General features: G+C 37.0%; 2 long non-coding RNA genes across 2 annotated transcripts; both read left to right on the top strand.

Moving 5' to 3' along the window:
- Positions 1–34,999: 34,999 nt before the first annotated feature.
- Positions 35,000–42,992, top strand: LOC115418582 (uncharacterized). The gene is made up of 3 exons (XR_003935332.1): positions 35,000–35,098; positions 35,609–35,699; positions 42,469–42,992. It is a non-coding gene; the product is annotated as an uncharacterized LOC115418582 (long non-coding RNA).
- A 1,263-nt stretch (positions 42,993–44,255) lies between these two features.
- On the top strand, positions 44,256–48,973 carry LOC115418583 (uncharacterized). The gene is made up of 3 exons (XR_003935333.1): positions 44,256–44,843; positions 44,947–45,003; positions 48,370–48,973. It is a non-coding gene; the product is annotated as an uncharacterized LOC115418583 (long non-coding RNA).
- The last annotated feature ends 23,116 nt before the right edge of the window (positions 48,974–72,089 follow it).

A 72,089-nucleotide genomic window follows, 5' to 3' on the forward strand; every position in this document is an offset into this window, starting at 1 on the left:
AATATACTCTGTCTATTTCATGACAATAATACTCATATAAAAAAATAAAAAAAAATTTAAAGTAAACTCGGTCCCTTTCATCAGATTTATTCAACATGTTTGATTTAATTGTTTTCAATTCACCCCTTTTGTTCAAGGATTACCAGTTTAATATATATTTTTTTAAAATTTACTTTCTTTTCTATTATTTTCTTGAGATGACAATTAATGAATTAATCATCTACATCTGTTTTCTAATCGATGAGTCTGGACGTCAGCACTAAACTGAAACAGATGCATGTTTATCCTACGGCTGTAATACCACTGATGGCCACCAGGTGGATTTCATGATCTTGTATTCAATTTGTCAAGTAAATTTCTTTCTCAGGATTCATTCGTTTGTCATTTATTTTTTTCAGACCCTCTAGTGATCTGGTCCATCTTCACATTTTTTGTCTTTTAATGAAATCTCATCTTGAATAGAAGGTTTTAATGTTAGATTAGCCCCACCCCCTTTGTCCAAATAAGGTCTCTTCCAGCTCCAAGTAAACTAGCGTTTAGCATTAGCTCACCTCTAACCCCTCGGGCTCCCATAGCCCCACCCCTTTTGGTCCAAATAGGGTCACTTCCAGCGCCAGTAAGCTAGCATTTAGCATTAAGCTCAACTGTAACCCCTCAGGCTCCTATAGCTCCATCCCTTTTGTCCAAATAAGGTCACTTCCAGCTCCATAAGCTAGCATTCAGCATTAGCTCAACTCGGACCCCTCGGGTTCCCATAGCTCCCACCTCTTTTGTCAAATAGGGTCACTTCCAGCTCCAGTAAAATAGTATTTAGCATTAGCTCACCTCTAACCCCTCGGGCTCCCATAGCCCCACCCCTTTTGTCTAAATAAGGTCACTTCCAGCTCCAGTAAACTAGCGTTTAGCATTAGCTCACCTCTAACCCCTCGGGCTCCATAGCCCCCACCCCTTTAGGGCAAATAGGGTCACTTCCAGCTCCAGTAAGCTAGTGTTCAACATTAGCTCAACTCTGACCCCTCACACTCCCATAGCTCCACCCCTTTTGTCCAAATAGGGTCACTTCCAGCTCCAGTAAGCTAGCATTTAGCATTAGCTCACCTCTAACCCCTCAGGCTTCTGTAGCTCCACCCTTTTGTCTAAATATGGACACTTCCAGCTCCAAAAATCCAATGTAAATAAAAGGAAAAACCCCATATTACTGACACGGTTCTGCTGTTCACTGTTCCCTCCGCCAGGAGGTGTTGTCATCACTTAGCTTTGTGTGTTTGTGTGTCTGTTAGCAAGATACTCAAAAGTTATGGACAGATTTTCATGAAATTTTCAGGAAATGTTGATACTGGCACAAGGAAGAAATGGTTAAATTTTGGTGGTGATCGGGGGGGCAGATCTGTCTTGGCGGAGGTCTGCGCTCTCTGAGTGCTTTTCTTGTTAACGTAAAGACTTGTTTCTCATGCATTGATTCAACATTGTTCTAATGGAGAAAATGAGGTCAAAATGAACATGAAAAGTACTTTGTGTGTTTACGTCAGGAGGAAACTCCAGGTTTCTTGTTTGGGTTTCTGCAGTTCTTCATATATGGGGTTTTTTCTATTTTATATGTAGTTTCTGTTTCTGTCCACTATTAATTCAGTTAACACACTCTTTTTTCTAGCATCAAATTGCAGTATTTCAGGTATTTTCCAGATTTCAGAGGTTCCACTCAGGTTCTTTCACATATGATGTGATGTGGACACACCTTCAGACTAAAACAGTCAGTCCAGTGTTCGCTGGACATTTCAAAGTTCATCGTTTCTCCTCATCATCACATACTCTGCAGGTTTTTACTTGTTGCTGATGTGAGAATTGTCAGACATCGTCACCACACCCCTCACGCCAAAAACAAGCCGCCTTTTTAAACTGAGCTGGATGGTATTTCCTCCAGGAAACGCTCTGAATCCCCACCGTTTCCTGTGGGACCTGAAGGCAGCGGGCCGCCATCGCTCAGACTTTCCTGACCGATGACGTCGACTCGTTGGCCTCAGCGATGAACTGAGGGAGGACTGTAGGTCACAGAGACGCAACAAGTGACCCCACCCCCATCCCACCACCACATGACCCTGGTTAACGGGAACGCTGACTCCGCCCCCTTTGTTTTCCCTCTGTTTTTTATTCCAGGCCGTTTTCTGACTCACTGCTGACATTATTAGTTGGCTTAAACGCACTCCAACAGCAGGCAAAAGATGCTATTGTTTTCCAGGGAATCCCCCCCACCTCCTCCACTGCACACCACACACACACACACACACACACACACACACCACACACACACACACACCTGCACACACACACACACACACACACACACACACACACTGACACACTGACACACACCCTTTAGTGTCGTGACTGCTGCCTTTGTTTCCACTTGACTTTGTCCATATAAGGAAACTGAGCTGTGGATGAGAGTCAGCGCCTCAGTTTGTGCTGATTACACACACAAACACACACACAAACACACACAACACACACATAAACACACACACAAACACACACAACACACACACAACACACACACAAACACACACAACACACACACAAACACACACAACAACCATGGCTGCATCTGCTGTAGTGTGAAAGAAATATTCTCACATCAATGTTTTTGTTTTTGCAATTGAACAACAAAAAAAGTTAATTTTATTCAAACTTCAGTGAATCTGCAAAAAAAAAAAAAAAAAGCTGATTTCTGTGCATTTTCTCCCACTCACTGCTGTTCCACATATTAAAGTCTGTAGAGGTCTGGACTAAAGTTGTAAAAATCCAAGTTTGAGATGAGAGAGTCTTTGATCTAACTATGTTTTACTTTAAAACTCATCAGAAGTTTTAATTTTGTTACATCTTTTATAACAACGCTGTAAAATCATGCAGTGTTTGATGACGTTTATAGTGAGCTAGCATTTAGCATTAGCTCCCCTCTGACCTCTGACCCTTGGGCCCCCATAGCTCCACCCCTTTAGGCAAACATGTCAGAGGACGATGTGACACCATGCAAAATAGGACATTTCTTGATAGCTATAAGATATTTAACGTATCATCTGACATTTTATGAAATTTAGATGAGAAAATTATTTATTTTTTATTTTTTATTTATTTTTTGTCTATGAATTATTGAAAATGTATTCTGTGTACATACTGACTTTATGATTGTATTCTATATTTTTGTATCTGTATTCTCATGTATTGTGTGCATTGTGTTATATGTTAGGTGTTTGACAATGTTTGTAAATTGACGTTTAAATAAAGTTAAGAAAAAGAAGCATTTATCTCTGTCGGCCATCTTTTATGTCTTTTACAGCATTTTCATCTTGTTGCATCTTTCAGTTTTGTTTTTTTACACATATTTCGTCTACATTTAAAATCTTTGTATATATTTCTGTTACTGTTGTATCGATCAGTTCATTTTTTATTTTCTTGCATCTTTTACATCATTGATTGTTGCATCAAATTTACACATTTTGTCTCGTTGCATAAATAGTCATATGTTTGTTTTTTAAATCACGTTTTCATCTTGTTAAGTGATTTGTTTTTCGTCTTTACACATTTTACATCTTTTACGTCTTTTACAGCATTTTCATCTTGTTTCATCTTTCAGTTTTTTTTCTTGCATCTTTTACATCCATATTGTTGCATCATATTAATACATTTCATCTCGTTGAATAAAGAATATTGTAGTTTTTTTTTGTTTTTTTAATCACATTTTCATCGTGTTTACTGGTTTGTTTTTCGTCTTTTACACGTCTTACATCTTTTGAGTCTTTTACATCATTTTCATCTTGTTGCATCTTTCTTTTTTCTTGCATCTTTTACATCATTCTTGCTGCATCATATTTACGTATTTTGTAAGGAAAAAATCTGCCCAAATGCATTGAAAATAAAACCTGTTTTATCATATTTTCATCTTGTTATTTATTTATTTAATCTTTTTTTTTATACATATTTTATCTGCATTTACAATTTTCTGTGTAATTTTTTGTTACTGTTGTAACGGTCAGTTCATTTTTATTTTTTTTGCATCTTTTACGTCATTTATTGTTGCATCATATTTACACATTTTGTCTCGTTGCATAAAGAATCTTGTTTTGTTTAGTTTTTTTTTTTTTTTTTATCACATTTTCATCTTAACTGATTTTTTTGTTTTACATCTTTTGTGTCTACAACAGCATTTTCAGCTTATTGCATATTTCTTGTATCTTTTATCATTCTTGCTGCATCATATTAATGCGTTTCATCTCGTTGCATAAAGAATATTGTCCTTTGTTTTGTTTTTTATCACATTTTCATCTTGTTTACTGGTTTGTTTCTCGTCTTTCACACGTTTTACATCTTTTATGTCTTTAACAGCATTTTCATCTTAATGCATTTTTCAGTTCTTTTTTTTTCTTGCATCTTTTACATCATTCTTGCTGCATCATATTTACATATTTTCTAAAGAAAAAAATCTGCCCAAATGCATTAAAACTAAAGTCTGACCTGAAAATATAAAGACTCTAAAGAACAGAGTAAAACCAAAGCCTTATCAGGAGAATAAACTGCAGAAGTGACTGTCCTGTTTCTGAAAACTTCCCATCCTTCAGCTCTTTCATCTAAATCATGTGTTTTCAGCGTTTCTTGTCACTTTTTGGCGGAATGAGCTCATGTTTCTGAAATGTAGTCTGACATCAGCTGAGGGAGACGCTGGCAGCCTCGGTCAGCTGATGTGTTTTCGGGAAAGCGTGTGGATCTGTGGGAAATACAGCCGGAGGAACACACGGAGGTCATGTGACCGGTGACTAAGCAGCTGATGACATCACCGCCCTCCCCTCAGCCGGCCGCGTGATTGGCTGAGTCAAAGAGTGAGCTGGGGCCGCGTCAGCCAATGAGAGGAGGCGTCTGAGGATGGAGCGAGGGGAGGATGAAGTCACTCTGCTGCTGGTATGATGTCACTGTGTGTTCGCCACTGCAGCAGAAAGCCATTAAAAACAGATTAGTCATCTGTGTTTACGCTGTGAGAGCTGACGGCTGCAGGCGGCAAAGTTCAGCCGCCAAAAGTTCACAACAAACGGCAAAAACAAAAGCATAAATGTACACACATGCACAGATTCAGCCCAGTGGAAGAGAGAAAAGACATGAAAAGACACAAAAACACTGAGGATAGCCTTAAATATAAGAAAAGAAACTTACAAAACAAGGAAAAGAAACACATGAAATAAATAAAACATGAAAACAGACAAAAAAAACACAGATGAAATAAGAATGTAAGAAAGAAAAGAATAGAAGAAGTAATATAAGAAAAGAAACTTACAAAACAAGGAAAAGAAACACATGAAATAAATAAAACATGAAAACAGACAAAAAAAACAGGTAAAAAATAAGAAAGAAAAGGATATAGGGAAGTAATATAAGAAAAGAAACTTACAAAACAAGTAAAAGAAACACATGAAATAAATAAAACATGAAAACAGACAAAAAAAACACAGATGAAATAAGAATGTAAGAAAGAAAAGAATAGAAGAAGTAATATAAGAAAAGAAACTTACAAAACAAGGAAAAGAAACACATGAAATAAATAAAACATGAAAACAGACAAAAAAAACAGGTAAAAAATAAGAAAGAAAAGGATATAGGGAAGTAATATAAGAAAAGAAACTTACAAAACAAGGGAAAGAAACACATGAAATAAATAAAACATGAAAACAGACAAAAAAAACAGATAAAAAATAAGAAAGAAAAGAATATAGGGAAGTAATATAAGAAAAGAAACTTACAAAACAAGGGAAAAAACAGGCAAAAAACACAGATGAAGTAAGAATATAAGAAAACAATATAAGAAATATCTTCTTATCTTGTCTAATCTTCTTCTTCATTCTTTCATCTGACAAGTTCTACCATCTGAATCTGAATTCTTGTTGTTTTATCTTAACTTGTCTTACCTTATCTTATCTTACCTTACTTTATCTTATCTTATGTTATCTTACTTTATTTTATCTTATCTTACTTTATCTTATCTTATCTTATCTTATCTTATCTTATCTTATCTTATCTTATCTTATCTTATCTTATCTTATCTTATCTTATGTGTCGTTTGGAGCTCTTTCACACAGTTCATCCCTCTTTCTCTCCTTCTGCAGGTGTTTTGTGTACTCCAGTGTGTGCAGGTGTTAAATGTTCGACACACTGATGGGATGGTGTGGTTCAGTGAAACCAGATTAGAGCTGACATCATCAGATCTGTGGAACACAACTGCACTGCACAACAACTGCACTACACAACAACTGCACTACACAGCAACAACTGCACTACACAACTACTGCACTACACAACAACTGCACTACACAGCAACAACTGCACTACACAACAACAACTGCACTGCACAACAACTGCACTACACAACAACTGCACTGCACAACAACTGCACTGCACAACAACTACTGCACTACACAACTACTGCACTACACAGCAACAACTGCACTACACAACTACTGCACTACACAGCAACAACTGCACTACACAACTACTGCACTACACAACAACTGCACTACACAGCAACAACTGCACTACACAACAACAACTGCACTACACAACAACTGCACTACACAGCAACAACTGCACTACACAACTACTGCACTACACAACAACAACTGCACTACACAACAACTGCACTACACAACAACAACTGCACTACACAACAACAACTGCACTACACAACAACTGCACTATACAACTACTGCACTACACAACAACAACTGCACTACACAACAACAACTGCACTACACAACAACTGCACTACACAACAACAACTGCACTACACAACAACTGCACTACACAACAACAACTGCACTACACAACAACTGCACTACACAACAACAACTGCACTACACAACAACTGCACTACACAACAACAACTGGGACCTTCTCCCTCTGTTTTCCCTGGGACTCACTCATCCTGCACTGGGATGGATACGGCAGTGAAGAAGATGAAGATGAAGATGGGTCGATAACAGCGGTGAACATGATCTTCTCCTGCAGGTGGAGATCAATACGAGGAGAAAAGAGAAAGAGGACACCATGAAGGATTAGAACAACAGATGGACTGAGGAGGAAGAGGAAGAGGAGGAGGAGGAGGAGGAGGAGGAGGAGGAGGAGGAGGAAGAGGAGGAGGAAGAGGAGGAGGAGGAGGAGGAAGAGGAGGAAGAGGAGACTTCTACTTCTTCTTCTTTTCCTTCTTCTTCCTCTTCTTCTTCCTCTTCTTCTTTTTCTTCTCCTTCTTTTTTCTTCTTCTTCCTCTTCTTCTCCTTCTTTTTCTTCTTCTTCTTCTTCTTCTTCTTCTTCTTCTTCTTCTTCTTCTTCTTCTTCTTCTTCTTCTCCTTCTTCTTCATGGGAACGTGCACAGATTTGACTCCAGGGTGACGACAGTGTGGATTTCACCGTTTACTTTACTTTATTTTCCTGTAAACACTCTGCTGTGTTTGTTGTCGCTCTGGGTTTTGCTTCGATCAGGAGCTTTAAACTCCTCAAAACAGTCCAGGTTTTACAAAACAGGGATGGAGATTTCTGAAACATCTTCAAAAACAGCTTTAATTTAATCAACAGATATGTTTTTACTGATTAGCAATGGAACATTTAGTTTTATTTAATATTTACACATTTTTCGGTGCACACCTTCTATACCTCTACGTAACCAGAAACACGTCAACTAAAATCTGAATAAAACCAGTTGTCAGAAAACAGAACACAACTCAAACAACAAACACTTAAATCTGTAAACCAGTCCAACAGTCTGAGACCAATGAGACAAACTCTGCAGCGCTAAGCTAACAGCGCTAAGATAACACGAAACAGATCCAACAGTACAAGGATTATTTCTAATAAAACTCACTGAACAAGACAAAGACAAACAAAAAATATAGGTCACATTATGAAGAGATGGTATGAATTTTGTCTTAACTTTGTTGTTTTCTGTTCATAACTTGGTTTTATTTGAATGAATCGTCTGCTATCGATGCTAATCCATTAGTTTGTGTTACATTGAAATGATTCAGACTAGAAACAAATGGACCAGAGCTTAACAAGTTAACATTTTAGCGCCTTATTGCTACAACAACTAAGAACTATAGTAAATAGAATAGATACCCTTACATAAAATAAAATAAATAAATAAATAAAGCTAAGATGAACTAATTTTATTTTCTGTTATAGGAAACACAGTCTCTGTATTTTACCCATCTAATGGTAATATACTTAACATTAGCATTAGCAATTAGCATTAGCACGTAACACATTGAGAGTAGTGAGCTGGCGTCTTATGAATACCTGTTTTTGTTGGAAGAGAAACAGTAGAAAAAAACCCACAAAGGATGAAAACTATGGAAATGAAGTAAAATAAACTATAATTTTTGGAATTTCTTAGAGTAATAATACAAAATAAATTACAGTGGAACTCACATACGGTCATTATAAGGTCAAAATATAAAAGGTTGATTGGAATATAGTAGAAAAAGTCAAATATATGTTCACTTACACCGTTCCTTCAAACACATAAAACTGATCTGATCTGTTATAAAAACAGAGAATTTAAAAACCTTCTGTTTATTGAACTAAAAACACTAAAATCTGTTCAAATCAAGGCCAAAATATCACAACAGTATAAAATAATCAAATATAGATTCACTTCAAACACATGTTGGATTGAGTCCCTTTTGGAGCCTCAAGTGGACATTAATGGAACTGCACTTGTTTAGTTTAGATTAGCTTAGCATAAACGATATAAACTATTAGTTTGATCAACATGAGTACGTTTTCATATTTAATAGAAAAGTAGATGCAGATTTACCAGATGCCAGTTTATTTACTATTCAACAAATTATGACTCACATAAATATACACGACACTTTTAATTGTCGTGTATATTTATGCGTTATTACCTTTCCACATGTACGTTCACACCGTGTCCAATACCACGCACTGAGGGTTCGGGTTATGTGAACGGGAGATCTTGGCATAAATTGACACACATTCAGATAAATGGGGTTGAATAACACGTGAAAGGACGAGAATGCGTACATATATCACGCTTAGGGATGTAACGATAAACCGCAGTAAAATTGCAGACAGTATTACCATTTCAATTCTAATTATTATGATAACTGTGTTTGATTACCGCACTTTTTAGGGGAAAAAACGCAGATGTAAAGATCTGCTTTTATGTCAAATATTTGAGTATAGTTTTAATTTATTACAATTTTAACTGTATATACCTAATATTTGTAACCAATATTCACTTTTAAAGTCTTTGAAAAGGTTCATTAAGCATCTGTGCATTATTTATGCAATAAATTATATACATTTTTCAAATCAGATTTTATACTTTTTTGTGTTTTTTTTGTCCTTTCGTGTTTTTATAGTAGGTTAAAGTGAAAAAAATAATAGCAGATGATATAAATGAAGTTGTACTGAAAAAACAGATCCCAAACATGGGTATAGTAAACATTTGTTTATATAGTATATAAAGGCCAAATCAAAAGGACTGAAAGACGGACAAAATAGACTCAGACCACTAAGGGTTAATATTTGAATGTTTCTGCAACAGAAGGGACAGTGTGCCAGTTATTTTATTTGTTTTTTTTTTGTTGTTGTTTTTTGTTTTTTTTTCAAAATACAACTTGGTTAAATTATTTCAGTGTATGTATAGGTACTTTCTGAACATTTTGAGCACAATTTCAATAATATCGCGATAATAATGATATCAGTGATAATTTTGTTCACAATAATTGTGATATGATATGAAAGCGGGTTCAGATAATGAATGAATGAATGAATCGTGATATGAAATTTTCATATGGTTCCATCCTTAGGGGCCACATTCAGCCTGATATGATCTAAAGTGGGCCAGACCAGTAAAATAATATAAATAATAAGATAAGAACTTTTGAGGGAAAAAAGTAAAATTCCGTAATGAAAATGTTGACATCTACGAATTGTACTCAAACATAACATGAACAAATACACTACAAACAAAAAGTTAAGGATATCTCTTTTTTGGGGGGGTCTTTTTTTTTTTGGTCATTTTTGCCTTTTTTTTTTTTTTTAAATACAGTTTGGTTAAATTATTTCAGTGTGTGTATTAGTATGTTTTGAACATTTTGAGCACAATTTCAATAATATCACGATAATAATGATAACGATAATAATTTGATAATTTTGGTCAAATAACCATGATGTGAAATTTTCATATCGTTACATCCCTAATCACGCTAAATGCCATCAGAAATGTCATGACATACAACGAGATTTCATGAGATCAGCTTCTTATTATCTTATTAGAGTGGATTTCCAGATGAATGTTTTTGTTGTCTGTGTTTAACGGATTGGTTTCCCATCTCACTCTGTTATTTATGATGAAGGGACGCTCCCCGCTGTCGGTTCCCAGGCCTCCCTCCCTCCCTCCCTCCCTCTCTCTCTCTCTCTCTCCCCAGTCTGTTGAATGCTCTCTCGCCCTCAGTGTCTCTCTCTCTCCTGTGTTTTTCTCACTGTATCTCTGGGTGTCTCTCGCCCTCTCTTCCTTTTTTCTCACAGCTCCTCCTGTCATGTGATACTGGGCACTCTGCCGGCTCCCACACATTCTCCTACAGGCACCAGGGTTTTTTTTTTTTTTTTTTTGGGAAACAGGTCTGAGCCTCTGTTACGTGTTTGTTTTTCTCAGTCGGTGTCGAGTTTCTGCTGTGATCGACGACGGAGCAAAAACCACCGAAAATACACCTCGAGACAAACCCAGTGAGCACCAAAGCATGTTCATGCATCTCATGTTGTATCCAGAGTCAAAACCCAGTTGAATTTACAAGTGTTCAGAGAACGCAAACCTGCGCCAAGCACCCTGAACACTGTGCATGTGTGGATCGACTATTTCTGTTTAAATTCAACAGTTTCCAGGTTGTTCCATACATAGGGATGGGGATCGTTAAGAATTTAATGGTTCCGATTCCTTATCTCTTATTGATTCTCATTGGGTGAGGGAATAAAAGAGTACAAACGGGTGTGTTTGCATTAACTGTCTTTTATATTTCCATCTGCACTGAAAATATAACATATACAGTATGTACTAATAATAAGAACAGATGACCCAGGCTGGTTGGGGGGGGGGGGGGGGGGGGGGCATGCAGTGAAAGTGAAACTAAACACTCTTTACGAATTCCTCTATTGCCGCATTTCTACGACATGAACCGGTTCGACTCGGCTCGGCTTGTCTCCCGTTGTTGTGCACCTCATTTCCTTTCCCCTACCTTCAGAAACTTGTGTTTGGGTACGACATTTGTTGCCCACACCGGAACCAGAACTGGGCCCGGCGTTCACTCTGCCGCTACATTCACATGTGCGGCTAAGTAGAGAATCAAATACGTGACATTCCTGTAGATGATTCACATGCTGTGGACAAATGTACAATTCAGATTTTTTTGGTGAAATTCAAATTGTTTGTGTGCTCATTCGTATTCCACATTAAATGCAACTTCTATCTGTTTTGAGTCTGAACTGAATGTGACCCTGAAGTGACCCACATGCACTAAAGAGGTCCTGAAGTGACCCACATGCACTGAAGAGGTCCTGAAGTGACCCACATGCACTGAAGAGGTCCTGACAGAATACATGACCACGCAGACACACACTGTGTTTATGGAAGTAACACTCCTGGGATGCAGAATTGTCACATTTGTCGCCTTTCAAATGACATAAAGGTCGGATAAATGCGACCTGCCCGTTCAGACTGTAGTAGTATTGAAAAATATCAGATATAGAAGTATTTTCAAAATGTAGCTTGCTTGAACTGTTTTTCCAGGATCTCCTACTCCACCTTTAAATCATCATAGTGAGATTAGATGAGGGTTATTATATCAAAAAACAGAGAAAAGTGAAGAAAAACGGACTTTTTCAGTAAATTATATCATTAATTGAACATAAACCCAGTGTGTCCATTCACTGTCATTGATCCAACTCCATGTTGCAGAAGATGACAGTGTTTCCACAGTAACTACGAAGCCTCTGATCATCCAAATGGGTCATATGTGATGACCATAAAAAGATGAAGAACTGTATTTTACATCAATTATTGACATGGATTGATAGGATTAATTGAACAACAGTAATTAAACAGTTTAGATCAGTAGATGGTTTAGGTTAAAGGTGGACGTCTGGGTCTTTAAGGGTTAAAGGTGGACGTTTGGGTCTTTAAGGGTTAAAGGTGGACATCTGGGTCTTTAAGGGCTAAAGGTGGACGTCTGGGTCTTTAAGGGTTAAAGGTGGACATCTGGGTCTTTAAGGGTTAAAGGTGGACGTCTGGGTCTTTAAGGGTTAAAGGTGGACATCTGGGTCTTTAAGGGTTAAAGGTGGACGTCTGGGTCTTTAAGGGCTAAAGGTGGACATCTGGTCTTTAAGGGCTAAAGGTGGACGTCTGGGTCTTTAAGGGTTAAAGGTGGACGTCTGGGTCTTTAAGGGCTAAAGGTGGACGTCTGGGTCTTTAAGGGTTAAAGGTGGACGTCTGGGTCTTTAAGGGCTAAAGGTGGACGTTCGGGTCTGTAAGTTTGAGTCACAGGTGCATGAAGTCCAGCTCAGACCTGACATTCCTACACACTCACACTGCACAGAACCTGTTTGATCACTTATTTTACACCTGTTTCCTGTGGTGGATCAGGTTTTGGTGGATCAGGTTTTGGTTTGAGGAGCAGAAACCTGCAGGATCAGCTGAGGATCAGGACGGACCTGCACCCAGAGGACGCACGCCAGATGGAAAAACAAAGCGTGAAATCTGTGCAGCGTTGCCCTCAGGCTGCGACTGGAACTGCAGACAATGGAACAGGAAATGAATGTATGGGAGCCCACAGGGGTCAGCGTCAGGACCCAGGAAACTCCCAAATCTGGAGCCGCCTGCAGAGTTTATTCTTGTTCTTTTCCTGCATTTTGGAGATTTACTTTGCACATTATAGTTTATTGTTGCACCTTGTTCTTTTTTTTTTTTTTTTTTTAATTATTATTATTATTATTATTTTTTTTTTTTTTTTTTTTTTTTTACCAGTTTTGTTTTTATACTAATTTATTATGCATGGCAGGGTTCTCAAACTCGTTTTCTTTCAGCCCAATTTGATCTCAAGTGGGCCAGAACAGTAAAATAATAACATAATAAACTATAAATAGTGACAATTTCAAATTTTTGTCTTTGTTTTAGTGCAAAAATCCCCAATTAAATTATGAAAATACTTACTTTAATTACAAAAAAAGATGTGAATAACCTGAAAAAACTGAAATTTCTTAAGAAAAATCAGTGCAGTTTTAACAATATTCGACTTCTCATTTGTCCATGTGCATTCTGGATCAGATCTACAAACACTGAGGAACAGGAAGAAAAGAGTTCAAATTGGGCTGAATTTTCTTTAGACATTCAGGTTGTTCATATTTGTTCAAATTATTCACATTTTATTGTTACCGGATAGTTTGTAAATGTAAATATTTTCATAATTTAATGTTTCTTTTTGCACTAAAACAAAGACAAATATTTGAAGTTGTCATTATTTACTGACATAATGGAATATTTTTTTTCACATCAAATCGAGAAGAAAATCTGCAGTCATTCTTTTTGTCGGGTCTTCTGCTGTTATTATTTGACTGTAGATCAGATTGGTCTGGATGTGGAATCTGAACTAAAATGAGTTCCACAGCCTGGACTGTGGAATTTTTACACTTTGTAAATTCATCCCAGGGGTCGGATTGGAACCTTTGGAGGACGCATTTGGTCCCCGGGCCGCATGTTTGACACCCCTGATGTATGGTGTTTTTGCTCTTGTGTTTGATTTTTATTCTTATATTCTACTTTTTATTTATTATTTATTTCATTTACCTGGATCTTTTATACTTTTATTTTATAGTGTACAGTGTATATAGTGTTTGCTCATATGTTATACTTCTCTTTACTCATGTTTGCTGTGGTTTTATATTGTAATTGAATGTGTGTCATGCTGCTGCTACACTGTAAATTCCTGGTTTACAAAAACAAACACACAAATAGTCAGTGAATGTAGGAGATAATGAACAGGAAGTTAAGGGTAATGTCATATGTCAAAATCTAAAAATAAAATCAAAATAAGGGTATTTTTTAAGTAAATACACTATGTATACAGTGTACTGCAGTAAAGTGTACTATGGAAGTACTCAGTCTGACCGATCTGTCTGACTTTTTTTCATTATTTTGTTCATTTTGTTGCTAAATTATGTTTATTTTTGTTCATTTTGTTGCCTATTTTGTCCAATTTTTTTTTTCATTTTTCATTGATTTTTCCTGCTTTTTTTTGCTGATGCTTATATTTGTCCATTTTGTTTCCTTATTTGTCATTTTTTGTTCTTATCTTTGTACTATTACATTTTTTTAGATCATTTTTTAAATTGACATTTTTTTCCATTATTTTGTCCATTTCTGTTAATTTTGTGTATTATTTTGATCTTTTTGTTAAAGAGTCGTCATCATGTTGACATTCCTCTAACTGGTGAAAACTTGCCCAGTTCATTGGAAACACTTGTTTGCATTTGAAAGGTCAGATGGTTTTGCTTACAGTGTGAGTCACTACGACATTAAAGAGTTTATTTTCTGTTAAACAAACTTTGTTCTGAGTTATCTGACTGTAAATGGCTGCTTTATGCTCTGCAACGTCCTCAAACACAGACCACAAAACTTTTCTTTTCTTTTCTTTTCTTCATATTTTGGGATGATATGCTGGACTCCCCTCTTTCATAAACACACAGAATACCTGCACATACTCAGCCTCTGCAGACAACATGCAAATCTCACCTTTGTGTTTGACGCCTGCAGGGACAGTCTGAACCTGAAAGGGAGTCCGGGGGGGGGGGGGGGGGGGGGGGATTTGCATACAGGTCCAGGAACTGGCCTCCTGCTCATCAGGCCTCAGGTGGATCCAACCGGTCTGCAGAGTTTGCATGTTAAAGGGGAGATTCAAAGACACAAACAGGCTCAAAGTTACACATTCTGATGCTTTTAGTGCAAAAACACAAAGGTCAGTATCACAGCATCCACTACAGCAGGGCTATCAGTCAATTTAGTGTGGGGGGGCTTATTTCAGGAAAATTTTCAGATTCAACTTTAGCCCAGATTTTCTAATGCTCCCGTGTGTTGGGAATACGAAAATGTGAAAAATTTCAAATCAAGCCCAAACCCCCTCCTACCCTGAAAATTACTTTTTCAACCCTGTTTTTGTTTAAAACTGCTATTTACACTGTATAAAGAGTAGTCCCATTTTCACTGATGTCCTTTAAATGTTTGTTTTACTGTAAAGTGACTTAATAGGATGCAGTCTAATTTCTGAGTAGAATCAAATGGTGCAGAATGCAGTGAATGCACGTTTCCACAGGACTGACTGTAATTAATGGGTTAAAAAATAAAAGTTGACACTTGAACTGCTGGAGGACATTCACACTCACTTCCAGCTGATGTTTCCACGGGAAACCAGTTGAGCCATGGTGTCAGTTTACCACAGCCCAGCGCCACCAGCAGCTCCACCTCAGCTCCACCACAGAGGCACTGGGAGCCCCCTGTGCACACCAGTTCCCATCATGCAGTGTGTGTGCAGGCCAGTTCCCATCATGCAGTGTGTGCGTACGGCGTGCAGAGGGCCTGGGAAACGGACACTCCTGCTCCCACAGAAAAACTGCAGCCAGAGTTTCAAGGAAAGGAGGGTCCTGGATTCATGAGAAGAAGCAGAAAAATTCACCTTCAAGTCTCAGTCATTCCACACAAACTATTAGTGTGTGTGTGTGTGTGTGTGTGTGTGTGTTTATGGTAAATACACTCAGACTCTAATCTGAATAAGGAATAAAAAGTCACATATTTGTCTAAATGCAGAGCTCATATAAATATTTTTTATACTAGTTAATCAGTTTATACATAATTAGTCCTTTCACAGCCTTCTAAAATAGCATGTTAGCATGCTAACTTAAACTTTAAGCCCAGTAACTATCCTGTAAACTCTGCTAAAGCTAATTAGCCTGTTAGCTATCAAGCATAACCTTTTACCACAGCCTGTTAGCACTGTTGTAATTTAACCTGTTGCCCTTCTAAATCAGAGTTAGTCTATTAGCAGGGCTGGAATATGTTGTGTCAATTAGCCTATTAGCATTGTAACTTATCCTCTTACCCAGTAAATTTCCCTGTTTACCTGGTCACTAAAGTACTTTCTACTTACTACTACTACTACTACTACTACTACTACTACTAATAATAATAATAATAATAATGTAAAAACCTTTTAGCAGGGCTCCCACATGTTTTGTAAATTAGCCTCGTACCTTAACCCAGTAGTTCTGTAACTTAGCCAGTTAGCTATTCATCTGAACTTTGTAACAGTGTCTCTTCGCTCTACTTAACCTGTTAGCAATTAATTAGCCAGTTAGCCCTGTAATACCCCTGTAATGTACCCTGTTAGCGCCGTATTTTATTTATTTATTTATTTATTTATTTGCATTTTATTGTGAAGGAATAGTTTTGTAAATGTAAATATTTTCACAGTGTAATGTTATGTTTTTCACTTAATTTTTTTCCACATAATTTTTCACAAAGAAAATTTGTCAGAGTCATTATTTCTGGGTTATTGTGTTGTTCTTTTGACTGTAGATCACATTGGTCTGTATGTAGAACCTGAACCAAAGGATTTGGACAACCTGGACTGTTCAGGTTCATTTTTGCACTTTCATCCTGCAGGGCCGGAATGGAACCTTTGACGGGCCAGATTTGGCCCCCAGGATGTACGTTTGACACCTGTGCTTCAGAGAATACCAATAATATATTAATATCCTAAAATTAAGAGTGAAAAAGCAAAAGCAGGATTGTGATTCAGTTGTATTGAAGTGCACATCCTTATTGTGATGAAGGAGCTGGATGGATGAGCTGGTGGGTTTAATGGTTTCTGGACACCAGTGGACTCAGTCTGACACCGATACCAGTTCCAGTCAGTCTGGGTTTGACCAACATGATCATAATGGCTCTGCACAATAACACCCAAAAAAATGATGAAAGTGTGTGAAATGAACAGCAGATAGACTCAGCGCAGAGAGATGAACATGTGAAGTGGAGACGAAAATGTCAAGGAGATGAGTGATGAGGGTGAAGAGCGAGTAGGAGGAAACTCTCACAATACAATGAATGAGGCTCCGAGCGGCAGAAAAACAAAACCCAGAAGCTGCTGGAAGCTTCGGATGAGGCTGATTATTACTCACCTCAACAGAGGAGGAGGAGGAGGAGACAAAGAGGAGGGTGGGGAGGGAGGAGGAGGAGGAGGAGAACGAAGAGGAGGAGGAGGAGGAGGAGGAGGCAGCTCAGGAGTCGTGCTGCATGTTATCTGACCACTGCGATGGCTGCATTAAAGGGATATTTCACTCAAATAGAGTTTCTGTGTAGTTACTTTCATGTATAGTTTTAATGTGCAGCAAAATAGTGGAAACAAGTCTAATGCTGCACTGTAAAAAAATATGTAATTTAACAGAATTTTCACTGTTTATTTCACAGATTTTTCCTGTAATTTTAAGATACAGACTAGCCTTTTACAAAAACTGTGAATATCTGAAATGTCTTAAGAGAAGTATTTGGAATTTTAACAATATTATCCCAATTATTTAATGTTTTGTGTATTTGTAGATCCACTGTGATCTCTAAGTTGTGATTCACATGTAAAAATGAGAAACGGAGGCGTAATATTGTTATTAGGAGGTATTGTGATCACTTTGCTTTGTGTGTTTGTTTGTTTGTTTGTTAGCAACTTCACAGGAAAACTCTTCCACCCATCTTTCCCAAATCTTCCCCACAGATAGGCCTAGGCCCTGGGACCAACCCATTAAAGTTTGGTCCCAGTAGGCCAAAGTTCAAGGTCACAGCAAGGTCACAACATCTTCAATTTTCCTATCTGTCATCATTGAGCAATTTTCCAAAATTCATCAAAAATTCAAAACAAACAAAAAAACAAACACGCAAACAAACACACAAAGCAAAGTGATCACAATACTTCCTGGCAGAGGTGAAAATTGTCAGTTGTCATTATTTATCGGTTCTTCTGTTCTTATTTGACTGGTTCGGTCCACTGCAGATCAAATCAGGCTGAATGTGGAACCTGAAAGAACAGGAGTTTGACACCTCTGCTTTCGTGTGTAAAACCCCAGGATGCTCCTTTAATGCCTGCAGTGTGTGCATGTGCTGCAGTGCATCACCACTGTCATATCCCATGAGCCTTTGCTGCAGCTCCTCTGGCCTTCACAGTGTTCATCCTGTAAATGTTTATCTGTTGGCAGATCTGAGCTTAAACTGGAACACAGCTCTGCAGGGATTTTCTGTGAAACTGAACCCCTCCAGCAGAGTCTGGTCCGGGAAACGCCAACATTCTGCAAACGGAGAAGGAGAGGGAGGAAACCTTCTAGGAACAGAGACAGAGGGGGAACAGAGCCGTTACATAAGCAGCCTGCAGATGTGGAACTCCAACAGTCTCATGACGGACTGAGCGCGCTCATGTGGTTCTTCTGGACCGCAAAGAACGCATCATTCCTGGTATTTGAATGTAACACACAGATGGAGCTGCAGGACAAGGAGGACAGTATTTAAATGACCAACGACAATGAGCATGAGCAGCAAAGGTCACATGAACCCCCCCCCCCCCCCCCCCCCCCCCCCAGGGCATTAGTCAGAAGGTTGAACTGGACAGTAGTGTTTACAGCGTGTGATGATGCAGCGGTAAAAGCACTGATACCACTGTTCTAAAAGTTCTGAGTAAATACCTGCTTCAGACGTTAAATGTGTTTAATCTGACATACTCTATTACCTCCAACAGGAGGTGCTGGGATCGCTTTGCTTTGTGTGTTTGCATGTGTGCGTGTGTGTGTGCATGTTTGTTAGCAAGATAACTCAAAAAGTTACAGACGGATTTTCATGAGATTTTCAGGAAATGTTGACACTGGCGCAAGGAAGAAATGATTAAATTTTGGTGGTGATCGGGGGGGGCATGGGGGCCCACTGATCTGCCTTGGTGGAGGTCTGCGCTCTCTGAGTGCTTTTCTTATTTTATTTACGAGCGGCATTGTAGCCGTGTACGACAGCGCCCTCCCATGGTACAACAGCGGCATTGCACCCGTACGCCCTCCCGTGCTGCAACATCGGGACATTGATCGGACAAACATGCATCGGACTGAGAATGTTCATTATAGTAGGATTTATTTGCACATCATAAAAAAGCAAGAGAAAATTTAAAAAACAACAACATTCAAACAAGTAACATCATTGTGCAGGAAAAGTTAAAAGCCAAAAAAGGCTTATATGAATACCTCCCCAGAAATAAACAATACACAGGAAAATAAAAAGAAAAAATAATTAAAAATATAACATAACTGAATTAATAAACTAAAAACAATAAAATGCAAATCACATTAAAAATTATCAAATACAAATCAAATGATATACAGCCTTACATTTTTTCATGAATTCCAGTCCTTTTCAGATGCTTTTTAAACAACGATAAAGAAGATGTGGACTGAAGTTCAGGTCGTAGATTATTCCACAGATTTGGTCCACCATATTTCAGAGAATACTGAAACAGAAGTTCAGCAGTACGGAAGATCAGATTTGCTTGAATATCTTGTAGGATATTTGTGAATAACAGATTTTAATAAGATGAATCAGAAATCAGAAAATCTTGAATAAACATGCATCAGGTATCAGATATTTGGACTGAAGTGGAAATTTTCTGTTTAGTAACTGGAGCAGGGCAGTGGGAGTTTAAGTATTATTCAAAAACATGTGTAACGTCTTCATTACACAAACACTTTTCTCTAATAACAAACAGGTGTCATGTTAGACTGAGCTCTGCAGCCTATTCAACATGTTTATTCATGCAAACAATGGGTTGTTTTTGCATTTGATATTGTATTATGTAAATTCCAGCTCCTCATATCTGTCGGTTATATAACTGGTCGTTCTCTTGTGTATGACTTTGTTGCCTTCGCTGTAATCGCCTACAGGCTGTGGATGTAAATACAACATCACACACTGGACACTCCTCGAAATAATACAGAAAATACTGTTTTGCATTGACCTTAAATCAGTTTAATGCACCTTTCACTCAGACTGTTGAAGGTCATTGTGTTTTATCTGAAACTAGACTCCTGTGTTCGATGAAGTCATGCTGGTAAATCATTAGAAGAGTCACATGGACAAATAGAAAATACAAATACAATGAACCTGAAACACCAAAACAACACACGGGATAAAGCAAACGCAGCCAAAACACACAGAACATGCATCAGGAAAGTGCACCACTGAGTTTCATCAAATAAATGTAGCTTCTGCTGTTTAAATAATAATACTTTATTATGCACTTTATTCCAAATATTGCACTATTTCCACATGTGCTGCAGTCTGGTTCCATGATGCCCCCCCCATAACTGTATGACATCACTGCTATTACTGTAAATAAACATGTACACTTTACATTCTGTTACAGTTTATTATTCATACCATGTCTGTATTCTTATCCTTTTGCCACCTACCGCACACTCGTTACTTTATTTACTATTATTATTATGATGATTTATGTCAATCAGATGCTTTAACAAATTACCACGTTAAACCATTCATTAAATAACGCCGACATTTTTTTAAATCTCACATTAATGCTGTTTTATTCTAACTCCTATTCTTCTGCTTGTGTGCGTGTAGCGATTAGCTGCAGATAGACAACAGGTTTACCAAGAAAAGCCGGACGCCCAGAATTTCTGTCCAAATCTGTTCCTGTAGACTCACTGTAAAACTGACACATACAAACAAAATATGTCTGAGTTCTGTTCACTGCCTTAGTACAGTTACATGGCATTATAAATAAAATGAATGGGAAAAAGATCGCTAGCTCGATGCTAACTTGAATGGGAAAATCCATAGACACGCTAACAATTAGCATTTACAGATTAATTTAAGATTTACAACGTCTTTTTATCCAGCAACAAAGGTTCACATCAGAGATATTTGATACTATTCATTCTGACAACAACTGAACAGAAAATACACACAGACAAACGTTTTTGGGGCCATACAAACAGAGCGAAAGAAACGTGTCTGTTAGTTCCTTCTTATGTCTGAACTGACTACGGTAACACCACAAGGACAAAACATACGTTAGTGACACTTATTCCCACCACTAGAGGGCCCCCTTTGTTTACTTTGAACAACTGAACATCACATATTATTGGGCTTATTAGTATTAGTACTGATTAGTGGGCTTACTTAATTTTGATTGCTGTCCAGCACTAATATATATATATATATATATATATATATATATATATATATATATATATATATATATATATGATTATATATCTGTCAGATTTTTTTTTTTTTCTATTGTATTTGATGTTTATTGTCTTGTGCTGCTGTACATTTGGATTTACCCCTTGGGGGATCAGTAAAGTATATCTTATCTTATCTTATCTTAAGCCAAAAAAAGGCTTGCATAATTGTTTTTTTTTCTTATTGTTGTTTGTGATGTGCAAAAAAATGAATAAATAAATAAACAAACTGAAACTGCAGAGTTGGTGAACCCTTGAACACATCACAGACTCAGGCCTGGATGTCGTGCGTTCATACTTTTATTCCTGAACGGAGCTAAAAATGCTTCATCATTCGGTTCCAGATTTCAACATTTCGTCTGTTTACTCCAGATCTAAAAAGGTGGTTTCTTCAGTTCCATGTGCACGTTCTGCAGTGTTTGATCCAGTCCCAGAGTCACAGTGAAAAGCCCAGTTTGTACACTTCTGCTAAATGTCATAAACGTCTCATGTGATTTTCAGCTGATTCTGTAAAAGTGTCAAAAACAGGATTAATGCACCGTCATCCTGACTTTATTTCACCACTTTTAGAAATGAAACTTTTTCACATGCTCCTCAAACGGCTGCAGGTTGAACACATTTAGAATTAACAGAAATAATTACACTCAAAGTTCTGGGAAAACAAATGTTACAGATTACCCATGATGCAACACCTGCTCAGTGTCACTTACACACTTTATTTATTACTGTTGTTCCTATTTATGTCCTTTTTCGTCACTTTCATTCTTATCTTATCTTATCTTATCTTATCTATTCTTATCTTATCTTATTTTATCTTATCTTATCTTATCTTATCTTATCTTATCTTATCTTATCTATTCTTATCTTATCTTATCTTATCTTATCTTATCTTATCTTATCTATTCTTATCTTATCTTATCTTGTCTTATCTTATTTTATCTTATCTTATCTTGTCTTATCTTATCTTGTCTTATCTTATTTTATCTTATCTTATCTTGTCTTATCTTGTCTTATCTTATTTTATCTTATCTTATCTTGTCTTATCTTATCTTGTCTTATCTTATTTTATCTTATCTTCCTCTATTTTTACCTCTTTTTTTAATGCGTGCTGTTTAACACGGTGACAGACAAACACCATCTCATGTCTCTGTTTGTGCTCTAGTTCATCTACTGAACTGACAAGAGAACACTTAGAATGTTTTTGAATCTGTAAATGTTTCATAATCAAACATTCATTATTTCAGATACTATAAAAAATTATTAATACATGCTTTCCTGTCCTTTTACTTTGCAGATACTGAAAGAAAACACCTTAAAACCACTTATTGACTTATGATGTGTGTGTGTTTATGTGTATATGTGTGTTTGTGTGTGTGTGTGTTTATGTGTATATGTGTGTTTGTGTGTTTGTGTGTGTGTGTGTGTTTATGTGTATGTGTATATGTGTGTGTGTGTGTTTGTGTGTTTATGTGTATATGTGTGTTTGTGTGTTTGTGTGTGTGTGTGTTTATGTGTATGTGTGTGTGTGTTTGTGTGTTTGTGTGTGTGTGTGTGTTTGTGTGTGTATCTATGTGCATCATCTCACTAACTGGAAGTCACATGACTGCACAGAAATCCCCACTTCCTCCTTCTCTGTCCATATATGGTCACATTTCTGCCTTTAGTGTGAGAATCACCGTCGTCACCCATCATCACTGTAACACCCCCCACCCACCCACCCCCCCGCTGCGGCAGCCTGCACTGATGCATGCTGCAAATCTGCATCTAATACAGACTGTGGGTTTGATTCTGACAGTATCTGTTCACACAGGCATTAAAACAGGATTTATTCAACCTCTGAGATCCAGACCATAATACAACAAGTCTGTCAAATATTTAATGTTTAACATAAGGTAAATTAAAAGAGTCAGAGAAAAGAAGTATTCAGGTAAAAGCCTACGGTGGCCCAGAGGTGCAACAGCCCAAAAAATTATCCACTATAAGAAAAAAAAAGAGAATAGCCCCAAAAAATGATCCACTATTTTTCAAATAACTTTATTTTTAGTGCACCAACCTCCACTTCTGGTGGGTTACTTCATTAGCATTAGCCACATTAACTGAGGGCCTTAAAAATTTTCAGCCTATGCTTTTAGTTTTTCTGGTGGCCTTAATTTTAAAGCAAGAGACCTTTCAGGTAAACAGCGCCCCCTTAGTTTAAAAGGTGGATGATGTTTGTTTTTTTTTTTATTGTGGATAATTTTTGGTGCTGTTCTCTTTTTTTTTTTCTTCTTATCGTGGATAATTTTTTAGGCAGTTCTCTTGTTTTTTTCTCATAGTGGATAATTTTTTTGGCTGTTTGGAAGGTTAAAAGCCGATGAAAACATTTTATTTCTTCGCCTTGGATCGTTTAATTAAAATAAGTGAAGCCAAATTCCAGATTTAAGCAGTTTATTGTCATTATGTGCACACATAACGAAATTTAGATGGGTACTTCTTGGCTAAGAAGGTACCGAAGTGTATTGCATTCACACAAAAAATAAAATTCGGCTCTGTTTTTCCAAATTAACAAGATATTTATCTTGTAATTACGAGAAAAAATAAGTTTTAAAAAATTCAGCTTTGTTTTTCTGAATTAACGAAATACTGTTTTCTGAAAAAGTTTAAATTTGGCTCTGTTTTTCTGAATTAACAAGATAATTATCTCATAAAAACAAAGCCAATTTTTTTTTTTTTTTTTAACTTATTTTTTCTAGCAATTACAAGATAATTATGTCGTTGATTCGGAAAAACAGAGCTGAATTGTATTTTTTGTGTGAATGCAATATGCTTCCGTAAGAGGGTGCAAACTTAAATACTCAAATATAATAAATAAAAACAGTATAAACACAACATAAAAACACACTATAAGAAAATGTACAATATATGTGAGAAAAAAACATGTAAAAACAGTATGTACAGTGGAATGTAATATACAGCACAAACAAAAAGTTAAAGATATATTTTTTTTTTTTGTAAATTTTTTTGGTCATTTTTGCCATTTGTAAATAAAACTGTCTGGTCATTAAAAAAATGTGTTTCAATTCAATTCACACACAAAAAAGTAAAAAGCACTGTGCAAGAATCCCAACTGAAAAAAAAAGCCCAAAAAATTAAAAATATCCTTAACTTTTTGTTTGTAGTGTATGTGCAATATTATGTGCAAATGAACAGTCAGTGAGTCACGGAGGGAAATGAGGGGAAACACCAGCGGTACATGAATAAATACGAGAAAGTCGGACAAATGTCACAGTGATAAACCTCCATGAGATCTGACGAAACCCAGAGAACCCATATACGACACAAATACACACTATAATACACACACATGCCGCACAAAGACTGTCATTAATGAGGAAGGAGACCGAACTGTGATCATTTAGAAAGGGAATTACCAATTTGTTAGACATGTTTGTGTTATATTACATTTTTTGTTTGTTCAAAAAATAACAATATTTGACAACTGAGACCCGATGGATCAAATATGATACAAAACTGAAACTCATACATGGACATTGATATTTGAAAAAAACATTTTTTTGGTTGTTCAGTAGGACCAATAAAGGCTCCAGTTTCAAAGAACTGGAATTTTCTGTCAATGACTTAATGCACAGGTGTCAAACCTGCGGCCCGGGGGCCAAAACTGCCCACCAAAGGGTCTAATCCGGCCCCCGGGATGAATTTGTGAAATGCAAATATTAAAATGACAATATTAACAATCAAGGATGTGAAAATCATTTTAGGTCAATTCTATCTGAAGTGGGTCAGACCAGTGAAATAATATCATAACAAATGAAAAACGCAAATTTTTGTCTGTGTTTTAGTGTAAAAAAAAAAGTAAAACTACACAAACTTTTTTATATTTACAGACTATCCTTTTACAAAAAATGTGAATAACCTGAACAAATATGAACAATGTGAAATGTCTTTGGAGACGTATGCAGAATTGTTTCAATATTCTGCCTGTTACTAAATATTTTGTGTATTTGTAAATCCACTGTGATCTGTAAGTTGATGTTCACATATATAAATGATAAACTGAGGCGTAATATTGTTAAAATACCACTTATTTTTCTTTAGAATTTCCAGGTTCATATTTGTTCATGTTATGTTCAAGTACAGTTCATAGATGTAAACATTTTCTTTACGGAATTTTACTTTTTTCACTCAAAAACATAGAGAAAACTTTGGTGTTGACATTATTTATAAGTTCTTAACCTATTATTTATATTATTTTACTGGTCCGGCCCACTTTAGATCATATTAGGCTGAATGTGGAACTGAACTAAAATGAGTTTGACAGCCCTGGTTTAAGGGTTCAGGCTTTACAGGGTTCAGAAAATACTACATGCACATTAATGGAGTATTAGAAATTAAAAGAACAGAATTTGTAAATAGCATTATTGGAATTATTCTATTTGTAAAAGTGCTCAGTAAAACCTGGAAAGTAAAAATAATGACGATATCAAAAGTACATGATCAACACAATATACATATGGGTTCTTCTCTGAAACTGGTCCTAAAAACAGGACATGGGGCTAAAAATTCAAACCAGATGTAGACGAATGTTCTGAAGCAGGTTTGGAAACACTTTGGGCCTATTTTAAGAGGAAATATTTACTGAGATTAAAGAGAAACTATTTTTAAGATTAAACACATTTTTACATTATTTTACATTATATTTAATACAAAAATCTGCATGTAACATGGTAAAAAGGACACGAAAATTACACACTACTATTTTTTAAACATCTTTTTATTCTCTCACAGGTGCATTTTGGGAATCGTAGTAATTATTCAAGGCAGAGTGTTTGACAAAAAAGATCGTTGATGCAAAATCATTCATTATTTATATGTGTTTAAACATTCAGGTTCTGTATGTAACACCAGTGGACACGATGGGTTCCACACCAAACTTGGAATGAGACTGAGATTGATGAAAAACCCACGTGTGGATTAGAAAAACCACTAGGATCCACACATTGAACACAGTGTCTATTTATATTTAATACAAAAATCTGCATGTAACATGGTGAAAAGGACACGAAAATTACGTGCTACTATTTTTTTTAATATCTCTTTATTCTCTCACAGGTGCATTTTGGGAATCGAAGTAAATACTCAAGGCAGAGTGTTTCACAAAGAAGACCGTTGATGCAAAATCATTCGCTATTTATATGTGTTTAGACATTCAGGTTCTGCATGTAACACCAGTGGACACGATGGGTTCCACACCAAACCTGGAATGAGACTGAGACTGATGCCAAACCCACATGTGGATTAGAAAAACCACTAGGATCCACACAGTGAACACAGTGTCTGTATTTATAGTCTATAGAAGAGCATTTACACACGTTTACACATCTAATGCACTGACACTGGGGACATTTAATGTCCATATTTGGGTCCTTTTTTTGGACCCAATATTAGATTGTAAATTCATTAATTTTGTGATGGATCAGAGCAAGAGGATAATTTTTGTGCATTTCTCTGAGGTCATCATTAGGTCCATCCTGGGGGGAATATGTCTGCATTTACCTTTAATTATTGGGTCTAAAAGAAGGAAAAGTGACAGAAACTAAAATAAACCCAGTGTCAGAGAAGCACACATATATAATATTTTTCTGTATTGTTTATTGTTTATACAGATCCCCATTACCTTCCACCACAGTGGTTGCTACTCATCCTGGGGTCCGTTACATTTTTTTGTATATAACACACAAACATTAAACTACATATGGACACAGTAAACCAAAAATAAAATAAATATAAAACATAATAGGCAGAAAAACCCCTATATAAACTAACTGGACCGTATAATCTCACATTTAGAGTCCTGACCCTGAATGTGTTCTGTGTGAGGTCACAGTGGCCTTGACCTTTGACCTTTGACCTCTGTCCACTGAATTCAGATCAGCTGATGTCGGAGCCAAACGTGACCAAACTTGTGTCAACATGTTCGTGAGATTTCATATTTGAAATGTAGCGTGAACAGAACGACTGACTCATGGATGCGTTGACAAACTGCGAGATTTTCACGTGTGAGATTTCCACTGTCGCTTTTTTTTTCTGTTGATGTCATCGTCAGATCGGATTTTCACAGATCAACCCTGAAAAAAAAAAGAGTCTGTTTAAATGGTTAAAAAAATCTAAAATGCATGATTGTTTGGTCTGTCTGATTAAGGCTGACCTTGATTTACAAAAATAAAATCAAATTAGAGTAGAAAAATAAATCAATATATAATATTTAATAGTTTGATTTATAGGTGTGCATTTTACGCACACTTGGTGACAGATGCTAGTATTTTTGAACATTTGACCTAGTGCCAAAAATAATAATGCAAATTAACCAGTGTTGGGAGTTAATCACTGACATATGCCAGGATGAAAAAATCTAATATGTGATCCACTTTTTATGTAGTATTTTGAAAAAAAATAATTTTTTGGTGTGTTTTTTGCATCCCAAAAAAAAAATGGTTTGTTTACATTACAAACACGGCATTTCAGGGGTTATTAAATGTGACAGTTATTGAGTATTTGGTATTTTTATTTACAGCTCAAGTTGATGAAATAGAAAAAAGTGTAAAAGAATTAAAAACAAACTGTATGAAAAATGTTTTGACATTATTCCACAAGTGTGCTGAAAAGGCCCACTTGGTGCTCAGTAAGGGCCTTGGTGGACAGGATACCGGAGGGTTACTGATGTCATGAGTCAGTAATGGAAGAAACACACAGAATATGATCAGATATGAACCTGTTGAACGGAGCGGTGTCATGTTTATGTGTGAGTGAAGGTGGGCGGAGCCTGTGGTCAGGTAAAGGCGCAGATGACAGCGCCAGGAAAACCCGACCTTTGACCTCCCACGCACTGTAAACCCATACAGTATGTGACCACAGGGAGGTGGGGGCGGGGGCGGGGCCTCCTCTGGCGTCACCGTCCCTCTCTCTCCGCTGTTGGTCGACCTCGCTCGCCCTCAGACCTACCACAACAGACACAGACGCTGAGGCGACCACAGACCGACGGCAAACACTGAACAGGAAGATTTAACGCTCCTCTAACGCCATCATCAGGGAGACTTTGAATAAATAACAGGGATTCCATGCAGTTTTTACTGTAACAAATCACTGAGTTCGTCCTCTGAACCAGGGCTCTCAAACTCCTGTTCTTTCAGGTTCTTCATTCAGCCTGATTTCATCTGCAGTGAGCTGAACCAGTCACATAATCACAGAATAACCTGTAAATTATGACAACTCCATGAAAATACTTACTTTTATAAACTATCCAAAAAAAAGTGAATAACCTGAAAAAAATGAAATTTAAATTAAAAAAAAAAAGAAAATTTAGTGCAAATTAGACAATCTTCTGCCTCCACTTCTCATTAGTCCATGTGCATTCTGGATCAGATCTACAGACACGAAACACTGAGAACAGGAAGAAAAGAGTTCAAACTGGACTGAATTTAATACAGACATTTCAGGTTGTTCGTATTTGTTCAGGTTATTCACATTTTATTGGTACAGGAGAGTTTGTAAATGGAAATATTTTTATATTTACCTCCACCAGGAGGTATTGTGATCACTTTGTGTGTTTGTTTGTTTGTTTGTTTGTTTGTTTGTTCTCAACTTTAGTGTAAAACTCTTCCACCCATCTTTCCCAGATCTTCCCCACAGATAGGTCTAGGCCCTGGGACACACCCAGTCCATTTTGGTCCCAGTAGGCCAAAGTTCAAGGTCACAGCAAGGTCACAACATCTACAGTTTTCCATCTGTCATCACTGAGACATTTTTGAAAATTCAAAAAAAAAAAAAATTCCAAACGACTCTGATTAGCCTTCAGTTGGATCCACCTGTAGCTTCGAACAATCTCTTGTATCTGGAACTAAATTGTCCACATCCACTGTGGAATGTGGACTCTGTGGACATTTACACTGAACATTGAAAATCCCATTTCCCACACATTTAAAACTAGAACTCAACTAATATTGATGTGAATTGAATCTAATTGGACAGACACATGACTGGGACCAAGCTTCAACTTTTTCCTCTGTATGGAACAACCTGGAAACTGTTGAATTTAAACAGAAACAGTCGATCCACACATGCACACCGTTCAGGGTGCTTGGCGGAGGTTTGCGTTCTCTGAACACTTGTTTAATGTTATTTTTTGCACTAAAACAAAGGAAAAAAAATTGAAGTTTGTCTTATTTCTAGGCATAATGTAATATTATTTTTCTCACATCAAAGCAAGAAGAAGTCATTCTTTTTTGTCGGTTCTTCTGCTGTTAGTATTTGACTGTAGATCAGATTGGTCTGTATGTGGAACCTGAACTAACATGAGTTCCACAGCCTGGACTGTGGAATTTTTACACTTTGCAAATTCATCCCACAGGCCGGATTGGAACCTTTGGGACACATTTGGCCCTCGGGACGCATGTTTGACACCCCTGATCCAAACCTAAACTCATTTTATTATTATTATTATTATTATTATTATTATTATTATTATTATTATTATTATTGTACAGCTGTTTTATGTCTTCTTAATCTATTCTTGTATTTAGTCTATCATTTTGCTTTTTTATTCTTCTGTACGACACTGTTTTTAATTGTACAGCTGCTTTATGTCTTTCATCTATTCTTGTATTTTATTCTTTTATTTTGGTTTTCCCCTTGTTCGTTGTTTTGGAAAAAAGCATCTGCCAAATGCATAAATGTAAATGTAATCTCATAAAAGTACCAACCCTGGTCCTGCAGATCTGCTATCCTGCATGTTTTAGATGTTGTCCTCTTCCAACACACCTGACGGTCGTTATCGTTCTTCTGCACAGTTTGTCAGACTCATCATTTGAATCAGGTGTGTTGGAAGAAGGACACATCTGAAACAGAAGGACAGTAGATCTGGAGGACCAGGGTTAGAGACGCCTGGTCGACATGATCTGTGAATTAAATATAGAAAATACAAGATGTTCAAAGGAAAACACACAAAATATAGAGAATAATATTACAATAAATGGTTATTGAAGGTAATTCATTTATCAGACACACTGCAAAAATCTAAATCTGACCAAGTGTATTTGTCTCATTTCTGTTCCAAATATCTGATCCCACTTAAAATCAGACAGAATCACCGACAGAGGAACTTTTCACTGAGATAGAAGAACTTCAAGGCTGGTTTTTGACCCGTAAGTTACGACTTCAAACCACGACTCACGAAGCAAGTCACGCCAAACTGCCTGAGCGCAAGGAATTGTGGGAGTTAGATGTAAACAAACCAGCATGGTGGACCGTATGGAGCTTATGTTCAGGGAAGGAAACAGGATTAAAAACAGCGCATAAGGCAAGAGAAGCTGTTCTACCTTTAATGTGACGTTATTTGTATATTTGAATATGTATTTGGTATTAAATTATTCATGTCCTAACGCTAGAGCAGAACATTTACATAATATAGACTAAGTAATGTCAGAGCGATACCTTGTTTTAATAAACAGTTTGCATAAACACCACATCCATGAGGGGAACACCATTCTTGTTTCATGGGCTACATGACGTCAGAGGTCAGAACTGTGAGAACATGGATCTAGTACAAGTTCACAGGTGGGAAGTCACAGGTTTGACTGACATTCCAGTGCATTTGCACCGGGAGAAGGATGGAAAAACACGAGTTACGGATGGACCTGAACGCAGCACTATTTTTAGACAATAGATCTAGAAAATCTCATTTCAATAAATCTTAAGAAGATAATTTTTTGTTGTTCCATTGGCAGATTTTTTTTTTTTTTTTTGCTTGAATTAAGCAAAAAAAAAATCTTAATTAAGTCAAAAATTCTTGAATTAAGCAAAACAAAAACCCAAACATTTTCAGATAAGCAAAAAAAAATCTTGAATTAAGCCAAAAAAACCCAAAACTAATTAAGCAAAAAAAAAAAAAAAAAAAAAAAATCTTGAATTAAGCAAAACAAAAAAAATCTTGAATTAAGCAAAAAAAAGTTTTGAATTAAGCAAAAAAATCTTGAATCAAGCCAAAAAAAAAACTTGAATTAAGTAAAATAAATCTTAAATTAAGAAACAAAATCTTGAATTAAGCAAAAAAAAATCTTGAATGAAACAAAAAAGTATCTTGAATTAAGAAAAAAAATCTTGAATTAAGCAAAAAAAAATTCTTGAATTAAGCAAAAAAAAAAAAAAAAATCTTGAATTTAGAAAAAAAATCTTGAGTTAAGCAAAAAAAAAAAAAAAAAAAAAAAAAAATCTTAAATTAAGCAGAAAAAAAATCTTGAAATAAGCAAAAAAAAAAAAAAAAAAAAAAATCTTGAGTTAAGCAAAAAAAAAAAAAAAAAAAAAAATCTGTCAATGGAACAAGTGAAAACTATCTTGGTCAGATTTGTTGGAATCAGACTTTCCAGATCTATTGTCTCTAAATCAGTTCTTCTGTCTCACTGAACAGTTCCTCTTTAGGCGATTCTGTCTGATTTTAAGTGTGATCAGATATTTGGAACAGAAATGAGACAAACACACTTGGTCAGAGTTTGTTTTTTGCAGTGTAGCGGTGGTTTGTTTACCTGCTTTACTAGTTCCAGATACTTCCTGTCGCCTTTGTCAGAAGAGTCACATGATGTTGCTGTGATGTGTCTTATTGGCTGCTCAGCCAATAAAACTAATAAAGCAGGTAAACAAACAACCTGATAAATGAATTACCTACAATAATTATATGTGTAAGACAGTATGAACCTTTACCAGTACGAAAAAGGATGAATAATCACGAAACAAAGGTTAAATACAGAGAAAATAATATTTTGGAACTGCCACAAAATTATGGGTTAACAATACGCAGATGACACCCAGTTATTTGTTAGTGTGTTACTCACTTAAATCCACCCAATTAAAGAACTGTGTGTTAATACATTCAAACGTGTTAATTGTGTATTTTACTGTTATGTTTCATGTATTTTCATATGTACATAGAACACAGAGGATGTGAAACCCTGAAGGTGAATGAAATCATGGAGTGGTTGTGGAACTGAACCCAGTCCACTGTGAACACTCACATCTCCAGTTGTGACAGTAGGAAACACAAGTGTTGGGTTTACTTACTCTGTGGTGTTGAAGTTTCATGCTGTTGTTCTTTGTGTGCCGTGGTTCAGTCATTCTGAAACTCTCACCCCCCCGTCCTTCCACTGATCTCCCACCGTCCTCCGTCCTGACGCCGATCACATGACACCAACCGTTTCCCCTCTGTCATGGTTCGTCTCGGTTCGATTCGTCGACCGCAGATGCATGAACTTCCTTCCTTCCGTCGCTCGTTGCGTCATATTTACACACAGACCGACTTTGTTTTCTTCTGCAGACGACTGTGTTCTGTACATCAGAGTTAAAACTAAAACTACAACTAAATGTACAAAATCAGAAATACTCCATTATTTGTTTTAAAAAGCTTTCTTCCTACTCCTTTTGGACCATGCAAAATTCAGGTCTGTATGTGCCTGAAGATAAATTCTGTTCATATAAATGTTATTTTATTTTTGTCTTAATTTGTTTTCTTTTGTTTTCTTTTGTTTCTTTGTATGTTCGAAATAAATAAATAAATAAATAAATAAAAGCTTAACTCCACAATTAACAAAATTCAATCATTATCTTTTATCTGCAGATTTTGTTTGTTTGTCTGTCTGTTAGCAAGATAACTTAAAAAGTTATGGACAGATGTGGATGAAATTTTCAGGAAATGTTGATACTGGCACAAGGAACAAATGACTACATTTTGGTGGTGATGGGGGGGGGGGTCAGCCCTGGCAAAGGTCTGTGCTTTTCAAGTGCTTTTCTAGTTATTATTATTATTATTATTATTATTATTATTATTATTATTATTGTTGTTGTTGTTGTTGTTGTTAATAATAATAATAACAGACAGAATATTGTTAAAATTATGCATACTTCTCTTAAGACATTTCAGGTTGTTCATATTTGTTCAGGTTATTCATATTGTTTGTGAAAGGATAGTTTGTAAATGTAATGATTCTTATGGAATTTTACTTTTTTTTTTTTTTTACACTAAAACAAACACAAACTTGTCTGTCTGTGATGAAATGAAGAATTTTACTTAAAAAAGACTAATATCACTCCTTTTAATTGCAAAAACAGCATAAATAAATGCAGCCGACCTGTTGTTTGTCTATAAAAGGGTTAAATTTACAAAACAATAATTGCAAATCAAATTAGCTTTGTTTAATTTCATCTGATGTTAATGATTCATAGTAAACAAAAATAAAATGTGTTTGCACAAAATGGAACCTTTGATACTTCATGCTATGTTTGCTCTTCTCATCCACATGTAAACAGCTTTTTTAGAAACTCTGTCCAAAGTTTATATTTTCTAAATGTGGTTCATTTTTATCCATGTGTTCATAGACACTGCAGACTTAACCAGTGGTGGTTTTCAGTATAGTTTCATGTTCATAGTTTACAAATTTACTTTAAGTACAGAATATTTCACTGTCCTGGATGGATTAGAAGTTTAGGTTTTAGTAAAATGATATAAATACCACGAGAAAAACTTGAACTATTACTGTAAGTATAGACAAATAATTCATAAAATAAATCCAAATATCTCTAATATGTCTAAGATCTTCTATGTACAGTATAAACTGTGCTGGTGTGTGAATGGAGTATGATTCACTGAGGAGACAGGGAGATGCTTGTTGTCACGGTAACGGTGTGGGACGATGGTTAAAGCAATGAATGAGGAATACGTTATTGAATTCAGGTTTAGTCATCATTCATATTTTCACTGACTGTAACAAACAGCAGCAGGAGGGTTTCTAGTATTGAACTGCAGTAGTATATGTGTGTACTTGTACTCTGTAGTACTAATACTCTGACTCCACCCTCTGACCTCTGTGCATGAAGCCCCGCCTCCACTCTGTGACATGTACATAAACACACCCACGCGTCTGAACCCCCTGGACCGACCATGGTGTAGTTTTACAGGCTGTCATCATGTGGATTCACCTACCGCCACATTTACTGTCAACTTCTGCATCTGTGTTTGTACAAGGGCGGGTCACACAGACGACTGTCTGACCAATCAGTGGTCTGCAGCGTTTACACAGTGTCACCTTTTAGCATCTGGACCCCAGTCCTGGAATCTTGGCAGAGGTGATACCAAAAAACTAGTACCAGGTACCAGATTCCAGGTCCTTTTTCATAATGGAAACAAAAAGGCCGAGTTGAGTCGAGCCGATACCACGTAGTGGACACACAGTGTAACCCAGGTCTCCTTACCCATTTTGAAATAATTTATTATACAATTTCCAAAATGCTACTGCAAATATTGTCACTGTGATTGTGTTTGTCTATTTAATTTTTTGTGTGTGCCTGCACTACCTGTGTGGCTGGAAACTGTCACGGTATCGCGAGATTAGAGCGCCAATCAGAGCAGGACTGAGGCAGAAAACGGAAGTAGAGCCGACAGGTGGAGGAAGTAAGAGAGAGAGAGAGAGAAGACGGTAGAGTGAGCGGTGGAGTGGACGGAAAACATGGAGTCACAGAGCTGCTAAATACTCACCTGTTTAACCACTGATCTGAGCTACATTTATATTCTTGGACAGTTCAATGTATAGATGTGTTTTTCAGCTACAGTTATAGAGGTCCACTGAAGACAAGTGAAAGGGAAAAGAAAGGAGAAGTGAACCCAACTCCTGAACTGGTCAGTTGTATTGCTGTTGCCGTTAGCTTGTTGCTATTGTCCTTTGGATTTCACAGTGCACTGCTCTGATCGCCACTGCTATATGTGTCTGTAGAATGCATGGACTTGGTGTATTTAACTGCGCTGTGCTCGCTGGTTAGTGGTTGCTACTTAGTGGACGCTAATTGGCAGTCACTAGTTAGCGTTAGCGGACGCTAGTTAGCGCTTGGCGTTAGCACTAGCTTCATAGCTGCAAACATTGGCATGCTAAGCCGGAAGTGCTATCCGCTAAACCGGAAGTACTACCTGTAATCGATAAAACTGTTTAATGTTTACTATGGATAAAAGTGACCATGCTTTGGGAATATTAATTAAGTTGTGTATATTTAAAGTTAAATTATGCACTTTTGATAACTTTGGATAATGAATTTGATGTCGAAACTTGCTACTTGTGATTTATTTGAATGTGTTTGGTCTGATAAACCTTAACAAAGAGTGAATGTCATTAAAGTGTGTACTTGTGTTGTTCAGGTCAGGTTTTTTCCTGTGATTGGAAACCCTGATGGAGAGCTAGGAAAAAGAAGAACTAGGATCTGCTGAACTGAACTGATCTACCAGCATAGTAGGCGCACACACACACACACACACACACACACACACACACACACACACTGCCCAGCCCAATTCCCTTATTTAATTTTGGACTCTTGACTTTTTTGGACTCATGACTACAACAGACTATTTTTTTTCTGGGTTTTTTGAACTTCTGACTTTGGTTTTTTCCTTGTTCCTTGATTGAATTGGAATTGATGTAAACCTGTGTGAAAGTTATGTCATATGGAAAAACAGAAAAAAGGTCCATCAGATTGAAACTCTTTAAGGTGCACCCAAATTAAGAATTCTAAACAGTTGTTTTTTCTGAACAAGAGAACATGATAATTTAACTGGTTGATCAAACCTTTGTTTTGTATATATTGTAAATATTTCTTTTGTCAGTCCATGGTACCACTTTTACTTGCAACTCTTGTCCCCTGGTTTCACTGCATTCTGTGCATCAGTTTAATCATTCCCCACGCTAGCCGATCCTGGAAATCTTCTGAATTCTCTTAACATTCATTGCAAACTAGCCTGTAGCAATACTAATCATAAAATCCTAATTATATAGCACTTGCTACAACAGCATTTGTTTTCATGTACATGTACAGGTTTTTGTCTGTTTGTTTTCTTATAATCTGTTTCATTTATAAGTAGGATTACTTTATTTAGTTGCATATTTGCAATAAATGAAACTAAACTAAATATTTATTTTTGCACAACTATAGACTAATATGCACACATATCTGTCTTGTGCACATGAATATTTGGACACCAAACCAACCCCATAGTACAAACTAACCCCATACTGTAGACCTACTATGGAGCTATAAGAAAAAAAGTGAACAGCCCAAAAAATTATCCTCTATAAGAAAAGCTGTTCTCTTTTTTTTTCTTTTTTTTTTTTTCCTTATATTGGATAATTTTTTGGGCTGTTCTCTTTTTTTTTCTTATAGAGGATAATTTTTTGGGCTGTTCTCTCTTTTTTTTTTTTTCTTATAGTGGCTAATTTTTTGGGCTGTTCTCTTTTTTTTTTCTTATAGTGGCTAATTTTTGGGGCTGTTCTCTTTTTTTTTCTTATAGTGGCTAATTTTTTGGGCTGTTCTCTTTTTTTCTTATTGTGGATAATTATTTGGGCTGTTGCACCTCTGGGCCACCGTACCTTCCTACTTGGAAATTAACTGGTACAGTAACTAACATTATTTAATGAGCTTTGTTGTCGAGGAATGTTCATGATTGTATGTGATCAATGTTTGACCTTGATGATCGATAAAAGTAGTTAAAAAAAATAAATAAATAATTTCTCAAACACTAAATCATGTTTTCAGTCTGTAAACAGAATCAAATGACTCGGTTATAATGAAAGCTGTTGATGCACTTTTGTAAAAATCCCACTTATCTGAATTTTCCCTCCTGTTTCATGACAGAATCGTTCTTTTTTCATCCTAAACTTTGTGTAAAAACATCAGCGTTACTTCCTCTAATCTGAGGACTTCACTCCACATGCTCCTCAGTTACATTCTGCCAAAACTAATTCATTTTCCAACATTTTATCACTGACTTCAGAACCAGATGACTCCCATCAGTCAGTTTTAATCTAAAATAATATATTAAAACACCACAGTGACACAACACCACAGGTCTTTTTAGTTTAGGAAATCTGATATGTTTAAGAGCTGTGGGAAAACACTCAATGACGGCAAGAATAAGTGGTGAGAATACTCTAAAAATAGCCCTCATCTAAATGGATACTGATGTGTTTGTTGGATTTTATGAGGCGGTTAAACCAAACAAAAGAGCCTCTTTGGATCTGTGGAAGTGTGTTGGGATTCTCAGTTTTCCAGATGTCTTTGAACTACTCACCTCCATCTCAACCTGTTTCTGACGTTGAAGTAAATATTAGAATCATGCAGTGGAATTCTGCATCTTTTAACTTTGTGTTTTATTGTTCATTTATGCTTTTTTTAACAGCTAAAATTTATAAATTTTTATAGTTTAGTTTTTGTAGCAGGTCTTAATCAAAAGCTTTAGTTAAATGAATAAAACATGCATCTGTGAGTTCATCATTATGAGTCTGAGCCTCAAAAATAACAGAAAAACAATGATTCATTTAGTTTTTTACAGAGTATTTGTGTCTAACCAATGCTTCTATCAAAGAGAGGGAAATATACTGTATTTAAGGTAAATTTAAAACTCTACTGAACAGGTGAAACGTGGTGATGGATGTAGATTAAACTGACTGAATCGAGTTCTGCTTTAAGATGTTTTCAACTCATAAAGACCCAAACATCCATTGTTGACCAAAATCATTAACTAAGTCAAAAATTTACCAAAATATAGTAAAAAAAAAAAAAAATAAAAATAAAAACATAATAATAATAATAATAACATAAGCAACAAAAATGATCAAAAGTGGCCAAAACTATTAATAAAATGAACAAAAATGTGTAATAAATCAACAAAATGATAAATAACATGAGCATAATAAGCCACAAACTGAAGTCATTTGAATAAACAAATAAAAAGGGGGCTACAAAATAAACAAAAACAGGTAAAATAATAGATGAAATCAACAAAATGAACAAAAGTGAATAACACAATTTACAAAATAATAAATAACATCAATAAAATGAACTAAAACAAACAGAATAATAAATGAAATAAACAAAATGAATGAAAGCAAATAAGAAAATACACAAAATAATAAATAACAAGTAGGAAAATGAACAAAAACAGCCAAAATAAGTAAAAAAATGAACAAAATTAATAAAAAACAGGAAGTGAATGACACAGACGTCCAGATCGTCCTCTAACCTTCGTCCTCTGACCTTCGTCCTCCTCCTCCTCCTCTGTCTTTAACAGCTGACGTCGTTTCCTCTCTCCAGGAGCGTCTGACCTGCTCAGAGGTCACAGAGGAGGAAGTGAACCCTGACCTTTGACCTCTGAGTGTCTGTGCTGTCCCATGCTCACACCTGCTGAAACCAGTCAACACATTTGAACCCTTCATTGAAATAATAATAATCCAGTTCATATTAAACCAATGGAAACAGTTGGAGCTGCTGTTGTTAAAGGGCCCATATTTATCTAAACCCACTGTTCTTAGTCTGAGCCAAGGTCCTAATAGTTTTGGATTTTTCATTTTAGTTTAGTTTTATTTAGTTTTGACTTTTTTTTTTTTTTTTACCTCAAATTCAGTTAGTTTTAATTCATTTTTAGAGCAGGTTTGCTAGTTTTTATTAGTTTTTGTTATTTTCTAAATGCTTAGTTTTAGTATTAATTACCTCCACCAGGAGGTATTGTGATCGCTTTGCTTTGTGTGCGTGCATGTTTGTTTGTTTGTTCGCAAGATGACTCAAAAAGTTATGGACGGATTTTCAGGAAATGTTGATACTGGCACAAGGAAGAAATGATTAAGTTTTGGTGGGGGTGGGGGGTCGGGGGGGAGCCCATGTCCCTCCTCTCTTCCCATAAAAGGACATACAGACACAGTTTCAGTAACAGTTTCAGATAAAAACTCTGATGACAGTAAAAACTAAACCAAAGGTGGGGGCGGAGCTTCCAGGTACCAGGTTTATCCAGCGTCTGAAACGGAGCCAACAGGAAAACACACTGAACCACTGACCTGCATTTGGACCTGGAACTACTGGGAAATCAGCTGATCCCACTGGTTTGACTGGTTTGACTGGACTGATGCGTCTGTGTTTAATGAAAACGCCGCTCATTGGTCGTTCAGTTTTCAGATGACGTTGCACAGAAAGGTTGAGGTTAGCATTTTTAGCTACGTCAGCTACACCCTGCATCCATTAGTGCATCGTTTCTCAACCTTTTTTGGAACAAACGCCCCCTAACATCATCAAGAGCCTTCTAGATTTTTTATTAGTAAGTTTTTTTTAATTATTATTTTTATCACTGACTAGAAATTCCAGGCGACCCCATTTGAATTCCAGATGACCTCACGTGGGTCCCGACCCCAAGGTTGAAAAACACTGGAATATACAATGTGGACCAAGGTTCTAATAGTTTTGGATTTTTTATTATAGTTTAGTTTTATTTAGTTTAGACTTTTTTTCTCTAATTCAGTTCATTTTAATTCATTTTTAGAGCAGGTTTGCTAGTTTTTATTAGTTTTAGTTTGTTTTTCTAAATGCTTAATTTTAGCTTAGTTTTAGTTTAGTCGTCGACAGGACTCTGCTGCTTTAGTCTCCATGTTTCCAGGTAGAGTGGGGACCAGAAGACGACTGGAAACCACAAGTGAAAACAAGTGACGGACCATCAAGTGTCGTATGGTGCCGCTAGCTAAAATTCTTTTGGGGAAATAAATCAATTTTATATCAATCCGACATTGACAAAGACAAAAACGAAGGGAATTTTATCCATCATTTTTATCCGTTTTAGTTAGTTTTGTAAACACACAATAAAGTTTCAGTTATGTTTTTTTTCTTTTTATTATGGTTTTTATTTATTTCAGTTAACGAAAATGTTTTTACAATTCTAGTTTTCGTCATTTCGTTAGTTTTCGTTAATGATAATAACCTTGGCCTGTGGTTCATGTATTTGGACCCTAATAGTTCAGACAGTTTGAATTTGAACCCTCCAGCTGCTGCTAAACTATCTTTAGATTCATCAGATGGACGTGTGGAGTTGAATGAATGAAGAATTCAGACCCAAGCAGAGCATTTACAGTTTATGGAGACCGCAGGGAAATGTGGGAAAATAAGGTCATTGGCTCTTTAAGGGTTAAAGGTGGATGTTTGGGTCAGAGGTGATTTCTCATAGACAGCTTCCCCTAAAATTACAAAAATTAAATGGTTACCTAGAAAAGCACTCGGAGAGCGCAGACCTCCGCCAAGGCAGATCAGTGGGCCCCCGTGGCCCCCCCACCCCCGATCACCACCAAAATGTACTCATTTGGTCCTTGTGCCAGTGTCAACATTTCCAGAAATTTTCATCCAAATCTGTCCATAACTTTTTGAGTTATCTTGAACACAGACAAACAGACAAACAAACCAACGCAGACAAAAACAGAACCTCCTTGGCAGAGGCAGATCTGTTCAGTTGTTTTCATTTCATTGACTCCAAATGTGTTGGAACACGTTCATCGCACAGACGAGTTCGTTCAGAATCAGCTTTATCACAAATCAACAGACTCCATGTTGTTCACTTCTCCTCCATTCCCGTGTCGCTGTTTTCTCATTCCATCTCTGCTCAGTGCATTTGTCCGTAGACGCTCAGCATCCATGCACTTCAATGGGACTGAGTGGAACTGCTGTAAACTGACTCTAAACTGGACACTAATTGGATAAATGACATCATGTTGTCTCGCCCCCGAACACTCGGCGTCTCTGGGGGTGAATGGAGCTGTGGGCGGAGCTTGGCTGGGCTGGACGCAGAGCTTCCACGTGCTGATTGGAGGATTGGTCCAAAGGCTGAATCCTGTTTGATTGACAGCTGTTTTCAGATCTGCTCCTTCACTGACACAGTTCAGTTTAATACGTCACACATTCTGCTGTGAAATCACAGAAACCACTACCAAATTACTGGTTCATTTCTTGCACTGTAAATAAAACACACTCATTGGACTTCCCTGTTTCAATTTAACATAATTTCAGTGTTTTCTTGTTTCAGTTCCATAATTTAATCATTTCTTGTTTGAATTTAATATCGTTTTGTAGATAGTTAAATCAGTCATACCGCTGGCTAGGTTGGAGTGAAAGGAGCTTCTCTAGTTTAAAAAGGCTGAAGTCTTCCACCCACAACACACTGGGCCAAGGCCGTCTGAGCAGCCCAGCTCTGCTGGACATTCAGAGGACACTGGTCCAGTCCCTGGAAAAGACGCCTACTGGTACGATAAGGTCACTGAGCATTTTCTGAAAAAGGAACGGAGGGACGAATGTATGTTTAAATAACTTGACAATTTTTTTGATGTAAGCCGGCAACGAGCTTCCCCTGTCTGAAAGACCAGCAGCTGCCACTTTGGGTCTTTAAGGGTTAAAGGTGGACGTTTGGGTCTTGAAGGGTTAAAGGTGGACGTTTGGGTCTTGAAGGGTTAAAGGTGGACGTTTGGGTCTTGAAGGGTTAAAGGTGGACGTTTGGGTCTTGAAGGGTTAAAGGTGGACGTTTGGGTCTTTATGGGTTAAAGGTGGACGTTTGGGTCTTTAGGGGTTAAAGGTGGACATTTGGGTCTGTAAGGGTTAAAGGTGGACGTTTGGGTCTTTATGGGTTAAAGGTGGACGTTTGGGTCTTTAAGGGTTAAAGGTGGACGTTTGGGTCTTTAAGGGTTAAAGGTGGACGTTTGGGTCTTTAAGGGTTAAAGGTGGACGTTTGGGTCTTGAAGGGTTAAAGGTGGACGTTTGGGTCTTTATGGGTTAAAGGTGGACATTTGGGTCTTTATGGGTTAAAGGTGGACGTTTGGGTCTTTATGGGTTAAAGGTGGACGTTTGGGTCTTTATGGGTTAAAGGTGGACATTTGGGTCTTTAAGGGTGAATGTTTGGGTCTTTAAGGGTTAACTACGTTTATAATTCCATCTTTATTTTTGTTGTGCTGGAAAATAACGACACACATTCCAGTAATTTCCAGATTTTGTGACGTTTATTTGTCAAATGCACAAGAGTTGTAGTAAAATGTGGATTTTCCGTCACCTCCACCTGTGCAGAACTAAACAGAACCAGTACCGTTAACCAGTACCAGAACCAGTTGGTTTAGGCTGAACAGACCCAGGTGTGTTTCAGTGTCTGTGGTTCCTGTGTTCCAGGGGTCGTCTGTTTCTGTTTCCTGTAAACTCTTCTGTGTTTTTCAGGACAAACTGAGGACGCTGACCTCTGTGGTTCAGCCGCTGCCTCGTCTCCATCCACATTAGTGGCGGGCTGCCGGGGGCAGAGGTGCATTGTGGGAGGTTGGTGTTTCCCAGAAGCCCCAGTTTGGGTCAGAGGACGCAGAACCTGGACGTCAGTGGATAATTACAGCAGCTCTGATGCTCAAAACAGACGCAGGAGAAGAAAAAAAAAACAGCTGCAGGGAAACGACCACCGATGCCCGGGTTTGATCCGCCCACAGGGGGCGGAGCCTCCACCAGGGAGGGCGGTGATGTCACGGTGAAGCGGACTGAGGACGACGTCTACGGAAACAGACGATAGAATGAAATGAAACACCAGAGGACATTTATGTACAGACGGAAAAGTGGAAACAGATGATTGATGAAAAACCTGAAACATCCACTGAATTAAAACGACAAACATCAGAGAAACCGACGCCGACCACAGCGCGTCATCTGACCAATGACGGAGTGATGTCACAAGGACTGTCATAGTTTTTTTTTTTTTAAATTTCATAAAATTGAACCATAAATGCCAAATACTCAAAAACTGTCATATTTTAACTCTTTAAATGCCATGTTTGGAAACAGACTATTTTTTGATGCAAAAAACACACAAAAAGTTTTTTTTTGTCAACACTTTACATAAAAAATTTGACTAGTTTTTGTGTTTTTTTTTTTATCCTGGCATACACTACTGGTCAAAAGTTTTAGAACACCCCAATTTTTCCAGTTTTGTATTGAAATTCCAGCAGTTCCAGTCCAATGAACAGCTGTAAATGGTACAAAGGTGAACTGCCAGAAGTAAAAAAAAAAAAAAAAAAAAAAAGGTAAGGTTAAACAAAAGTGAAAAATAATCTACCTTTCAGAATTATACAAAAAGACAAACAAGAAATGGGTTAACAACTTAAAGCAGTTCTGCAGCAATGGAGGTTGATCAAGCCTGGAAAGTTGGTGCTACCAGTTCCTCCAGGTGTCCCAACATTTGTGAATTCCTTCCACCCCCTGTGTCTGCAGAACAGGAGTGTGGAACACACTGTGGTACCGTACTGATGGAGCATTATTGGAACAGTATTGGACTGCAGAAAGTAGTGTGTTACTGTAAAAATGGAAAAGAGGAAAAGGCAATTAACAATAGAAGAGAGGGGGGGGGGGGGGCTGGGGGTGTCAGAGTTTGACACCTGACCAGCTGAGATTCACACAAACAGCTGAAGATGAACAAACACAGTTTAACAACGTTGAGTTTGAACCTTAAAGACCCAAAAGACCACCTACCGATCTGAACTGGTTCATACCTGCTGATCCACCAATCCTGTTAACACGTGTGAATAACTGGAGTCAAATACAGTTCTTCATCTTTTCATGGTCATAAGATATGACCATATTTGGACGTTCAGAGGCTCCGTAGTTTCTGTGGAAACACCATCATCTTCTACAGCATTGATTCACTGGTAAAACCCATGGAGTTGGATCAATGACAGTGGATGGACACAGTGGGGTTATATTGAATAAAATGAACAAAAATTAATAATAAAAGCACAACAACAACAAACAGAATAATAAATAACATGAAAAACAAGCAAAAAAAAGGCAAATTACGTTAAAAAAAAAAAAAGATAAAATGAGCAACAAAATGAACAAAAACAAAGTAATGCAACAAAAGAAACAAAAATGAAGTCAACAGAAAAATATGTAACATGAACAAAAAGGCCACAAACAAAAGAAAATTGGGGAGAAAAAGACAACAAATTGAACAAAAACAGAAAAATAAATAAATTGAATTTAATCTGAGTTTTGATGAACATCTACATGATCAGTGACTTAAATATATGGAAAATACATGATTTACTCTGAAAAAGGCAAAATATTAAGAATAATATAACTGAGGTGAGAAATCATTTAGGGAATGAATATCCATCCACCATTATCTTCTGCTTTATCATGAATGAATGAATATTTTCTCATTAAATATTCATCTGTTAATAAAAATCATGTTACTGATAAAACTGACAAATTAAAAACTAACTTGTAATGGAATGTTTTTACATTCCTTGGTGTTTTTACTGAATTAAAGGTTGTGCTTTTGGTTGCAGAGCTGCGTGGACCTCTGCAGAGTAGTGATGCATTCTGGGAAACAGCTGATAATGAGGCGTTCAGGCACATGCAGGAACGACAGCTGCTCATGTGCTTCTTCAGTTAAATAAAACGTGTCTTCAAACGCGTCGTCTGAAGAAACGCTGTCGTATTTCAGCTGTGGAATGTAGATCTGCCAGCGCCCCCTAGAGGAGCACAACACCTGCACTGAAAGGGTTAAAAATACACCCAATAATAACAAAGAAGAACAAGAAGAACGACACCAGGTTCTACAAGAAACAAACTAAACTAAAGATAAAGTATCTATTCTATTCTATTTTCATTGAAGAACATGTATGTTTTTACTGTTGTCCTTTATGTCCTCCTCAGATGGACCAGCCTCTGTACAGAGGAGGATCACAACCACTGGAAAAATAAAAAATGAAGGTCCAGTATATATTTTTTTTATTGTTATTCTGAGAAAAAAGTCAGAATTCTAACTTTAAACTCGGAATTCTGAGATTAAAGTCAAATTTTTTGCTTGAATTAAGCAAAAAAAAAATCTTGAATTAACCAAAAAATTCTGCCCATGGAACAAGTGAAAATGACCTTGGTCAGATCAGTGTAAATCAGATTTTCCAGATCTATTGTCTCTACATCAGTTCTTCTATCTCACTGAACAGTTCCTCTTTAGGTGATTCTGTCTGATTTTAAGTGTGATCAGATATTTGGAACAGAAATGAGACAAATACACTTTGGTCAGATTCAAGGTTCTAATAGTTTTGAATTTTTCGTTACAGTTTTGTTTTATTTAGTTTTGACTTTTTTTCTCTAATTCAGTTCATTTTAATTTGTTTCTAGAGCAGGTTTGCTAGCTTATATTAGTTTTCATTTTTCTCTAAATGCTTAGTTTTAGTTTAGTTTTAGTATTAATTTTAGTTTAGTCGTCTCTTTTCTCTTCTTCTCTGTGGTCGTATTCAAATCAATCCCAGACAGGACTCTGCTGCTTTAGTCTCCATGTTTCCAGGTAGAGTGGGGACCAGAAGACGACTGGAAACCACAAGTGAACACAAGTGATGGAGCAAAAAGTGTCGTATGGTGCTGCTAGCTAAAATTGCTAGAGCAAAATAAATCGCTTTTGTATCAATCTGACATTGACAAAGATGAAAACGAAGGGAATTTTATCCATAATTTTTATATGTTTTAGTTAGTTTTATAAGCACACAATACAGTTTCAGTTAGTTATTGGGTTTTTTTTCTTTTAATTAAGTTTTTATTTCAGCTAACGAAAACGTTTTTACAATTCTAGTTTTCGTTATTTTGTTAGTTTTTGTTAATGATAATAATCTTGGTCAGATTTAGATGTTTTAGTCCTTGACTATATATATATATATATATATATATATATATATATATATATATATATATATATATATATATATATATATATATATATATATATATACATATATATATATATATATATATATATATATATACATATATATATATACACAGGGTGGGGAAGCAAAATGTACAATATTTTGAGGCAGGGATTGAAAGACAGTGTATGACCAATTAGTTTATTGAAAGTCATGAGAATTTATTTGCCACAAGAAAATGTCCATAATAGAAAATGTTTTTATTCTATGTGTCCTCCTTCTTTCTCAATAACTGCCTTCACACGCTTCCTGAAACTTGTGCAAGTGTTCCTCAAATATTGGGGTGACAACTTCTCCCATTCTTCTTTAATAGTATCTTCCAGACTTTCTGGTAATAGTTTTGCTCATAGTCATTCTCTTCTTTCCATTAGAAACAGTCTTTATGGACACTCCAACTATTTTTGAAATCTCCTTTGGTGTGACGAGTGCATTCAGCAAATCACACACTCTTTGACGTTTGCTTTCCTGATTACTCATATGGGCAAAAGTTTCTGAAAAGGTATGGATAATAGTGTTAGGTATGATTATGACATCAGTATATGTCTGGTTTCAAAACAACTGACGTAGTGTCTGCTGAGAAAAAACAACTAAATGTTCAGTGTACATTTTGCTTCCCCACCCTGTATATATATAAGTGTGTGAAAAGGCATCATGACAAATATTTTACACTATTGTACACAGACAAAAAAAACATTATATACAGATGAATAAACTAAAATAAGGTTGTGCATCCTAGAACAGTTTAGCATCAGTACAGTTGAATTCTGTTCAGACTAAATGTAAAGCAGGTGGAATAAAGTTTCCGTCAGATTGTCACAGTGCTGACGTTTATGAGCGTCTGAAAAAGCCTTAACGGTGGTGTGGATCCAAACACCTGAAGTGTGTGTGAAAGGCTGGGCTGAGGTCAAAGGTCACCGTTAAAGAGGCGTCCAATGAAAACAAGGCCGTGTGACTTTTAACCCCCGTCCATGAGACTGCCCCCCCCGCCCCCCCGTCCTACAGATTCACACCTTCCATTCCCAAACACAGTCACATGTTCAATGCTCTGGGTTTCCTGGTTTCAGAGGCTGCACAGAGGTCACACCGGGTCACACGGGGTCATGTGACCGGCTGTGGTCTGGGGTCACATGACAGAACAGCTGATTTGTCTCAGTGGAGGTTTAATTCAGACGGTGACCTCTGATGATGTGGTAATGATCAGGTTTGAGTTGGTTTTATTGAACACACATGACATCATCCATAAACACATGGATTTATAGTATTTGTGGTATTTATAGTATATATACTATTTACAGTATTTATAGTATTTACAGTATTTATGGTATTTGTAGTATTTACAGTATTTATAGTATTTGTAGTATTTATGAACCAGGGCTGTTTATTTCTTTCAGTCTGGTTCAGGTTCTACATTCAGCCCAGTATGCACTAGAGTGGAGTTTTATTTTTATTTTTACCACTTCTGTTTTTTTAACTTCTCATTTATAATTCATAATCTGTTTGCTTTTGTGTTTTTTTTTTTCTGTTTTTCTGTTTGCCATGCTGCTAAAGTCTGTCTATATAGAAACTAGCATCAGTAACTTTGATTGTATTTATTTCTGTTAATTCTAAGTATGTTCAACCTTGAGGAGCGTGTGAAAAAGTTTCAGTTTCTAAAAGTGATGAAATAAAGTCAGGATGACGGTGCGTTCATCCTGTTTTTGACACTTTTACAGAATCAGCTGAAAATCACATGAGACGTTTCTGACATTTAGCAGAAGTGTACAAACTGGGCTTTTCACTGTGACTCTGGGATTTATCAAATACTGCAGAATGTGCACATGGAACTGAAGAAACTGGAGCAAACGGATTAAATGTTGAAATCTGGAACCGAATGACCAAGCATTTTTACACCTGTTCAGCCGCTGGAAGAAAAGTATGAGCACACAGCAGCCAGGCCTGAGTCTGTGATGTGTTCAAGGGCTCACCGACTCTGCAGTTTGTTTGTTTATTGGTTTGTTTATTTATTTATTTACTTGCACATCACAAACAATAATAAAAAAAAAGAAATTAAATAATGCAAGTACCTCTGGGAGGTATTTCCATTGGCCTTTTTTGGCTTCTATCCTCTCCTGCACAGTGGTGGTACTTGTTTGAATGTTGTTGGGTTTTTTTTCTTTTTTAATTTTTCTCTTGCTGTTTATGATGTGCAAATTAAAAAAAAACAACTTCATTGTTCAGGAGAGTTTAGAGGTCAAAAAGGCTTTTATAAATACCTCCCCAAGCAAATGTACAGAAGTGTATTGCATTCACACAAAAACATAAATTCAGCTGTTTTTCTGAATTAACGAGATAATTATCTCATAATAACACAGCCGCATTTTCATTTTTTCAGAAGACAGTTTCTCTTGGTCCTATCCATAGGCCAACACCAGGGGGGCGGAGCCAACACCAGGGGGCGGAGCTTGGACATGTTTACGCTCTGGGACCCGTTTGACAAAAATACGACGCCGCTGTCATGTGACCAACAGACCAAACCATATGAAACCGAAGCAGACTGACACAGTCTGGTGTCAGTGTGGTGGGAAAGGGAGGCAGCAGGAGGGTGGGAGCGTCCACTCCAACAACAGCCACTCATGAAAGGTGTTAAAATTAACAGCTACAACCAGCAGCACCTGAACGCCTCACAGACTGAGAACCAGGACCTGACACCTCCGAGCAGAGGGAGTGAAGTTCCCACACTGAGACTCCTGCCAGGACCTCCTGCACAGCCCTGACCTCCTACTACTCCTCCTGCTCCTCCTGCTCCTCCTCCTCCTCCAAACAGACTCACACTTTCCCTCCAGGTTTTTATTTGTATTTTCACATTTTCTTCAGCTTTTGGGAGTGTCCTGTTGGAAAACCACCGGACATTTGTCTCTTTGTTTTTCATATTACCTCCACCAAGGAGGTCATGTTTTAGAATAGAATAGAATAGAATAGAATAGAATAGAATAGAATAGAATAGAATAGAATAGAATAGAATAGAGGCGTTCCCAGTCCAGCCCACAGACATAGTCCCTCCAGCGTGTCCTGGGTCTTCCCCGAGGTCTCCTCCCGGTGGGACATGCCCAGAACACCTCCCCAGGGAGGCGTCCAGGAGGATCTGAAACAGATGCCTGATCCACCTCAGCTGGTTCCTCTGGATGTGGAGGAGCAGCAGCTCTACTCCAGCTCCTCCTGGTGACTGAGCTCCTCCCCCTATCCCTAAGGGTGCGCCCAGCCGCCCTGCGGAGGAAACTCATTTGGACCGCTTGTATCCGGGAACAGACAGAATATTGTTAAAACTGCACTTATTTTTCTTTAGACGTTTCAGATTGTTCATATTTGTTCAGGTTATTGACATTTTGTTGTTAAAGGAGATCAGAATTTAATGTTCTTTGCAATAAATTGGTGTTGCCAATATTTATCAGCATAATGTCATATTATTTTTCTCACATTAAACCAAGAAGAAAATTTGGAGTCATTATTTCCAGGTTATTAGGCTGTTACTTTTGAGTTTGATGCCCTCGACTGTTAATATCTTCAGGGTAATTTTTGCATGTTGCACTTTGTAAATTCATCTCAGGGGCCGGACTGGAACCCAGACTGGAACCCTTTGGCCCTGTGGTTTTGGCCCCGGGGCCGCATGTTTGACACCTGTGCTCTAATGTAAAATACGTGAAAAAGTGAACGAGGGTCCGCACTACCTGTGAGCTCCAAAAGTGTATTCACCACCAGTGATGTTTCAGTTTTAGTCTGATGAAGTGGTGGGGAACACATGTTTGGGAGCTCACAGGTTGTGCAGACCTTTTGTCATTTATTCTTCTGCTTTTGTGGGATCCTGCACACCTTCCATTAACTGCAAGTGCGTGTCGATCACCTCTTTTCATCAATATAAAATATGTGCCGTGGCTCAAAAAGGCTGAGAAACACTGACTTAGAGGATGTGGGCGGGGTTTTCTTTGCTCTTCTCCAACTCCGCCCACTTGATCTAAATATGGACATTTGTTACACTGATTATATAACTCTTAGCAGATGCAGATATGGTATTTTAAAAGACATTCTAGCCAATACCTGATAAGATAGATAAGATAACACAAGATAAGATAAAAAAACATAAGATAAAATACGATAAGATAACATAAGATAAGATAAGATGAAATAAGATAAAATAAAATAAAATTTAATAAAATAAGATAAAAAAGGTAAAATAAGATAACATAAAATAAGAAAAGATAAAATAAGATAAGACAAAATAAGATAAGATTTATTTGATAGATGAAGATATGAAGGTGAAAATGAAGACAAGGTTCATTTGTCACATTTATACATTTTTATATGTTACAGTACATACACAGTAAAATGTATTTTTGTATCTGCAGCATGGTAGTAAAAATAACATGTAACATATGTGATTATAAAAAGTAGTAAATAGAATGAATAAAAGTAGTGGGAGTGATAAAAAATAAAGCTGATACTGATACCATTCTATCAAGAGTTAAGGTAAAAATTAAATAAAATAAATAAAAATGACCAGATTGATTATTTTTAATGAACAGACACTTAAATTAAATAAAATGTAACTCCTGTTGATATTTAGAAGAGTTCCACTTTTTCGTGGTTCTCACTCTTTCATTTCTGCTTCTTTTCCTTTCGTGGGTCCAAAAACACTAGAGCCTACATTTCCCATGATGCACCTGGTAAAGGTCTTAACCTGGTGTTTGGGTGTTTTGGTTTGTTATCTCCATCTTCCATCTGTTCCACTCCTCTTTCTTCTTTTCATCTCCTCCGTTTTTTCCTCCTGGATCTGACCCCCCCCCCCATGACCTCCTTCCTCCTCTTTTTTCTTGACGCAGGAGGAATTCTTCTTCCACTTGTGGCGGGAATCAAACTGAAAAAAACAAAAACAAAACACAGCATCCAGTGGATGAAGGGGGGCTGTGACGGTTGGGGAATGAGTTCAGCCAACAGACGTTTGAGGGAAATGGATTCATTTACTGATGAGAGTTTTCCTCTGAACTTCGCTGGAAGAATTCCTGCCCCTCCCAAACTGAAAGTCCAGCGGAAACCCCTCCCTCCTCCCACTGGGGTTTGATCAGCCTTCTAGTGTGAGCACATTATGCACACTTTACACCTCATGTTATGAAAGGTCCGATTATTTTCACTCTTGGTTTTAGGTTTCACTGACACACATATTTAAATAAACAGATATTTTCATTTGTACTAAATATTCGTCCACACAAAAACATGAAACTGTCTCCAGCTGCGTCCACAGTCTGGTCCTGTCCACACTGACTGCTGTCCAACCTGTGGACACCGTGGATAATACTGGACCTACACAGGCTTTAACCCTTTCATGCATGGATTATCAGAACCTTAATCAAGATTTTTTTCCTTAGTGTTTTTGTTCCTCTTTAGGCATGAAAAAAAGCAATTTTTGAAATTTATTTATTTATTTATTTTTTATGGACCTATTTTTCATGGAGTTACAAAAATGTCCACTCAGCTGAACACCATGTGTTTAATTTTTGAAGCTCAGAAACATACATTTACTGACATACTGTGTGAAAACTATGAAATAAAAACATTTTTATCCTCCTGAGACCCAGCCATGCATTTTTGTCCTCTGTAGGGGACAAAAGTTTGACAGTTTTACTTGCTGTCCATTGCAAAGAACATTCCCTTAAAAAAAAAAATAAAAAAAAATAAATGAAAATAATTTTTAAAATGTATCTGAAAAATAAAACAAAACAAAAAAACTGTTGCACTATGCGGTTTCCAATCAAGACAATTGTTTAATGGAAAAAAGCTAAAATTTTCATTTTCCTGGGTCTCAGGAGGTTAATGCTGCTAATCTGATGTTTTCTCACGTTTGAACAGACTATAATACTAGTTATTATTCACTCAGATAATATGCAAAAAAAAAAAAACACTTTGTTGTAAAAAAAAAAAAAAAACAACCTCTGTTAATTACAATCTAATAACAATTAGTAATTGATTTAGATAAAAGAACAGGAAACTTACAGGAATGTCAGTGTATGGGATGGTGCATGAGCGTCCACTGTGTTGGCTGATGTGGAACTAAAACAACAAAACCCATGAATATACAAGAGAACATCTATAGAAAAACTGTCCACTGGAGTGACCAGTATGCATGAAAGGGTTAATCTGATTATTGATTAAAACTAGGGATGCACCAATACCACTTTTTCCAGACCGAGTACAAGTACAAGTACTTACATTTGAGTACTTGCTGATACTGAGTACTGATATTTGCAGGGGCATAAATTGAGTAAGGACGCTAAGGACACGTCCCCACCAACACCCAGCCACTGCTGTGGAGTCACTATCAATACAATAAAAGACACTATTTAATGCCAAACAGATACACTTTTTAGAAGATATTTTTATTTATTATTTTCATGTATTTCTACGGAAGAAAAAAAACACACACAAAGAAAATTTTGGGGGAAAATACAATAAAACCTCAGACTGTAAATGTGATTCTAGATGTGATTTTATCCAAATTTTGGGGGAAAAAATGACATGTAATAACTGAAAGTAAAAGCCTTTTTTGCTCAGACAGTAACTGTACCATTAAACTGTATGAACAGTGTTTCCAGAATCTGTTCATGTGTCATGAATCAACATATTTATGTCAGGAGACAGAGAGGAGGAGGAGGAGGAGGAGGAGGAGGAGGAGGAGGAGGAGGAGGAGGAGGAGGAGGAGGAGGTAAAGGAGGAGAAAATTCTCAGGTGAGGTTCAATATTAATGCATATGTTCGTCATTAGAATAACTTTGCAGAATGCATTAAATTCTTGTATTCTTTAGATATTCAGATATGCTTTATAAACATGTCAAATACTGAATTGTTTTTCTATGATTGTTTGCTTGTTTGATCAGCTCTATATGATGTGAAATTATGATCACAAATATAAGAAAAACATCATCTTTCAGGAGTGCTTTTGTGTCCCCACCAATGTCAAATTCAAACCTGCTCCCTTGGATCCTAGTCCTTAATAATCCCATTCCAGTTTTAGTTCCTTTTGTAAATGTGCTTTATTGTCGTTGTCATTAGTCTGACTGGAACAAAGTGCTGCTACTGACATTTAATGTGTTGGAATGAGCGTCTGTCAGTTAATCCACCAGGGGGCGCCGCTCTGAATTAACCATACTGGACAAATACCACAAAGAAGAGGAAAGTTTCATGAGAAGAAGAAGAAGAAAGTCAGTAATAACAAACATGGAGACGACAGAGGAACACTCCTGTGATCCTAATGTTAATGCTGCTGAAGGTCGTTGTCCTAAAAGTGTCAGTAGTTTTTCTGGAACTCCACAGTCGCTCTTTGAACAGATCCTCTAGCTCCACGGTTCCTGGTGGTTCTGGGTCCTCACACTTGTTTTAGCACTCGGGCTGACAGGTCTTTGAACCTCCTCAGACCCAGCTATAGAGTTTCACAACTTTATACAAAAAAAAAAGAAAAGAAAACTGTCCACCACAAAGGACATTCCATAAAAATTTTAAAAACTGCATCTGAAAAAACTGTTGCATCCTGATGTTTCCAGTATAGGCACTGATTTAATAAAACAAACAAAACCAGCTGGTTCTTTGCTGACATTTCCTGGGTCTCAGGAGGTTGAAGCTGCAGCAGCTCGTCTTTGGAATGACCTGCCTCCACACCGACGGGCCATGGACTCTGCAGAGCACAGGTGTCAAACATGTGGCCCGGGGGCCAAATCCAGCCCCCAAAGGGTCCAGTTCAGCCCCTGGGATGAATGTGTGAAATGCAAAAATTACACTAAGATATGAACAATCAACGATGTTAAAATCATTTTAGGTCAGTTCAGCCTAAAGTGGATCAGAACCACTAAAATACGATCAGAATAAACTAGAAATAATGAAATTTGTCTCTTTCTTTTAGTGTAAAAAAAAAATAAAATTACACAAAAATCTTTACATTTACAGATTAGCCTTTTACAAAAAATGTGAATATCTGACATGTACGGTGGCCCAGAGGTGCAACAGGCCAAAAAATTATCCACTAGACGAAAAAAATTATCTACTACAAGAAAAAAAAGAGAACAGCCTAAAAAAATTATTCACTAGATGAAAAAAATTATCTACTACAAGAAAAAAAAGAGAACAGCCTAAAAAAATTATCCACGAGATGAAAAAAATTATCTACTACAAGAAAAAAAAAGAGAACAGCCTAAAAAAATTATCCACGAGATGAAAAAAATTATCTACTACAAGAAAAAAAAGAGAACAGCCTAAAAAAATTATCCATGAGATGAAAAAAATTATCTACTACAAGAAAAAAAAAAAGAGAAAAACAGCCCAAAAAAAATTATCCACTATAAGGAAAAAAAAAAAAGAGAGAACAGCCTAAAAAAATTATCCACTAGACAAAAAAAAATTATCTACTGCAAGAAAAAAAGAGAACAGCCTAAAAAAATTATCCACTATAAGAAAAAAAAGAGAACAGCCCAAAAAAAATGATCCACTAGATGAAAAAAAAAAAAAAAAATCCCCTATAAGAAAGAAAAGAGACCAGCCAAAAAAATTATCCACTAAAAGAAAAAAAAAAGAGAACAGGCAAAAAAAATTATCTACTAGCCCAAAAAATTATTCACTATAAGAAAAAAAAAAAAGAACAGGTGAAAAAAATCATCTACTATGAGAAAAAAAAGAGAGCAGCCCAAAAAAATATCCACTATAAGAAAAAAAAAAAAAAAACATCATCCACCTTTTCAATTACGGGGGCGCTGTTTACCCGAAAGGTGCCTTGCTTTAAAATTAAGACCACCACAAAAAATAAAAGGATAGGCTGAAAAATTTTAAGGCTTTCGGCTAATGTGGCTAATGCTAAGGAAGTACCTCACCGGAAGTGGAGGTCGTGCGCTAAAAAATAAAGTTATTTTAAAATATAGATATTTCCATTAATATAGTTTGCAAAGCAGTTAAATGATTAAATACGGTTCCAGTGTCTGCTCCAGGTTCGGCATGGGCGTTAAATGGTTAAGGTTAGGGTTAGGGTATGGTTGGGGTTAGTTTTCAGTGGTAAATGGCCCTTGTGTGCACTGTGTGAGGGTTCGTTGCTAAGCTAATGCTAACGCGAAAAGTTGACGGCAGTAGATAATTTTTTTTGCCTGTTCTCTTTTTTTTTCTTTTAGTGGATAATTTTTCTGGCTGGTCTCTTTTTTTTCTTATAGGGGATTTTTTTTTCATCTAGTGGATAATTTATTTTAGGCTGTTCTCTTTTTTTTTTTCTTACAGTGGATAATTTTTTTTTAGGCTGTTCTCTTTTTTTTTTTCTTGAAGTAGATAATTTTTTTCATGTAGTGGATAATTTTTTTAGGCTGTTCTCTTTTTTTTCTTGTAGTAGATAATTTTTTTCATCTAGTGGATAATTTTTTTAGGCTGTTCTCTTTTTTTTCTTATAGTGAATAATTTTTTTGGGCTGTTCTCTTTTTTTTTTTCTTGTAGTAGATAATTTTTTTCATCTAGTGGATAATTTTTTTAGGCTGTTCTCTTTTTTTTTTCTTATACTGGATAATTTTTTTGGGCTGTTCTCTTTTTTTTCTTGTAGTAGATAATTTTTTTCATCTAGTGGATAATTTTTTTAGGCTGTTCTCTTTTTTTTTCTTATACTGGATAATTTTTTTGGGCTGTTCTCTTTTTTTTTTCTTGTAGTAGATCATTTTTTTCATCTAGTGGATAATTTTTTTAGGCTGTTCTCTTTTTTTTTCTTATACTGGATAATTTTTTTGGGCTGTTCTCTTTTTTTTTTCTTGTAGTAGATCATTTTTTTCGTCTAGTGGATAATTTTTTGGCCTGTTGTACCTCTGGGCCACCGTAGTCATGTCTAAGAGAAACGTGGAATTTGAATAATATTCTCCCTGTTATTAAATGTTTGGTGTATTCGTAGATCCACTGGGATCTGTACGTTGTGATTCACATGTGTAAATGATAAACTGAGGCAGAATACTGTTAACATTGCACTTATTTTACTAAAGAATTTTCAGGTTGTTTATATTTGTTCATGTCATGTTCAAGGACAATTCGCAGATGTAAACATTTTCATGACAGAATTTACTTTTTTCACTCAAAACTTCTTATCCTATTAGCTGTATTATTTTCCTGGTCCGGCCCACTTCAGATCAGATCAGGCTGAATGTGGAACTGAACTAACATGAGTCTGACACCTCTGCTGTACAGAGTTCTAAAAACACCTCCAAACACTCCTGTCCAAACTGGCTTTTTCATTTCCCAGCTGACTCAGGGCTGCTACAAACTGATTGCGCTTCATGTATTTATCATATTTTAATTGTATTTTATTTTATTTTAATGGTATTTAATTTGTACTGTTTATTTGTACTTCGCACTGTAAAGCACTTTGTGACTGTCTGTGAAAAGTGCTCGATAAATAAAATTTATTTACTTACTTACTGCTCTGAACTCTCCGTCTGGGTACGCATCCGTGAGCATCTGGAAAACGGGCAGAATTCCGTACAGAATGTGTGCAGAGGACAAACAGGATGCTCCATGTCTTTAACGTCACTTTTGTCTCCGTCGTTTATGTCGTTAAATCTCCACTGCTGACATTACTCCTCCTCCTCGTACCTGCTGCACTAGGAGGTGAACGCCACGCTGCCGTCAAGTGGTATCGGTGTGTTTGTATCGGAGTACTTTTACGAGTATGAGTACGAGTACACACAGTCTGTATCGGATCCCATCCTTAATTAAAACCATGGGTGGAGGCAGGTTAACCCTGTACAGACTGCACCGTTAAATCACTGACAGAAAATTCCAGTTCTTTGAAACCGGAGCCTTTATCGGTCCTTCTGAACAACCGAAAAACCCCAGTTTTTTCAAATATCAGTTTCCATGTCTGAGTTTTAGTTTTCTATCACATTTGATCCATCGGGTCTCAGTGCTTCAATATTATTATTTTTGAACAAACAAAAACATAATAGAACACAAACCTGTCTAACAAATAGTTAATTCCTTTTCTAAATGGTCCCAGTTCTTCCTCCTTCCTCATTAATGACAGTCTTGTCGTGTCACTGGTGAATGAACTCCTCCCCCTGCTGGATTATCTGTGTATTGCATGTATCTAATTGTATACATCAGGTTTTTCAAGACAAAAAATATCACACTGATCATGTAGAGGGCTTCAAAACTCATGGATCAAATATGATACGTTTGGTGTTACAGGGTTAAACATGTATGAATAATGAAATATTTATTATAATCTATTTATATCAGTTACTATCAGTTGTAAAAATATGACAGTTATTAAGTATTTGGAATTATTATTTATGGCTGGAGTTGATGAAATACAAAAAATGTTTTAAAAAGTCAAAACAAACTGCGACAAACATGTTGACATTTCTACGACCCTGTGCAGATTTTGTGCTTTCAGTGTTTGGAAGGACGTCTGTGGGCGGGGCCTATTTCACTACCACAGAGGACGAATAGAAGACAAGCGAAGGCAGAACTCAAAGATCCAACGGTCCGTGAAGTACACCTGATCATCTCTTCCTGTTCCTGTTCTGTACATGTCATTAATCACATCGATCACTGCGATTGATCGAGGTGTTTTCATGTCCAACGCTGACGGAGGAAAACGCCGCCATTAGTTCTCCAACTGTTAGTCCTGATCATCAACAGCACAAACAACAACAGTCAGCAGAACTGGAGTGGGGAGGGACTTTGAAAGCATCATGAGGCCTTCAGGGGTAGAAGGACAAACACTGAAAAACTACACGAAGAAATCTGTAAAAGTTCAATCATCTGAGCAGTTATTAAAGAGAAAAAACAGGTGATTCTGCAGCACAATGACTGATGTTAGGAAGCCATGACACTAATTATTGTACTTTTGCATCTGAATTTTGACCCATTCTTGGCGTTGAATTACAGTAACATCCACCTGCCAATAACAGAATAATTTACCAATAACATGATAGATTATTACAATATTGGCCAAGAATGACAAAAATATCCTCTGTAAATATAATAACTGCAGCTGAAAATGTACTAATACATAAACAGAACTGCATTACATGGAAGGAAAAGATGTTTTTTGCAGTTTTTGTGCAATTTTCTCATCAAATATATGTATGGTGGATGCATAGATGTCATATATAATATTTTCCATACATGAAACTACATATTACAACTATATATTACATATATATTACATATTACACACACACACACACACACACACACACACACACACACACACACACATATATATATATATATATATATATATATATATATATAAAATAAAGATTTTCTGCCACAAATAATTCTCAAATTGCTCTTACAGTTTTGGAAAAAAGATTATTGCAACAACTGTGAGTTTTCTACAGAAATGCACTAATACAACAATTCAAAGCTGATAATATTGTATGAAATTCATGCAAATGATTAAATAATGCAGAGAATCAAAGATGTTTTCAGAGTTTATTTAACCTCTGAAGAGGGAAAATGTACAAACTCAACCTACAAATGCTTCACAAACATTAAAAAAATAAACATATTTGCAGAAGAAGGAAAAGAAACACTTGAAAAGGAGCTAAAGAGTGTAAAATTAGGAAAAAGCTGCAGAAAATATTCAAGTCAAGTGTTTCAACTAAAATTATACAGTTTTGGGGGAAAAAAATTATAGCAACAACTGTGAGTTTTCTACAGAAATGCACTAATACAACAGTTCAAAGCTGATAATATTGTATGAAATTCTTGCAAATGATTAAATAATGCAGAGAATCAAAGATATTTTTAGAGTTTATTTAACTTCTGAAGAGGGAAAATGTACAAACCCAACCTTTAAACACTACAAACATAAAAAAAAATCAACATATTTGCAGAAGAAGGAAAAGAAACACTTGATAAAGAGCTAAAAACTGTAAAAGTAGGAAAAAGCTGCAGAAAACATTCAAGTCAACAAGTGTTTCAACTAAAATTATGCAGTTTTGGAAAAAAAAAAATAGAAACGCACTAATACAACAATTCAAAGCCGATAATATTGTATGAAATTCATGCAAATGATTAAATAATGCAGAGAATCCAAGATGTTTTCAGAGTTTATTTAACTTCTGAAGAGGGAAATGTACAAACTCCACCTACAAATGCTTCACAAACATTAAAAAAATAAACATATTTGTAGATTTTTCGACAGACAAGATGGAAGAGAAACACTTGAAAAGGAGCTAAAAAGTGTAAAAGTCGGAAAAAGCTGCAGAAAATGTTGAAGTGAACCAGAGTTTGAGCTGCAGTTCCAGTCTGAGTCTGATCCAACTGGAACAGACACCTGATAGCCAATCAGACGGCAGCGTTTTCACTGTTGGAAACATCACGCCAGTCGTCCGTCCAGACATCATGTCATGGTTTAGAGGCGACGGCGGGTACAGATGATAAACACCTCCACCCCCCCCCCAGTCTCAGTCCACTTCACGTCCTTAGTGTCTGCTTTAACTCGGCTCTGACTTTCCCTCTCGCCGCAGAATTTCAACCATTCAGAGTATGTCCTGGATGAGGATGAAGCACCGAAGCATCCCAGTGATGTGACCGTACATGGAGACGGTGAAAACACCACCGCTATGAGGATACGACGGACCAGAACCAGCCAGTAACTCATAAGGAAACTGTCTATGAAGTGGTGATATGAAGAGAAACACTGCATCGAATAACAACTATATGAAAAATACATAAAAACCCTTTATGGATGATTATGTTTCAAACAACTGTAACTTTTTAACCATTCACAAGATTGACAAAATCCAAATGTCATCTGAAAGCTGAGCTGGTGAGCTTTCGTTTGATATATAACACTTGAGGGTAGACATCTGCATTGGCTGAGCACAGTAGCAGAGTGCAGTCGGTGAGAGAGAGATGGAAGATTTTTATTACTTTAGCAGCGTTTTAGCAAAATTTTAGTGGTGAATTCTTGTAAATAATTGTATATAATAGCAATAGTACTGTTTTGGAGTGTTCTACTAGTGAGTTTTCCTGTGTTTTTTTGGAGTTTTGATTTTTTTTTTTTTTAACATTTTTCAGTTTTTAATCTGTATATTTCTGGTTTATATAGTTCATTGATATTTATATTTTAGCTGTAAATATTATATAAATGTATGTATATTTATAAATCTATATGCAATACAGGCAATACAAAGAGAAACATTGCATAAAATAACAACTATATGAATAATCCATGGGAATATTCAGTACATTAACCCTTTATAAACGATTGTGTTTTCAAATAACTGTAACTCTTTAACCGTTCGCACTATCAACAAAATCCAAATGCCATCTTAAAGCTGAGATTGTGAGCTTTCGTTTGATATATAACACATGAGGGTAGAGGTCTGCATCAGCTGAGGGGGGAGGGGTGGAAATGGGCGGAGCAGAGAGCAGCAGAGTGCAGTCAGTGAGAGAGAGATGGAAGATTTTTATTACTTTAGCAGCTTTTTAGCAAAGTTTTAACAGTAAATTCTTGTAAATAATTGTATATAATAGTAATAGTGTTGTTTTGTATTCTACTAGTGTTTTTTGTCATGTTTTTGTGGAGTTTTGCTGTTTTTTTTTTTCCTGCCCTGTTTTTTTTACTGTTTTTCACTGGTTTATATTGTTGTATTTTAGCTGTAAATGTTATATAAATGTATGTATATTTATATATAAATCTCTATGCAGATCTCTCCAGGGCATACACAGATGCAGTGTGTGTATTTGAATCAGATGATGGATGTTTTTGTTGGTGAAATGAGGGGCTCTGTCTATAACTAGACACAACGTGAACACAGCCTATCCAAAAAGAAGAAGAACACGGACACAATGATCTAGACAAACTACAATGGATGAACACGTGGAAGATAGTTAAAAGTTTATTTGTATAAAGTTTTATTCTGCATATTTACAGTTGTTTTCCATGCTAACTATGAAAAATTCCAGTCTGTTTTTTTTAATTTTTTGCTATAACACACTGTTTTAAGCATTTATAACATATAATAATATTAATTAATGGACAAATATTGAAAGTTAAGTTCTACCTAAAAAAGAAGGTGCTAAATAATTGGCAAAAAAAAGACATTTTCTGACTCTATTATTGCAAAAAAAACAACATACAGAACTCTAGGTGCCCTGTTGTCATGGGAGTCTTATTGCCTGAACCGTTCCATCTCAGAGGATGTTTTTCAGATTTCAGAATCATCCTCATCGTGCAGTTTTAACTGAACTCTGAATGCCAGCGTTCTGTCATCTGCATGTTTTCCAGTTCTTAACGGTGGGTGTTTTTTCTGTCTACGCTGCGTTTGGCTGCAGCTCTGAGGCCTCAGCGTCTATTTTTAGCGGCGGCTGCTGTTCCATTAGACTCGTCTGGTATTTCCTGTGTCAGGACGAACATCCACACCTCCAGCTCCACGCCAAACTGGACCAGACGCTGCTTTATGGGACGCTTTGTCTTCAGTCTGGATGAATGTGGGGAAACAACAAACCAACGCTGACGTACGTGCAGATGTAATACCACTAACAGCCACTGGGGGTGGGCTTGGAAAACTTACCTTAAGCTTATGCTGCGTTCAAGGCCACCCGTAACATGAGTTTTTCCATCCTTCTACCGGTGAAAATGCACTGGAATGTCAGTCAGACCTGTGACTTCCCACCCGTGAACTGGTACTAGATCCATGTTCTCCCAGTTCCACACTCTGACGTCACGTAACCTGTGAAACAACAGTGGCGCTCCCCTCATGGATGCGGTGTTTATGCCAAATTATTTATTAAAACAAGGTATTGCTCTAATGTAATTTTTCTGCAGATGTTCTGCATAATCAGCAGCTGCTCTAGCGTTAGGACAAGAATAAACTAATACCAAATACGATCCAAATATACAAATGACATAAAAGTTATAACAGCTTCTCATGCCTTATGCGTTGTTTTTCCTCCTCTGTTTCATTCAAATAAGTGAAGAACAAACACCTCCGGGGTAGAAATGATTGTAAATGAACAGAACGGGCGGTCCATCATGCTGGTTTCTTAGCATCTAACTCCCACAATTCCTTGCACTCAGGCAGTTTGGTGTGACTTGCCTGGAACGTTACATAGTCGTGAGCAGTGTTGGGAATAACACCGTTAAAAATAGCAGCGTTACTAACGTCGTTATTGTTTTCCAGTAATGGGTAATCTAATGAATCACTATTTGAAACATTACAACACCGTTACCGTTACTGTTACCGACAGTGAACTGTGGCGCTAACTGTGACTGAGCTGTAACTGTAACTGTGTAACTGAGCTGTAACTGTAACTGTGACTGAACTGTAACTGTGTAACTGAGCTGTAACTGTAACTGTGCACTGAGCTGTAACTGTAACTGTGCACTGAGCTGTAACTGTAACTGTGACTGAGCTGTAACTGTAACTGTGTAACTGAGCTGTAACTGTAACTGTGCACTGAGCTGTAACTGTGACTGAACTGTAACTGTGTAACTGAGCTGTAACTGTAACTGTGCACTGAGCTGTAACTGTAACTGTGACTGAGCTGTAACTGTAACTGTGTAACTGAGCTGTAACTGTAACTGTGCACTGAGCTGTAACTGTGACTGAGCTGTAACTGTGACTGAGCTGTAACTGTAACTGTGTAACTGAGCTGTAACTGTAACTGTGCACTGAGCTGTAACTGTAACTGTGCACTGAGCTGTAACTGTGTAACTGAGCTGTAACTGTAACTGTGCACTGAGCTGTAACTGTAACTGTGCACTGAGCTGTAACTGTAACTGTGTAACTGAGCTGTAACTGTAACTGTGCACTGAGCTGTAACTGTAACTGTGACTGAGCTGTAACTGTAACTGTGTAACTGAGCTGTAACTGTAACTGTGCACTGAGCTGTAACTGTAACTGTGCACTGAGCTGTAACTGTAACTGTGACTGAGCTGTAACTGTGACTGAGCTGTAACTGTAACTGTGTAACTGAGCTGTAACTGTAACTGTGACTGAGCTGTAACTGTGTAACTGAGCTGTAACTGTAACTGTGCACTGAGCTGTAACTGTAACTGTGACTGAACTGTAACTGTGTAACTGAGCTGTAACTGTAACTGTGACTGCGCTGTAACTGTAACTGTGTAACTGAGCTGTAACTGTAACTGTGTAACTGAGCTGTAACTGTAACTGTGCACTGAGCTGTAACTGTAACTGTGACTGAACTGTAACTGTGTAACTGAGCTGTAACTGTAACTGTGTAACTGAGCTGTAACTGTAACTGTGTAACTGAGCTGTAACTGTAACTGTGCACTGAGCTGTAACTGTAACTGTGACTGAACTGTAACTGTGTAACTGAGCTGTAACTGTAACTGTGTAACTGAGCTGTAACTGTAACTGTGTAACTGAGCTGTAACTTTAACTGTGCACTGAGCTGTAACTTTAACTGTGACTGAACTGTAACTGTGTAACTGAGCTGTAACTGTAACTGTGCACTGAGCTGTAACTGTGACTGAGCTGTAACTGTAACTGTGACTGAGCTGTAACTGTAACTGTGACTGAGCTGTAACTGTGACTGAGCTGTAACTGTAACTGTGACTGAGCTGTAACTGTAACTGTGTAACTGAGCTGTAACTGTAACTGTGACTGAGCTGTAACTGTAACTGTGTAACTGAGCTGTAACTGTAACTGTGACTGAGCTGTAACTGTAACTGTGACTGAGCTGTAACTGTGACTGAGCTGTAACTGTAACTGTGTAACTGAGCTGTAACTGTAACTGTGACTGAGCTGTAACTGTAACTGTGTAACTGAGCTGTAACTGTAACTGTGCACTGAGCTCTAACAGCTGTTATCTGTCCTGGCTCAGCCCGACACCAGAGGTGTGACGTTTGCAGGTGAATCGAGTCTTCTGAACAGCTCTTTTCAGTGAACAATAAGAACTGATTCGTTTATGAGTTGTTCTTATTACCTCTGCCAGGAGGTGTTGGGATCACTTTGCTTTGTGTTTGTGTGCATACGTGTGTGTTTGTTTGTTTGTTTGTTTGTTTGTTTGTTTGTTTGTTTGTTTGTTTGTTTGTTTGTTTGTTTGTTAGTTAGCAGATAACTCAAAAAGTTATGGATGAATTTTCATGAAATTTTCAGGAAATGTTGATACTGGTACAAGGAAGAAATGATGAAATTTTGGTGGTGATCAGGGGTGGGGGGGGCAGATCTGTCTTGGCGACGGTCTGTGCTCTCTGAGTGCTTTTCTTCAATTCAAATTACCCACAATGCCTTCATGCTTCACCTGTGTGTCCATGAGTCTGAGTTGTCCACGCTGCCTTCACCTGAACCACTGATGACATCTGCGAGTTTGAGTTGTCCCAGCACAACACAGGCACCTGAACGCAGCTACGTGTGCAGCTAATTTATGGGAGGAGTTATCAGTGACAGTCCGACTGACTGGACTGGAGACATTAACCGCTGGATCAGAGAGGAGGACTGAAAAAAGAGATGTGGGATTAACTGGAGGAGCATCTGCTTCTATACATGCACATATGCACTGATCTGGTGGACCCCAGCCGGGCCCCGGTGGACCCCAGCCGGGCCCCGGTGGACCCCAGGCTCACCACAGTCCTGGTCTTCAGTACCTGTCTGCTGTTCTACTTTATGAAACTCACTGTGAAAAACACTCAAAAATCTGTTTCCTTTTACACATTTAAAGTTTTTTCAAAGAAGTAACACAATAATTACTTTCCCTGGTAACTAATTACATTTATAATAACATATTATAGTAATTCCATTACTAATTCAATTACTTTTTTGGGAAAGTAACTGTTAACTATAACTAATTACTTTTTTAAAGTAATTTGCCCCACACTGTATACAAATAACATAAGATAAAAGGTAGAACAGCTTCTCTTGCCTTATGCATTGTTTTTACTCCTGTTTCCTTCAAATAAGTAAAGAACAAACACCTTTGGGATCGAAATGACTATAAATGAACATAACGTACGGTACATACATACATCTAGCTCCCACTGTTCCTTATAACCTTGATATGAGGTGAAACGTGCATCAGTTCTGAAAAGTCCTGCAGGACGTTTACTGCGTTTAGAACAGGTTTGTCTGATGCAACGCCTGAAGACGTACGATGACACCGTTTCACAGAAGAAAGCCCAGACTGAAGCTGAGGACACGGTGGAGTTCACTGTGGGGGGGGGGGGGGGGGGGGGGGGGGGGGGGGGGGGGGGGGGGGGGGGTGGGCATTCTCTGTAAACATTTGGAATTGTATTCATTTCATTTTAACCTCCTCAGACCCAGGACAGTTTAAGATTGTGACTTATGCAGTTTAAGTTTAGGAATATTCTTTGCAGTGGAGAGCTGTTTTTTAATACTTTTTTTTGGGGGGTGGGGGGGGTAACTAAAGCTGTGAAATGGAAGATGAGGGTGTCCAAGAAACCACATTCAGTTTATTATTTTGGTGAAATAGATTCTAACGGTTCAATCAGAGGTTCCTTTATTAAAACTGGGGGTTACAGGTTCAGTTAAAACTAATCACAGGTTCATGCAGGTATTTTCTCATTCAAAAAGTCATGGAACTTTTTGCATTTTGTCACTTTTCCATTAGTTTTCTATCCAATAAAAGGAACCGTGCATGAAGAAAAGATGCAAACAAATCTGCTTTTTTACTCCAACATTGAAATGAGAAAAAAAAACACCTTTGCCATTTTCAGTCAAATGAGCCACAAACTGAAAATAAAAGGACCTGCTCTGAGACGACCTGAGGCCCATGGAAGGCAGCGTTCACCTCAGCTGTTCGTCTCGTGGCGTTTGTCAGGTGGTTTAAGGTGAGTCATCCAGTTTGACAACATGAGTCAGAGGAGAAAACGCCACGCTCATGGTTTTGAATCGACTCTGATGAAAACCAGCGACTGTAAACATGACACGATGATGTCGATCCTGTTCTGACCTGAACTCAGACACTTCATGGAACAAACAGGAGCTCAGGTTTAAATCTGAGGGAGTAAACATCTGCAACATCTGCCCTGGGAACAGAACGACCTGAAGATCCAGATATTATTGTTGTATTCAGGATAGGGATGGGAATGGATAAGAATTTAACGATTTTGAATCCATTATTGATTTTGCTTATCGATCTGATTCCTTATCAGTTCTCATTGGTGTGGTCTGTTTGGACCGTTTCTGTCTCAACACCATGTTGTCTACATTCAGACCAAAACAATGCAGCGTACGTGCGACATCATCGTGCATGCGCAACCAAGGCGGAATCGATAAGCAGAGTCGTTAAGCAGGCAGACAAATGATTCCAAGGAATCGAGCTACTGGGATCTGGTTCTCAAAAAAAAAAAAAAAACGGTTCTCGATTCCCATCCCTAGGTTGGGCCCACTTCAGATCATATTGGGCTGAATGTGGAACTGAACTAAAATGACTTTGACCCCCCTGCATCAGAACTCTTCTCAGATGACTCTTCCCTGCAGGTCCAGACTGTTCGTTGTAGTGAATCTCTTGCAGGTCCAGTGGACGCTGATGCCTCTGCTGTGGGTGGGACGGGCTGTCGGAGCTGCTGACTAAACGGCAGTAATCGGAGATGTTAAGTGCCGCTAATGAGATTCACTAAAAACAAATCAAGTCCATCAGCAGCACTCAGAGCAAGGCGCTGCTCAAGCCCACCACTCAATTATTTATTCATCTGAAGCGCTGATCGCACACGCTTCAGTTCAATACGTTAGAGCGACTCAGCGCTCCACTCTGAACTCTGGTTTTAGGTTGTTTTTGTATCATCGAACCAACACAGAGGATTTTATTATTATTACATTTAGCAAAAGGTTCAGTTCATTGGACAACACTGATCCAGTCTGTGTTGTGTTTACGTCTTTTCTACATAATTCACAGAACAACAGATTCTAACCCCGTCATCAGCTTTGGTTTAAACAGGTTTAGAAAAAACACACCAGTGTCATGCAGAAGATGGTTTAACCTGAGCCAGTTTGACCCTTATGCAAAGTTTTTTTAATGTAAAAATCAGTGCTGTCAAAAGATTAAAAGTTTTAATCAGATTAATCACAGGGTCACTGTGGATTAATTTGGATTAATCATGATTAAATATCATTCATTTTTTATGTATTAATCGCATTTCATTTTGCATGAGCAAAAAGACTGAAGAAAGAAGGGAATATATATACACTAAAATACATCTGCACTTAAATATATATGCACTTGAATATATCTGCACTAAAATATATATATGCACTTAAATATATCTGCACAAAAATATATCTGTACTTAAATATATCTGCACTAAAATATATATATATGCACTTAAATATATATATATGCACTAACACATATACGCACTTAAAGATATATGCACTTAAATAAATATGCACTTAAATATATAAGAACTGAAATATATATGTATTCAAATTTATATGCACTAAAATATATCTGCACTTAAGTATATATGCATAAGTATAAGTCCATAATTGTGGTTTCCAGCGGCTGTTTGGCTCTTTCTGGTTTCAGATCCCAGCTGACCTGTGCCTTTAACGGTTCACCAGGTTCATCTGGTCCCATGTGACTGAAGCTTCTGTCACAAACCAATCAATACAAATGCAGCAAACGAAGCTCCTGCTCTGAGAAGAACTGTGGTCTCCTGTTTCACAACCAGGTCTACGTCACATAAATAAATACCACCGCATCAACATTCCAACTTCAGCTGGATTTGCACATTTGTTTTTGCAGACAGAAGCACCTATCATCGACAGTCTGCAGACATGTTGGAACCCAGTTTATTAGATTCAGATCACTGCAGAAAAATGTGTCCCACTGTGTACATGAGCCTGTTTCTGCAAAAAGAACAAATACTAAAGTCCATGAAAACACACATGCACTGTTAGTTCACAGATTTAGAATCTGAAGAGCAGTTTAGGATTGGAAAAAGAAGAAAGAAATCTGAATGAATGAAAAACATATCATCCATGAGGTGACTGCTCTGCTTCAGTCTGTTAAGAAGAAGTTTGTTTAACCCTTTATCAGGCAAATTACTATTTTTGGTCATTTCCTCAAACATTAAATATGGGCCCAATCCTGCGCCTCAGTCCGGTCCAGAAGCAGGTTGGGTTTTTACAAAGACTACTTTAGATGATTTTATGGACATTTTCCAGCTGTAAATAGTGAATATGAGTGATTTTTGTCCGTTTATGACTTTCAAACAGTTGTTTTATTAATTCATGATTTGTACTATCTTTCATGGGATGTGCTATTTACAAAACAAAACTACACTGGGTAATTAAGAAACAGCTCCACTTCCATGTTTATGGGCTGACTTTAAAGCAGGGCTGTCAAACTCCTGTTCTGTCAGGTTCCACATTCAGTCTGACTTAATCTGCAGTGGAACAGACCAGTCAAATAAGAACAGAAGAACCCATGAATAAGGACAGCTGCACATGTCTGTCTTTGTTTTAGTGCAAAAAAAAACAAACAAAAAAACAATTAAATTATGAAAATACCGACTTTTATAAACTATCAAAAAAATAAAATTAAAAAAATTTAAATTAAAAAAAAAAAAAACTTCTGAAAATTTTGTGCAATTTTAATGACATTCTGCCTCAATTGATCATTTCTTCGTGTGCATTCTGGATCAGATCTACGAAGACACTAAACTCTGAGGACCAGGAAGGAAACGGCTGAAACTGTGTTTAATTTTCTTTTCAGGTTGTTCATATTTGTTCAGGTTATTCACATTTTATTGTGACAGGACAGTTTGTAAATGTAAATATTTTTATAATTTAATGTTATTTTTTGCACTAAAACAAAGGGAAAAAAATTGAGTTGTTAATCTAGATTTTTTTTTGTCTTAATTCAAGATTTTTCTTTTACTTAATTGAAGATTTTTATTTTTATTCTACTTTTTTGCTTAATGCAAGATTTTTTTGCTTAATTGAAGATTTTTATTTTGGCTTAATTTAACATTTTTTTTTTTTTTTTTTAACTTAATTGAAGATTATTTTGTCTTAATTCAAGATTTTTTGCTAAATTTTAGATTTTTTTTTTTTTTTGCTTGATTGAAGATTTTTTTTTTTTGGCTTATTTCAAGATTTCTTCCTAAATTCAAGCTACATTATTATTATTATTTTTTTGCTTAATTCAATTCCAGACTGTGAAATTTTTGCACTTGGCAAAAACATCCCAGGGGCTGAACTGGACCCTTTGGTGGGCTACATTTGGCCCCCGTCTGTTTGACAGCCCTGGTCTGGACGCTGAAGTCTGCAGAGGGAATGCAGCTCTTCTGTCCTTGCTCTTTTCTCTGCTCTCCTTTAGGCTGTTTTCTTTCCCTCCTCCATGCATCATCTTCATCAGTATGTTTATCAGTATTGTCAGTATTACCCCCCCCCCCCCCCGCTGACCTGTTATCTAACACTGTGACTCAGTCCGCTGTCACCCTGCAAAGGTTACAGCTGAACTGGTCCTGTGTGTGGTTCAGGTTTCAGATCTGCTGGATGCTGTTACAACATGCAGGCCTGCATTACTCACACAAACACTGAAGCATGAGTTCACAATATGAGAGGAGGAGGGGGAGGGAGGGGGAGGGAGGGGGGAGGAGGGAGATCTGCTCACAACATGACTGTTATGTGGCCACTGTGTCCTAATTAGAAACAGTGTAAAACCCTAAAAGAACTGAAGAACTAGTCACTAAAGAACCGAATGTGGGTCATTGGACTGAGTCAGTGCATCCAAGGCCTGGACCTGATCCATCTGGTATCACACACGTCCATGTTTTCACATTCACAAGGAAAAAAAAGGTCTATTTAGAGACAGGGACCAGTAGGGCTAACAGGTTATAGGGCTAACATGCTAGGCTACATGGCTAACAGGCTAATTTACAGAGTCCTGAGGCTAAAAAAGTAGAGCTAAAGAGTTATCGAGTTGTGTTAAAGGGCTAACACGTTGAATTACAGGGATAAGAGGCCAATTTACCAAGCTAACAGGGGAAATCACCACGCTAACAGTAGTGTTACATGCTAACTAGCTGATTAGTTGCTAACTGGTGAAGTTATAGAGCCACTGTTACAAAGTTGAGATAAATAGCTAATTGGCTAAGTAACAGAACAACCAGGTTAACGTACTAGGCTAACAGGCTAATTTGCATGTTGCAGCCCTGCTAACAGGCTAATTTCTATATTTATTATTAATATTATTATTTTATTATTAATATCTTTTTTCTGGGTCATTACAGTGCTAAAAGGCTAGATTGCAGTGTCAGCAGGTTACGTTACAATGTTAGGGTAAATTACAGGGTGAGAGGCTACTTTACAAGGCTAACAAAGGCTAACAAGAAAGTTATATGGTGAAGGTTATGTTACAGGGCTAACAATTAAGCTACTAGGCTAACAGGCTAACTTGCATGTTTCAGCCCTGCTAATAGGCTAATGTCTATATTTGTTATTATTATTATTATTATATATTATTATATTATTATTATTATTATATGTATTTTCTGAGTCATTACAGTGATAAAACGATAAATTGCAGTGTTAGCAGGATATGTTACAATGTTAGGGTAAATTACAGGGTAAGAGGCTACTTTACAAGGCTAACAGAGGCTAACAAGCTAACCTATATGGCAAAGGTTACATTACAGGGCTAGCAAATTAAGCTACTAGGCTAATTTACATGTTGCTGCCCTGCTAACAGGCTAATTTAGATATTTATTTTTATTATTATTATTATTATTGTTAATAATAATAATATTTTTTTTAAATTATGTATTTATAGTCATTACAGTGCTACAAGGATAGATTGCAGAGTAAACATGTTATGGTACAATGTAAAGTGCAAGGTAAGAGGCTACATTACAAGGCTAACAGAGGCTAACAAGCTAACTTATATGGCAAAGGTTACATTACAGGGCTAGCAAATTAAGCTACTGGGCTAACAGGCTAATTTACATGTTGCAGCTCTGCTAACAGGCTAATTTCTATATTTATTTTATTTATTTTTTTCTATTTACAGAGTCATTTCAGTGCTAAAAGGATAGACTGCAGAGTAAACATGTTACGTTACAATGTAAATTACAAGGTAAGAGGCTACTTTACAAGGCTAACAGAGGCTAACAAGCTAGTTATATGGCAAAGGTTACATTACAGGGCTAACAAATTAAGCTACTGGGCTAACAGGCTAATTTACATGAGTGCTACAGGGCTAAAGGGTTACATAAACAGGCTAACAGGGAAATGTGATGGGTAAGAGGACAGGTTACAGCGCTAATAGGTTAATTTACGAGGCATTTTTCAGGCCTGCTAATAGACCAACTACTTTGGAAGAGTGGATAAATGGAAGGGAGCCTATTGATCAGATGTGATCAGTTTGATCTGTGTGTGTTTGGCCTCCACACCACAGCCTCATTAGTTCCTTCATTAGAAAAGCTGCTGTCGTTCTGCACTTCCACGTCATTAGGTCTGCATCAGCGCTGGCGACAGGTTTCACATTTGGAACAGGGGTAGAAGTGGTCTGGGCTGTTCGTCTGCTTCTTTTGTAGTGAAATAATGTGAGAGGAAAAGTTGTTTTGATTGAACATGTGCGTATGAGGAAGCGGATCCTGGGGTTGGAGTGACACAACCCTGCAGTCGAACATGATGAGCGCCTTTGACAGGACCGGCTGTTTTCAGGGCGTCTCTGCAGGTCAGAGGACTTTAAAAAGGACTTTAAAACAGATGAATTAAAGAAGGACAAGGAGAAACCTGTACTTTCAAACCCTGCAGAGCCAAATCAAACACTGTAAAAAAAAAAAAAAAACAGTAAAAAAAACGGTAATATTCTGGCAGCAGGGATGCCGAAAAAATACTGCAAAAATAACGAAAAATAACCATCTCATAAAAATACGATAATTTTCCATAATTAAAATACAGGTTTTTGCCTTAACTTTACATGAGAATTTGCTTTTTTTTTTTTTTTTTTTTTAACTTTTTAATGTTTAATAAAGAATATTTACACATATTAAAACAATCAAATTACTTATATATATATATATATATATATATATATATATATATATATATATATATATATATATATATGTATACACACACATATATATATATATATATATGATTTT

Source organism: Sphaeramia orbicularis, chromosome 4 (genome assembly GCF_902148855.1).
Source record: "Sphaeramia orbicularis chromosome 4, fSphaOr1.1, whole genome shotgun sequence".
In the NCBI taxonomy this organism is placed as follows: Eukaryota; Metazoa; Chordata; class Actinopteri; order Kurtiformes; family Apogonidae; genus Sphaeramia; species Sphaeramia orbicularis.